Genomic DNA, 64,446 nt, shown 5'->3' on the forward strand with positions numbered 1-64,446 from the left:
ATCATTTGATTAAATTGAGTATAAACACTGTTTTGTGAAAAATGTGAAAAAAGTCTAAATGATGATAATATTAAACATTTATATATGTGAAATTCAACATCGGAACATCGTCATTGTGTCAAGGTGTCCTCTCAATCTGTGGTGAAAGTGGTCTGTGCAATGTAAGAGTTTTGTTTTTATAGCTTTTTGAAAGTAGACACAAAACAACACGCATATGAAAGTTGTGGGGGCTCTTATTTTGTAATTCCACATCAGACAGTCTTGAAACGACGCATCTGGCACTGTGGGAAGGTGTACTCTCAGTCTGAGGTGGAACTGGTCTGTGCAGTCTAGAACCTTTCTTTTTATTGCTTTTTGAAAGTAGACACAAAACAACATGTATATGAGATTTGGGAGGCTCTTATTTTGTAATTCCACATCAGACAGTCTTGAAACTACGCATCTGACACTGTAGGAAGGTGTCCTCTCAGTCTGAGGTGGAACTGATCTGTGCAATCTAGAACTTTTCTTTTTATAGCTTTTTGAAAGTAGAGAAGCAGAAACCGTATATTCTTGCTCTTATTTTGTAATATGAGTATTGGAGGGCTTTTATTTTGGTATTCAACATCATCAGACAGTTACGGACTGTGTGTTGGGAAAAAATCGCGTTCGCCAAAAGAGCGCTTGCATTCTCATCAGTTCTCTGACGGTTTTACCGTAATAAGCAGTTTATGCGTGACCGTAGAAATAACGTGGCGGCTAAATTGACAGAGCTTTTCGACTTGGCGAAAAGCTTTTCGACAGTTTGCTTATCAGTGGCGAGAAGTTTTCCGCCGAGAGGAAGAGAGCACTACTAATACACTGTTTGGGAACAGAAGGATAGCGAATTTACAATACACTGCCTCTTACCGCTGATACATATAATGGATCTTTACAAGCACTGAAACAGTTCTTCTCCTCTAAACTGAATGTTGTTTCTGAGAGGTATCGATTCAGGCATTTGGGTGAGTCTACAGACCATTGCGTTGCAGCGCTTCGTGAACTGGTAAAAACATGTGCTTTTGGTGATATGGAGCATGAAATGGTCCGCGATCAGATTGTGGAAAAAACGTGCATGCCCACAATTCACAATAGACTGTTATTAGAGCCAGATTTAAACCTGGAAAAGACACTTACTATTGCAAGACAAATTGAAGCAGCGGTTGCAGATGCCAAAGTCTTTGCTGAAGGGGAATCAAAACAAGTATCAGCGATCCAAAAACAAACTAACACGTGGATGCAGAAAAGTAAAAAAAAGAGTAAGCCGAGAGAGGATAGATGCATAAAGGGTCAACAGCAGTCCCAGCCAACACATCCATGTGGGGGCCCAAAGGGGTTGCAATTGGGCCCACCTTGGACCCAGCTAATTTTGTCCTCAATTTCCATGGTGGCCCTACATGGGTTAACCCAGATGGGCTGATGATGGGCCCTTGATGGGCTCCATATAGGGCCCATATGGGTTAACCAGTTAGCTCCCATTGGGTGCCTACATGAGTCTGCCTACATGGGTTAGTGATGGGACCCAGCTAGGTCTTATGTAGGTCTCTTATGGGCCATAACAGGTATTCACAATTATAACATATTTGTCTGCTTGGGTTACCTTATTTTACAGTAAACCCCTAAACACAAACATTAAATTAAATCCACTAAAATGCTAAAGGTATTCAATAAACAGAAATCAGTACAGTAGTTCATGCTTTTAAGCAAAGTTTATTGAGAATAATTTAAACATGACTATCATAACTTGTACATTTACAACTTTATAAAACGCAAGTATCTATTAAAAAAAAAGTTATTTTTAAGCTTCCTGAAAAACTATATAACTTATATTCTGAATGCTTTAAGCAAGGTTTCGTTGGAATAATTTGAACATGACCATTAAAACTTGTACATTTACAACTTTACAAAACATAAGTATCTTAAAGTTAAAGTGAAGCTCCTGACAAACATTATTTGGCATAACTTGCATAATTTCTGCCATATGATTTCTTGCTTTTGATACTACATTTGAACGAATTATTATTGCATCATTGCTATTTTATATGTACTTTAAGTCATTTGAAAAGCTATTGTTCACTTAAATCCATTTTTATTACTACAAACAATATATATTATAATTATAGGGCCCTATGAAATCTGTTTTATTTCCAACTTAAGTTTTTTTTTTTTTTTTTTATTATTATTAATCAAAAAGCCTGTCTAATTAATTGAGTTTTACAGTTATATCTGTACCAAATTCTGTTTTCCATTATTTTCGGGATTCCGTTTTAATTGTTCCATTAAATTTTAATAATAAAAAGCATCTCCAATTAATTGATTTTATATTAAAAAAAAAAAAGAAATTTCAGAAATACTGCACATTTACATTTTACACCTTAATATTTCTGGTAAATACTCCTTTAAAAAGTGTTTTTTGATTATAATTTTATTATTATTAGACTAGAACACGTGGATATGTTGTCACTCTCACACTATAATACTGAACTTTGATTTCAGAGATTTGGACTATGAGACGGACACTTGCTTCTTGCACTCTATGTTGCACTTCACTTTTGCTTTAAAAACGGATTTCATAGAAATATAGATTTCATTTTGTTTAATAAAATATTTTTAAGTAAAATAGTTTTTGCGGGAAATTAATCGTTTAGATTAATCGAAATAAAAATAGTCGTTAGTGGCAGCCCTACTTTCTTCCTCTTCTCCTTACATTATGATGCTTGTCTGTTGTCTGATTAAGAAGTTTTGCATTTTGTACCAGGCCATTTATGGTTGTAAAGTTTACATTGTTCAATAAAGTAAAAAAAAAAAAAAGTCAGGTATGTTTTCTCCTGTCACGATATGAGAGTTACGGAGAGTTGCCCAGAGCAATATGGCGGCGACGTTGACGTGCGGTCGAGCGGCCAATGAGGCGTCTAGGCTTGTCCTCAACTGATAAAAAAGGTAAACTCTATTTTGTTTAATTCTATATGGAAAAACAAAACTCATTATATTAAAATATCTCAGATGATTAAAGAATATAAAAATGGAGGTCTGAAAGCCTCTGAATTTGAATCAATGGTTGGAGTACTTAAACTGAATTGGATTAAAATGTATTTAGCACAGCCTAACTCAATGTGGTTTCATATACCAAAGTCTGTATTCGAGAAAGTTGGAGGATTAGATTTTTTGCTGAAATGTGATTTTGAGGTTTCCAAATCAAAATTGCCTTGCAGATTTTGTATTATTGGAAAATGATATTCACCCAAAATGTTTCACCGCATTGTTCTACATTGTGGAATAACAGAACCATTACAATAAATAGAAAGACAGTATTCAAAACAGAGTGGTATGAAAAAAAAATTGTACATTCTTTACACAGATCTTTTAGATGAAACAGGTCAAATTATTCAGCATAATGCATTAATGGAGAAATTTGAGATAAAATGTTCCTTTAGAGAATTTAATACATCGTACAAAGCCATCCTTCTTGCTTTAAAACAATTAATACAAAACACTCTTACATATTCTCATATATGTTAAACTGCCCGAGTTAAAGATTGGAGAATATTGGAGACAAAAAATGTAATAACAAAAGTAGTGTAGTGCTAGACTAAATGTGAATGTGCATTAATTCATCCCACTCGCAAAAAACAGATTTAGTATTCATCAAAATTAATTAAAACAGTGAAATGCAAACTCAGAATATGACGCAAACCTGCAATAATTAAATATGTTAAACAACACAAATGTATCTAATCCCATTTTAGGGGACACAAATGTCTTTGCTGCTGTCCTTTGATGATCTAGTTCAATCATACTAATAAGCAAAAATGACTTTAGATAAACTAATAATTGTGCTTCATTGTTTTTTTTATTGCCGAAGAGTGTTGAACCTTCTTCTCCTGCGTACTTTACAGACGTGAATTTACTTTTCCTTCAGCCTGAGGTTTATTCATTACACTTTTTGGTGTAAAAGGGCTTTTACATTTGCTATAATTAGAGCTTCTTGTATTAAAAACAATCAAGTCCTGCTCATATTTAAAAAGTAACGCAAAAGTAATGTAACTCATTACTTTCCATAAAAACTAGCTAAGTAACATAATTAGTTACTTTTTTAGGAAGTAACGCAATATTGTAATGCATTACTTTTAAAAGTAACTTTCCCCAACACTGGATATATACACACACATGGACATTTATGTATGATGGAGATGTGACTGGAAAAGTGTATATTTTGTAATAGGCATTTTATTGATCCCTATTTTGAGTTTGTAAATTGATATTGTTCATTAAAAAAAAGCGTCTAGGTATTATGTCTATGGTCCAAATACCACACATCATCTTCAACGGCAGTGACGTCACGGCTCAGTTCACGTAGTTCACCTGATGCGCGTTTATCTTCAAAGAGTTAAGCCAGGGCAACAATCTTTAACACGGTGTTAACAGTATTATTTTAATTCGAGTGTTTCTGCATCACGTTACATGGGATCGTGTGTCAAAATGGCACCTTATACTTTCAAATGAACATTATGAAACGGTGGGCTGCTCAGTTAGCACAGCTGGCAGTCTGTCATTATCCTTCTACTGTATATAGCTGTCGCAGTTTGAAAAAAAAACAAACTGTTTTTAGTGACATGGGTCTTCAGCTTTTAGACATGGCTGATGACAGCACTACAAAACAACAGACTGGATTTAGTGTTAGCTAACGTTTTTAGCTTAGGTGGTAACGTTAGTCTACGGGACCCCCCAGGGCTCAATAATGTGGACTAATCAGTGCGCATGGACTCTTAAACCGGATTTATTCCCAAATTGTGGGCAACAGGACAACCAGTAAATCTGGATGGAAATTATGAAAAAGTGGCAGAGTAAAAAAGGAAAGGAAGGAGTTGGGCAATGCAGCGTAAATGAAAGAATGCAGATTTAGTGATGAAGTTAATATGAGACTGAAAGGAGAGTGTGGAGTCAAAGATTACACCTAAATTTTTAACAATACTGGAAGATTTGATGAGAGAGCAGCAATCTCACAGGTGAAATTGGTAGAAACGCTGCTGGTAAGTGTGGGAGTTCCAATAAAAATTATCTCAGTTTTGTTTGTGTTAAGTTGCAGAAAATTTAAATTAAGCCAATCTTTTATGTCTTTCACACACCAGAGATTTTATCAATTTGGGTAGGTAGAGCAGGTGTACAGATAGAGTAAAGTTGAATGTCATCAGCGTAAAAATGATAATTAAGACCATGACGTTGTAAAATCTGACCAAGTGGTATTATGTAAATTGTGAATAATAATGGGCCAAGAACGGACCCCTGGGGAACACCTCGCTTCAGGGGGACAGCGGGCGATCGAAAATCCTTAACGGAGATGTAGAATTGTCTGTCGGAGAGATAGGAAAGAAACCAGGAAAGAGCAGTACCAGAGATACCCAGATCAGAGAGACGAGAAATAAGTAATTCATGGGAAACGGTATCGAAGGCAGAACTGAGGTCGAGTAACAGAAGTATAGACAGAGAACCAGAGTCACCAGAAAGCAGTAGATCATTCACTACCTTTACAAGTGCAGTTTCAGTACTATGGAGTGGGCGAAAACCAGATTGAAAAGGATCAAAGAGATTATTTTCAACTAGAAAAGACTGGAGTTGGGCAGCAACAGTGCTTTCCAGTAATTTAGCTATGAAGGGTAAATTTGAAATAGGACGGTAATTAGATAGAATCGAGGGGTCAAGGTTGGGCTTCTTGAGAACAGGGGTAACAACAGCAGTTTTGAGTGGTAGAGGAAATGAAGCAGAGGTAAGTGATGCATTGATGAGGTGAGAGATGGGTGCAGAGATGGCAGAATGGCAAAGTTTCAAAAGAGAAGTAGGAGCAGGATCAAGGTGACCGGATGAAGAGCTGGATTTCAAGATTAGCTTAGAGACAGAGTATGGGTATCAGTCTCAAGAAAGAGACTGACTAGATAGATTTAATGGATAGCTGAGCTCAGTATCAGTAGGGAAACATTGGTGAACAGCAACTGTCTTTTCAAGCAAATAATCCAGGAATGAACAGCAGAGCTCATTGGAAGCTAGGTCATCCTGAGATGGGGGGTTAGTAAGCTTATTTATTGTACTAAATAATGCTTTCGGCCTGTTACTTGATTTATTAATTGTGGCAGAGACATAACTAGAGCAAGCTAAAATGAGAGCAGATTTATATGATTTTAGATGATCAAGAAAAGCCAAATAATGAACAGTAAGACCGGTTTTTCTGTAAAGACGCTCAAGCCGTCTACCAGTAGCCTTAAGAATACGAAGCTCAGGGGTATACCAAGGAGAAGAGTGGGTGGAAGGGACATTTCTGGTCTTAGTAGGAGCATGCTGCTGTAAGATTTCGGAGATTATGGAGTGATAATTAGATAATATCACGAATGGAGAGGAAATATCAATAACATCAGAGAGGTTTGAAGAAACAATAGAAGTACAGAATGATGCTGTATCAATAGCTTTCAGATTGCGGTATGAAATAACAGTCTTAGGGCATTTTGTATGCATAGGCAGATTTAAGATAAAATCAAGAAGTTTGTGGTCAGAGATACCAGTGTCAAAAGAAGAGATGGAAGTGATATCCACCCTTGATGTACAAATCAGATCAAGGATATGACCATGGGTATGGGTAGGAAAATGAACATGCTGAGTCAGATTAAAACATTCAAAATCAGACAGTAATTGGTTAGTGTTAGAGCAAACAGTATCAACATGAATATTGAAGTAACCAAGCAGAAGAATGGGAAATGACACTGAGCATGCAAGGGTTAACAGTTCACTAAGTTCAGAAAAAAAGTTGGACAAGGCTTTGTTTTTAATTTAAAAGCAAACTTCCTGATTAAACATTAAAGTACACTACAGAGAAACAGTGCACATTTTTATAATTTTTTGTTTAATATTGTGAAAATTATTCATAAAAAAAGAGGTACCTACTCTCAGATAAATGAGGCTTACGATTAATCAGAAGCAAATAGAAACACAAAACCAGTCCTAAATGAAAGAAAACAAGTTGCCAAAAAGATTGAATCCAATATTTGGTGATAATCTAGCATAATGACAGATTTATAAGCAGTTGTTTGGAGTCCGGTCATTTTTGACCGGGAACACAACGGGCGTGACCGGAGTCCGAACACAACCATAGGGTTAATGGGAGGTAGGAAAATCTGACAGGGTAGCACAAATTGACAGAACACCGGCAAATGTGGTGTTTACATGTAATATGAGTTTACATTACGGTGCGAACCAGTCTCCGCATCAGTTAGCGCTAAAACGAGCATCTTCCATCCGAAGACTTGTGTGGGATTTCGGGGCATATCAAAAAATATTGTTGAACAACAATATAAAATGTGGGAAACCATTCATTGGTTATTCTACAATTAATTGAATTACAAATTATACAACAACTGGAAAATACTGTAAATTGATAAACTGTTCGGCACGATGACGTTTAATGTCTCCAACAGCACCTGTAGTCCCATTTAGCAACTTGTTAGCAACCATCTTTTTTTAAGAAACATAACAGTTTAAAAAACTCACAAGTGGGGTGTAACTGGTGTGTTTTATGTTGTAGAATAAAATGTGAAAGTATCTTGAGCCTGTGTGAACCACGGACCTTATTTAAGGGATTTAACCAAAATCCCATTCAAAAAACCCATTGACTCTGGGATGATGGAACTGGAAGTGCTAAAATGCTAACTCACTTCCAGGTTTTCGCCAACGTGACATCATTGTTCCACCACTCTATTGCTGCCAAGGTATCTAGTGTTTACAGTGCTTTGTTATATGCAGCTGTTTGGTAGATCGCAATCTCTCTCATTCGTTTGTCTACATTGTAATTTAAAAAAAAAAAGGCAGAACATCGCATAACTCCAAGCCATAACTGTAACTTAATTTTGACGCACAGTTAAACAAAGGCACCTGGGGTGGTTGTTAGGCTGTTACTATGTGATTGCTAGGGTACTCATGGTGGTTACTAGGGTGTTTCTAGTGTGCCTGGGGTGATTGCTAAGGTATTGCTGTGGTTGCTAGGATGTTGCTATGCAGTTGTTAGAGTACTCGGGGTGGTTGCTAAGAGGTTGCTATGAAGTTGCCAGGGTGTTCTTGGTGGTTGCTAGGGTGTTGCTATGTGATTTCTAAGGTGCTCACGGTGGTTTCTTGGGTGTTGCTATGCAGTTGCTAGGGTATTTGGGGCGGTTGCTAGCGTACTCAGGGTGGTTGCTAGGGTATTCTGGGTGGGTGCTAGGGTGTAGCTAACATACTCGGAGAGGTTGATATGGTGTTGATATGCAGTTGCTAGGGTTCTTGGGCAGGGTGCTATAGCACAGTCCCTTTCAAGGAAAGTCCATTCACTCGGCTGTCATAAGCCCTATTCGCACGGGATTAGTATTATCTGGGGACCATGTGTGATTTTGAAATTACCCCCCCACCTCTGAATTTTGTGTGTTGCATTCGCACGGGATAAGCGAAGCCTGTGATTTTACTCAAAATTACTGATTTGTCTCCCGGATACCCGGATGTCAAGGCTTTGGGAGTCCCGTTCTATTGTCCAATTAGATGGATTAAAAAAAAATAAACGAATATAGATTTGTGCCCCGTGTCATTTACATTTCAGGTTAAAATAATATCTCAAGCTTTATGCTTGATTTATTTATCATCCATTAAACCTTTTCAGCTTCTCTTTCTGCAAATTGTACGGTGTAGCGATATGACAGCACCCAAAATACTATCAAACACTCCATCGCAGCTCATTCTGCGCGAAAGATGGATAAAAAGGCTCACAGGAAACAAAAACCTTGAAAAATTATATACGACCCGCCAAATCACAGAGATGCCGGGACTAATATTATCACAGGACCTCGGTGTTCGGCGAAATATGATATTTTTACTTTACAAATTACAGACATGGCCGATTCGCACGGGATTAAGATCACAGACAACCTCCGCAATTATTACAAATGACTGGAGGTCACCAGCTAATACTAATCCCGTGCGAATAGGGCTATATTTGCAACGCCTCAGGGCAGCTCATACAAGACCAAGTCCTATCTAAATGAATGGGGGAATCCTGAAATCTCAAAAACTGCTTGCTGAACTTGCCATTAAATTACATATTTCAAATCGGCAACATGTTTAAATAGCGTTTAAAAAGCTTATTTTTCAAGCTAGACCAGCCAATGCGCATGCGTAGTTCCAAGACGCTTATGACTGCGCATGCGCGTTGGCTGCTCCAAAACCGTTGAGAAACAGAGTTGCGATGCTTCCATAGGAACTTAGTAGTAAGTAAAGCGTGTCATGGAGCAGCCAATAGTTCCAAACAACCGATAGTTTCAGCATTGAAGCCCATTCATTTCAGTGCTTCTCAAGCACAGTCGCCAGAAATTTGAGGAAATTACAGCATTTTTTGCCATTTTAACACATTAGTTTACCTCTCAGAAATCTGACCAGTAGTTGTATTTTATGAAACGCATTATAGTTAATGTTTATTTTTAGATAATAGGCAGTATATGCTATATCTGCAGTTAGATAACGTGGGTATATTATATAATAAAATATTTTGGTGAATACAGTTGGTTGCCTTTTTTATTTTGAAGTATTTTAAGTATTTTTGAAGCAAAACTTAAATTTACATTTTTTTCATTTATATTTAGCAGACGCTTTTATCCAAAGCGACTTACAATGTAGAAGCAAACAGACCAACGAAAGAGCAACGAAATACAAGTGCTGTGACAAGTCTCAGTCTAGCACAGTTCACATAGCAATGATTTTTTTAAAAATAAATATAATTAAATAAATAGAATAGAATAGGCAAGTGCTAGTATTAATTGGTCAGATGGTGGCGAAAAAGATGTCTTTAGATGTTTTTTTTTTTTAAATGGCTAAAACCATTTCTAGCATTTTTCTAGCATTCATTGATATTCACTTGTGTATGCATATTGTATTTACTTATTACTTGTATATTTTAACATAATATTGTATTAAAATGTGAATAATAGATGACCATAGATGAAGAAATATATATTAATACAATAACATATTTTACATACTAATTAGATTTCTTATACTCTTTAAATAAGCATAATTTATTTCATCATTGTTCTGCACATCCACAGGAATAAGTGTAACACAAAAACACACAAAGTCATGCCTCAAGTCTCCAATCTTTATTAAGCAGTTTACACTATTTATACTTCGCATACAAAGAAATGTAACGGCCTTATCCTGTGTGTTGCATTACTATGTTTTTACTCCTCCATAGTTAAACAAGAAAAACCCATTAATGTTATTTCCATTAAACTCCACAGACAAAATGCTACTATCAGTGTATTAAACGAATTAATCAATGGACGTTTTGTGTTAATATTTGCCGGAAAATGCTGCAAGTATACCCGCTGTTGTTGTCTGACCCGATTAATCCCATTCACACCTATGGACAGCGCGGAGTTGTTTGGAACTATTGAGAGCTCCATGAACCACGTGACCGCGCGGCGGCGAGATCAACGGCTGAAATGTTTCTCAACGGCTCTGGGCTGCTCTAGCCTCCGGTTTCTATGGGAACCAGAGCTTCTAACGGCCGCTGTAGTGACACAATGGCTTTACCAATCAACAATTGGCTCTTTCATTTAGAAGGCGGGACTATTTTGCCATGTTGCACGTTGCAGTTTCTCCCATTCATAAGTATAGGAGTGAACTGTCTTTGTATTTCTATAGACCCTTTTTTTGTTAGTAAACATTGTGATGTTTTTCTGTGGGCAGAGTTTAGGTGGAGGCAAAAAGATTCCTCTGACCACTTCACTAAAGCTAGCGCCCAGTATCTTTTTTTGTTTTACAATAACTACAGATTTTACCTGCAGATGTAAGGTCACTCACTGTCCGGGACCGCGGTACTTATTTGAAAAGGTTAACTTTAACAGATGAAACCAGATTGGTTTGGATGGACGATCTGACAGGATTCACTACGGTTGAGTGTCTCACATAGTTCAGACAAACTCACCGTGTCTATCTAGTCATGAAGATGTATATTTCAATTTCAGCAGGCAACTATTTTTACAGCTACATTATTAGTCCAGCCACAATTAATCACAACAATGTATATACAATTACATATGATTAAGCATATAAATCATCAGTTTGTTGTTCAATCCAACCCTCTCCATTGACTTTGTATTGCTGGAAGCTGCCTCCTTATCATTTCTGACTTATAGCAAAAAAACAGAACAATGCCTAAAAGCTGCTGTGTGACAAGGTGTACAGCAAACAAGCTAAAAAAAACTCAGAACTACGTTTTGGCCAAGAGAGCAAGGACACGCCAGAATTATTCTAATAATAATTAAAGTTTATCCGTGCCATTTATCCTGATGACCACAAACTCAACTACAAATTAAATTTGCTAAGAGTCCTTTGTGTCTGCACAAAGAGAGAAAATTGCTATTCATTCCTTTCACTTCACAATAATAATAAAAAAAGAAGAAGAAAACAGTGGTCATTGTGATCCACAGTTTTCCTATTGTTTATATTGACCGCTCTCCCTCCCTTTATGTCACTTACGACTTTTTCAGATGCAGAAGTAAAATTTTCTCACAAAAACAACTCCGGAAGCCTCAGTAGCGTATTTATAAGTATATTTTAAAGAAAATGTAGTTCCTTCATTATTTTTCTAAACATTGCTTCACTGGGTCTCTAACCTGCAATATGCTCTTTAAGATTGATCCCGTATTGTGTACTGATCCAGATGATCATTGTGTACTGATCATTTTTCACACAATCTAGATTGCTGGTGGTGGGTAATTCTGTTCTACTTGTATCTTTTGTCTTAACTTTTTATATTTCTTTGTTTACTCACATTTTGAACCGTATATTGCATCTTAAATATCTTGTTTTGTTTAATTTTTTTTATCAAAGCATGTGATCCTGAAAGAGTGGAGGTGGGGCAGCAAGAGAGGACAGGAGAAGATGAGGCAGAAAGATAAATAGATGACGAAGACCAGAGAGGACCGGGGGAGCAGCATGAAATAGGACCAACTGAGAGGTGGGACATGCAGGAAATGAAGATAGAGGCCCTGGGATTTCCCCATTGATTCCGCGTCCCGATCTGCTCTGATTAGCTGATAATTAGGCAGATGTAGTACACTGTCCGGTATGTCACCATTTAGCCAGGTTTCCGTGAAACACAGGGCAGCAGAGTTAGAAAAATCCTTGTTTGTCCGGGAGAGCAGAAGGAGTGGATGTGCTTGATGTTCAGATCTGTCTCCTATTGAAAACATTAAGTGCATCATGAAGAGGAGAATAAGTCAATGATGATTGGTAATTGAAAACATTGGAAGACTTTTCTTTGAACTTTTATCAGTTAAATAATTGTTAAAAAGAACAACCAAAATTACAAATTCTAGTTCTTATTGCATATAACAAAATACCAAGGGCGTAGGTTTGCTTTTGACATTGGTGGGGACATAAACCCAAATATTTTAAGATCAGTCAGTGCAAGTTTATTTCAGTTGAAACAGCTAAGACTTACATTTTAGTCTAGGACTAGGCTTAAGCCTTGTCTGTGAAACTGGGGGCTAAAGTCTTTATTTATAGCTTACCTGTATGTTTGCCAACATATTCATTACTCCTAAACAGTTTTTCTGTTAGTATGTTTAACAGACAATAATTACACACTTTTGATTTTGTGAACCAACAACATCAGCATAAGAGCGCTAGGTGTCTTTAATCACACATTACTTTATTTTAATATTAATCGATTTGGATGATGATTCTGAAAGAATACTCTGCTGATGCTGTAAGAACGAACACAATTTTCATGCGCATCTGATTGACAGATAAACCGCACGCTCTTATTTCAGTGTTGTTTTTTATTTTGTGGACATTTCAGCTAACAGTTTGATTTGTACACTCAGTTCATCAACATTAATTTAAAGTTAAAGACTGTCCGCGGCGGCAACTCAGGACGCATGTTCCAAATCCTGCTGCACCACAGAGTGCCACTTACATAGTTTACCATAAAATCACATTAGGCTATATGTGTCCCAAGTTATTGTTAATGTTAATAATGACTTTATCCTAGGCTGGAAGTGTATCTTTCCGCACAACCTTTTTCTGTCTGCATTCTTTAGGGAGCTAATAACAGCCATAGATTGCACTTTCTCTTTCCGTTTGCTCTGTTTTGTCAAACACCTTATTTCAAACTCATCGATGTAATTTTGTTTATCTCCGAAGTGAACGTCTATATTAACTATTTTGGACTGCTGTCTTGAATTGGATGCAATACCTGTGAGTTGTTTTAAATGCGGCGCTGTGCTTCTCGTCCGCTGCGTGACTATATGACTAAATTACCAAAAACAAATAGGCCTACATATATTTAATTGTTTGATCAAAATGATTGCTAGGGACAGTTTGGCACTCGCTGGATATTGGTAGGGACGGACATGTCCCTGGCGTCCCCCCCTAAATCTACGCCCCTTGCAAAATACCCCAACTTTTCTGGAAATTGGGTAGTATAAAGTGATCATATCAGAAGACTTGGTTTAAACCATCAAATCATCAAAGATTTGATTGCATGGACTTTCAGTGGAGGGACAGAAATTTCTAAAAATATCTTCACTTTTGTTTTGAAGATGAACCAAAGTTTTAAGGGTTTGCAATTAAATGAGGTTAGCAAAGGACAGAATTTAAATTTTTGAGTAAACTAACCTCTTAACTGGAAAGACTTGCCTGCATGTGAAGGTAAATTATAGTGGTAAAGCTGGCTGATCGTGGAAGCCATGCTGGTTAAGATACCTAAGAGAAATGATGGGGACATTACAGTATCCTATTCCATAAGTGTTGGTCTCTCCTGCAGGAATGGCCATTATTTAATCAGTCAGGCTTAGACTTGTCTTCTTTTTTCTTTTCTTTCATTCTTCAATACCCACGAACTCAACTGTATTCTCAAAGTTGGAGCGCTTGGAGCAGGAGAACTTTTGTGACCTGTTGCAGAAGGAAGTTGAAGAGCTGAGGAAACAAAGAGAGGAGTGGAGATATGCAAGAGAGCAAAAGACTCTGAAGGACAGTAACACCAGTTCAGAACAAACATGCAGAGCAAGCACGGCTGCAAACCTTGAGAATGGGATCAAAAAGGAAGGAGAGAGCAGTGAAAGACCTGTGGATGGAGAGAACACAGTGACATTGGCCAAGTAAGAGCCTTGTTGACTTGAGTTTTTAAGTGGTATGTGGCATTTCTGTACATTCTCATTAGGAGTCGCATTTTGATGCACATATTTAATTCTGCTCTCTCTTCTGTCATCAGGTTGAGGGAACTGAGGTGCAGCATCGCCCGTTTATTGGTCACTTTTGTTCCTTCCCTGGACCTGGACCTCGACCAAGTGAACTATGACTGTGAGGTCATAGATGATATTTTAAATCAGGTCATACAGGAGATTTACCCCGCTGAGACCACCTTTACATAAAGCCAGATACCAAAATGTTAGCCTGGGCTATTGTTTTGTGCATGGAGACCAAATACTACTAAATTAAGTTGTATTTTTTTTACATGTTTAACATTTACATGATTAACACTTGCAGTTCTTTGGGCAAGTTTTACATTCTTTTATACATTCTTGTTTCTTTTGGTTATTGGAATAGAAATAAGTTGTTTCGAGAACAACATCTGACCTTTTTGTCATAAAGACTTATAACGCTTACAAATGTTGTGCCATTTCATGCCACGTTTCTGTAATATATACAGTTTCTGATATACAACTGTGCGCATCTCTGATACACAATGTTTTTTATACACAATTGTGAGTGGATAACAGTTGTAGTAAGTGCTACTCAAATTGTGTACAGACAGTTCTGTGTATAATTTTGTACATAGTGCCTTTTTTTGAAAAAAAAGGTGTATATATATATATATATATATATAAATATATATATATATTAAATACATTTTATAGTTGTTTGATTAAATATGGTTCTTTCTGTCTGTCTTGTTCACATGAGATATAGATCATCAACATGGGAAATTGTTTGTTACAATATTTTTAAAAATAATCTTATAGAAATTGTTTACTTAAACTTTTATATCTGTTTGGAAGAGTTAAGTTGCCACATACTTTTAACAAAAAATATAACATAAGGGTGTTTAATTTATTGCTGGATCAACTTAAACCGGCAAGCAATAATTTACACCGTATTTATCATTACAAATAACACCATAAAAATGGAGGGGGGGGGGTGTAAACTTGAGGGTGTATTGGGAACAACAGGAGAAGAGTTAAGGATACACAAAAAACTGTTATAGAATACCTAAAAGATTATAGATTATCCTATAATATAGGATTTATTTAATTTTTTGTTTGTTTGTTTTTTGCTCTCTCTTTCTCAATTATCACTAATATGTAAAGTAATAGCCTATAATCGAATCGCAGTCCATGCTACATACTCCGGTACAGTAGGTGGCGGTATGCACTTAACAAGTTTTAGTTGTAATCAGCCATAAAACTAAAAGAAGAAGATAGTGGTGGGTAGCAGTCGAAGCAAATGTGTCGAGGCTTCGGTCTCTACGGTGACACCTAGTGGTCATTTTCAAGTATTTCTCTGAAACAGCCTCAAAAAGAAACAGTTCAGCGAATTGACGAATTATAAGGTATGTTGTGTGAGTCAGTCCACCAAATGATTTGGGGAGTGGTTCGTGTGCTCGACTGGGATGCTGTCTCTTGAGTTCGAATCCTGGGTGAAGTCATCTTCACTAAAATAAACAATTAAAATGTGTTTTTTATATTGTTCTGTTCTTGTTAAGTGTTGAAACATCGGTCTGATATCTGAATGAACTCTTTGTGAATAAATAAGTGTTATTTTGCTAATGAAAAATAGACAATAAAATACATCAAGCCACAATGTCTTACTTTTTTTTTTTTTTACATATAAAGATTTTTATTTAAAAATGTAAATTGTTCTGCTGTTGATAGAATTTCTCCAGCCTTTGAAAAAATCCTCTCACAAAAACCCACGAAGTGAAGATGCGTTAACTCCACTTTTATACTTTGTGGGAGTTAGGTTGAGACATGTGCAATTGTGTGATTTGTTCTCGACCCTGTCAATCAAACGCAGAATCGGCAGGTATGCCACGTCTCGAAACACTTGTGTGACACGTGCTTCGACTCGCCTTAGTCACATGACATGAGTGTTTCGAATCATGCCCCGGGATCTCACCAGGTGTAGTACGGTGTACATTTTAGGACATCCTCAGACCTCAGTCATAAAATTATTCGGTGTCGTGCCTCAGACTGAAAGGCTTCAGGTGTCAGGAAAAACGACATCAGGTCTCGTACAATTAGGCATCAGGCAAAACGGACTCAGATTAAAAGGCATCAGATTAAAAGGCATCAGGCGAAACGGACTCAGATTAAAAGACATCAGGCAAAACGGACTCAGGTAGAGTATGACGTGTCGCGCTGCCTCGCCCCGCCCCATTAGTTTAACATTTAACTGAAACTGTTAGAATATATCAGGAGCGGCTTACCTCCTTCCGCCATCCTCAACCATTCCACACCACTTGTTTTGAACCGCGTGCGTGTGACGTCACATGGGGCGGGGCAGCGCGACACGTCACACTCTACCTGAGTCCGTTTCGCCTGATGCCTTTTAATCTGATGCCTTTTAATCTGAGTCCGTTTCGCCTGATGCCTTTTAATCTGATGCCTTTTAATCTGAGTCCGTTTTGCCTGATGCCTAATTGTATGAGACCTGATGTCGTTTTTCCTGACACCTGAAGCCTTTCAGTCTGAGGCACGACACCGAATAATTTTATGACTGAGGTCTGAGGATGTCCTAAAATGTACACCTGAAGCCTTTCAGTCTGAGGCACGACACCGTTTAATTTTATGACTGAGGTCTGAGGATGTCCTAATAATTTTATGACTGAGGTCTGAGGATGTCCTAAAATGTACACCGTACTGGTGTCCAAACGTCAGTTTCTCGTCAGCCATCCCTACAAGAAGCGAAAAAAAGTCTCAGCCTATGTCCCAATGTGCATACTATCCATCTTCAATTATGTGGAATACTGATGGAGAAGTAATAGGGAAGAAGAAGGCTGGTAAAAGGAAGAAAGCCGTTCCATGATGGAACAAGGAGTGTAGAGGCAATAAGTAAAAGAAATAAAGCATTTAAGAGAGTAAGAAGGTAATTTAGTTATCACGATTTTATTAAATATAAAAGAGCACAGGCCATAGTGAGGAGAGTAATTCGGACATCTGAGAGAAATTATTGGAGGGAATTTTGCATGTGGAGAAGTGTATGCAGACTGCTGTTAAAATAGTAGAGAATGTGGTTTCCGTTTCTCTGTATCTAAAACTCAGGTGATATGTTTTACAAAGAGAAAAATCAATCCAATTATAAAGATTAAATTGTATGGAAAACAATTGTTTTACCTGTCAGGACATTGTATCTGTGTATCTAACTGTACAAAATATCTTGGGCATATTATTACTGACAAGATGGAAGATGATGCTGACATGTATAGGCAAAGACGAATGCTGTATATCCAAGCGAACATGTTAGTTAGGAAATTTCACTGTTCTGATGATGTGAAAGTGCATTTGTTTCGTGCTTATTGCACCCCTATGTATGCAGCACCATTATGGGTCAACTACAAAAAGGAGACCATGCGTAAACTGCAGGTAGCATATAATGATTGTCTGAGGATATTGTTGAAGAAGCCCAGGAGCAGCAGTGCAAGTAAGCTTTTTTGTGACTTGAGGCTAAGCTGTTTACAGGCCCTTTTGAGGAATCTAATGTTTAAGTTTATGTGTCGACTTGATGAGTCACAAAACGGTATTATAGTAAGGCTCACAAGTCCCAGGTGTAGCTCGGTCCGATATCAATCACATCTATGGAAGCATTGGTATGACTGCCTTTTAAGACTCTTGTGAAAAATGTGTGTATTTTATAGGTTTATCTAAATGTTTTTTTTTTGTGTGTGTTGTATGTGTTGTATGTCCTACTATTGGGCCTAGAGCCTGTAATAAAGATTATATAATTAGAGCAGGTGTCAGTTATTAGATATCTGGGAATGTGGATGGATTCTAAACTGAATTTTAGAATTCATATCCAGAAAATGGTTGAGAAATGCAAAAAACAATAAATTTAATGAGGTGTTTGGCAGGAGTTGAATGGGGAGCATGTCGACAGTCTCTTAAAAGAATATACTGTGCACTGATAAGAGCAGTTTTTGATTATGGTAGTATGGTGTATAGTTCTGCATCTAAATCAGAACTTTTAAAGGTTGAGGCAATTCAATCACAAGCACTTAGAATATGTTGTGGAGCAATAAGATCATCTCCAATTACAGCAGTACAAGTAGAAATGGGAGAAATGCCTCTTGAATTTAAAAGGCTCAAGTTAAAGATGAGATACTGGATTAATATAAAAGGTCACTCAGATAGTCATCCAATTAAGAAAGTTCTGAAGAATTGCTGGGAATACGAGTATAAAAATTTATCAAGCTTTGGATGGACTGCCAAGGAGGAGGCACAAAGTATCATCAAAATAGCCCCTTCTGTGGCAACTTCAGCAATTCCCCCTTGGCTTTTCCCTATGCCAGTAGTTGACATTCAACTTCACGAAGAAAAACATAACAAGGAAAGAAGTATATTAACACATATAGCAGTGCAGCTATATATTGAACAAACATACTATATCACAGTAAAAATATACACGGATGGCTCTAAAGATCCTGAATCCGGATTCGCAGTTGCAGCAGTTTATATACCCCAATTCAAAGTAAAAATTTCAAAAAGAATTTCAGATCATATATCTGTTTCTACTACAGAGATTATAGCAATATTCCTAGCTCTTCAGTGGATAGAAGAAGTACAACCAATAAGATCAGTAATTTGCAGAGTCACTTTCAATTTTAAATAGCTTGTTAAGTGGAAATCAAACAGCAAGACAAGATATGATATTTGAAGTGATGCAGAGTTTATTTAGAATAAGTAAACCCAGACTAATAGTAAACATCATGTGGGTACCATCACACATGGGTGTGGAAGGAAATGAGGAGGCAGACCATCAGGCCAAACTTTGAAACAGGCACAATTTGACATTAAAGTGTCAATGAGTAAAACAGAAGTAAAAGGGTTAATCGCAAATGAAATAAGAAATAAATGGCAGAAGGAGTGGGATAGTGGAACAAAAGGTAGACACTTATATCACATTCAAGAGAAAGTAGGTCTAGAAAAAGAAAGCATGGCAAAAGAAAAGATGACGTTTTAATGTCAAGGATGCGTATTGGACATTGTTTGTTAAATCAGTGCCCATATAGAATGGGGAAACATGAAAATGGGAAGTGTGATAAATGTGGTCAGGCTGAATCAATACAACACGTTCTTATAGTGTGTGATGCATATGAAAGAGAAAGATTTATACTAATTCAAGTGTTAAGATCCTTGGGAATAAATAATTTGTCACCTCAGGTTATGTTAGGAAATGGCCCAAAGCAATCAAGAATATTAAATGAATTAATTATTTTCTTAAAAGAGACAAGATTGATTAATAGAATTTAAGAGATTGTAGTTTTATTTTGTATTTTTCTCTCTCTCTCTTCTTCCTAAACGTTATGCGCTCCACACTCTTATCCATTGTAGTTGGTCTGCCAACCGCCATTAATACCAGAAGAAGAAGAAGAAGAAATTCTATGTGGTATTAGTAATTTTTTCAACACTATTTAGGGCAGATAGGGTACATAGTATGCACATTGGGAGGCAGGGAGGGTCCAACGTCGGATTTTTGGTGCGGGATCTGGCAACCCTCGAAACCGGAAGTGCTCATTCTCGGAAAGCTGCGCGGGAAAGGCGTCTGTTTGGGTGAAAGCGGGAGAGATACGCAGAGCAACTGTGTTGAACAATTGTTACAACTTTTGCAACTTTACTTATCGAGGTAACTGGTACGTTTTTAATTAAACCAATTGTGACTTCATCTGTTATTGATTAACATTACGTGCTGTTATATTAAATGTTCTCCAAGTACTGTTGTGTTAGGAGAGTAACGTTAACGTTAGGCGCGTATTACGCTCTAATATTCATTTATAATCCAAGGTAATAGTTCTTTGTTCCACATTAATGTTATTGTTTACGAGAACGTTTATTAGTACGTTAGTTTTGAATAGTGTGTTTTTATGTTCATGAGTTATGTAACGTACTTTTGAGCCTAAAATGTCTTCAGTGTTAGTGTGGTTTACTATAGAATCCTAGCAATGCTTTCAGAGCCACTGTTTCAGTGACGTGACAAAAGTGTTTTACTTTTGTGAAGTTAAGTGATTTTTTTTTTCTTTTGCCAGTGCCAGTTTGTGATTTCCTCATTTCCCTCATATTCCTGCCTTTCTCTTAATGCATGATCACAATATCTGTATTTCTTTCTATCCTTGTCCATCAGGTGTCAGGATGAAGGTGGTAACCTGTGAGATTGCCTGGCATAATAAGGAGCCGGTGTACAGTCTAGATTTCCAGCAGAGCGGTGAGGGAAAGATACAGAGGCTCGCTACAGCTGGGGTGGACACCACAGTACGGGTAAGAGATCCTCTGCCTTCACTTAATAGCCTACATCATAGGTGTTTCTTTAAGTTAACACTTATGATATATTACAGATTATAAAATGAGAGCTGTTCTCTTTTAGATGTGGCGTGTGGATAAAGGGCCTAATGGTAAAGCGGTTGTTGAGTTTTTGTCTAACTTGGCACGACACACTAAAGCAGTGAACGTAGTGCGGTTCTCACCCACCGCTGAGGTCTTGGCTTCTGGAGGGGATGGTGAGTTTAAAGTCAGATCTTTACCCAGGTAAGTCTGTTGAAATTGCTTATAGTGCTTTTAAATGATTTAATTAAATGTCTCTTTCTCAAGATGCTGCAGTCTTGCTTTGGAAACTGAATGACAATAAGGAGCCTGAACAAACCCCGATCTTTCAGGAAGATGAAGATGATCAGCTCAATAAAGAGAGCTGGAGTGTCGTCAAAACGCTGAGGTCTTATTTTATTTATTTTTTATTTCTTAAAATGACCCCATTGACTGTCTTTTACATTAAAAATGGCATGAAATGAAAATTCATATGATGTGATTTCTAAATTAATGTTATTAATCTTGTGCACGTTGCATACATCCAAATGTCTTTATTGTCTGTCTGTCTGTTTGTTTGTTTTTTCAAGATTTGTAATTTTTAGTCAGTCAGTTTTCTGGTGAAATGACAGACTTCTCTCTGTTAATGTATGCTGGACTTTTTCTATTATTTAGTCCGCTTAAATCCTGCCATTTTCTGCAAGCTCACACTCCGATGAGCTGCCTCCATCCAATGCATAAACCAAGTTCCTGATCTTTATTATTTTTTTAGTATTTATTTTTTAATGTATGTCAGAATATTAAAGGAAAGATCTGCCACTAATTTAAGTCATTTATTTTTATAGAATCTTAAATGTTCATGTTGTTGCCTGTGTTTGTTAGGGGACATATTGAGGATGTATATGATATCTCATGGACCAGCGATGGGAATTTCATGGTTTCAGGCTCTGTGGATAACACTGCCATCATGTGGGATGTCAACAAGGGTATGAAACCTGAAGCAGGACTAAGGACTTGCATACGTATTTTTGTTTTTATAGAAGTGATATGTGTCAAGATAAATTATGAAAGTGAATGTTTTTTTTTTTTTTCAACATTCACTGTCGTAATTGAGCAGAAACTTATTGGGTGTTTTGTGTTTACTGAATTCAGTGCCTGTTTGGTTTGCAGGTCAAAAGATGTGCATTTTTAATGATCATAAGAGTTATGTGCAAGGAGTAACATGGGACCCACGTGGACAGTACATCAGCACATTAAGCTGCGACAGGTTAGTGTGTAGATTTTAATTGCTTAATTTAAAGCCATTATAGATTATCATAGACAAGAGTCTTATGAGGATTTTAGAGTAAAACTTTTTTTTTTACATTGTTTTGTATACTGACAGCATGTAAAATCTGTTTCTTAGGGTGATGCGTGTGTACAGTGTTCACAACAGGAAAAAAGCTTACTGTGTGAGTAAGATGACTTCAGCCGCCGCTGCAGATGGAGAGGTGAGTGTCAGCCGGCCTTTTTTTTTTTTTTTTTTTAAAGCTATTTATTAAGAGATTATCTACATCAATAACAGTGTGTTGTTGCTTTTACTTTTGAGTAAGTAGATTCTACATTTTTAATTGTTGTGGTTTAAATTACTCCCCTTTGTGCAGGTGAAGAACTACAGAATGTTTCACGATGACAGCATGAGATCGTTCTTCAGACGTCTCACATTCACACCAGATGGGTCATTCCTCCTTGCACCAGGTACACTTTACTTCTTTTTTTTTTACATGTGTGTATGCATATGTAATGCATGTGAGAGTATTTATTATAACATACAGACTTTTTAAGAAAGTTATTCAACACATTCACAGTGTATTTTTTTTGGCCTGGTGTCAATTTACTTGTACATTCCTTGTGTAGTTAATAAAGAATATATTTTTTATTTACCCATTTTATTTTTAGCTGGGTGTGTCGAGGCTGGAGAGAATGTTACAAACACAACATACGTATTCTCCAGAAAAAGCTTTAAGAGGTTTGTTTTGTTTGATGGCTTTTATTTATTTCCCTCGAAAGCGTAATCTTTATACTGCCACTGCCATTCAAATGATTAATGCATGGGGTCGGTAAGTGTTTTTTTGTTTGTAAATATCCAAATAGAAAATAGTTATTTTAAATTGTAATAATATCTCACAGTATTACTGTTTTAATGCTTTTTACTCAAATAACTGCATTCTTGCTGAACATTACAAGATTGTTTCAAAAACATCATTCATAAAATCTTACAGACCGGTGGTATAAATAAACCATAAATGTTGGGACTCCTGTATTTTTTTTTGATAAATGGATCTAGTTTTCAACACTTGGCCCAACTGCCGACGCAATCTTGATTTGTGTAACCATGCTTAGTGTTTGATATGTTTGTGTATCAGGCCCATTGCTCATCTGCCCTGTCCATCTAAAGCCACACTGGCTGTGCGCTGCAGCCCAGTGTACTATGAGCTGAGGACAAAAAGAGCTGAAGGTACACACAATACCCTTCCCAAACTATTGTTCTACTTATGTCACGTGTGCAGTGGAAAGACAGTACTGTTCTTTTATGTTCCACAGATGGTTCACTGAAGCCAGTGTCAAACACGTTTAATTTGCCATATCGGCTGGTGTTTGCAGTTGCATCAGAAGACTCAATCTTCTTTTATGATACACAACAGATGCTGCCGTTTGGATACGTGTCCAATATCCACTATCACACGCTGAGTGATCTCAGCTGGTAGGTTTCTCAGACTTGTTGGTGTATTGTTTTTACATGACTTAAGTTGTGGTTTGTTCTACATGGTGATAGAAGGAAGATTCTTCTGTCCGCAAAATGCGTCCCAATGTTGCATGCCGTTTATGGTAGCCTGAAATGACCAAGTGTATTTGGTAACATAAAAATGTGAATATAGAGTCTATAGAAATTCTTTGTTCATAAACCTTCCAATAATAAAATAGTAATTTTATGAAATGTTATATATTTTTACATATTTAAATTTTATATATTATTTTAAAATCTCATTTTGATTTTCTTAGTAATGCACATTGGCCGCAATTAATGGCACCGTTTTATTCAATACTTTCTGCAACCTCCTTTTGATAATATAACAACTCTGAGTCTTCTATAATACCTGATGATTTTGGAGAACACCTGACAAGAGATCAGGGACCACTTCTCCGTACAGAATCTCTCCAGACCCTTCAGTTTCCCAAGTCCATGTTGTTACACTCTCCTCTCAAGTTTTCTTGCAGTTCATGTCAGGGGGCTGAAATGGCCTTGGCAGAACCATAAAGGGGACCCTTTTTTACGAACTCTTGATTTGGTTTTTGGGGTGTACTAGAATTGGTTTTCATACTTGATTGTTGAAGTTGAACTGAATTGAAAACCGAACAGAGGAGGATTTCTTTCTTGAAACTTGTGGTGATATTGGTGCGGTTTAATTATATATATATATATATATATATATATTTTTTTTTTAGGCTTTGACCCCCACCAGACTCTGCTGCATATCAGAACTATATTTTGGTGGAATGATTAAGTGAATTCCCCTTCAGCCCATCTCCTTTTTTTGTGTTTCTTAAATCATGGCCATTTGCTGCTTTATTGGGAAATTCACAATAATTTCTATGTAGCCGGTGCAACTGGCTTGGCAATTGACCAACCAGTCTTATTGTTCAGGTTATAGAAAATGCAGACATCAAGAGTTTAGAATAATTTTAGGAATAACAATTATTGACTAACACATTTGCTGTTATGGACGTTGTTCTACAGGTCTTGTGATGGCTCTGTCTTGGCTGTCTCATCCACTGATGGCTACTGTTCCTTCGTGTCGTTTGAGGAAGGGGAACTGGGCACTCCACTGAAGGAGCGACCTCCACTGGAGATGGTGACCCTATCCTCTACTAATGAGAAGAAAGGCAAGAGACCCTCAGCCAACGGCAGGACTGCTTCCCCGGTCCCTCGCCAGGCCAACACACCTGCACAGGAAAAGGAGAAAGAGGGATCTGCCGGCCCTGCGTCCTCCAAGACCCCTAGCGTATCTTTTCCAGAAGAGAAACACACACCTCAAGCGCTGCAAACTAAACCTCAGCCCAGAAGGATCACACTCAATACCTTGGAGGGCTGGGGCAAACCCAGCACCCCCAAATCACCAGCAACTGCCCCCAGTACAGACCCCAACACACCCAAATCTGCTCCCTCTACCCCTGGATCCAGCAGAGGACCCCTGACACCTCTTACAGCCCCCAGCAGTCCTCTTGGACCCCTCAACTCCAAAAATACCACAACTCCAAAAGGACCAACTCCTAGGTAGGGTGGCACATCTGCGGTATGATCTGATGTTACATGTTTTTTTGTTTTTTTAACCAAATATTCATTTTGGGTCAGTAAGTTTTTTTTGTTTGTTTTTTTTTTTTGTGTACAAATTAATACTTCTATTCAGTAAGGACGCATGTTTCAAAAGATTTTATTCTATTTTGAATTTTCTATTCAAAGAATCCTGAAACAATATACCACAGTTTCCACAAAAATATCAAGCAGTAAAACTGTTTACCTTTGATAAGTCTAAATGTTTCTTCAGCACCAAATCTTCATATCTGAATGATTTCTGAAGTCAGCTCTAATACCACAGGAATAAATTATTTTCAAATACATTAAAATAGAAAAGAGTAGTTTTAAATTTTAATAATATTTCACAATATTGTTTACTGCATTTTCTTTTTTTTTACGAACAAATGCAGCCTTGGTGAGCATAACTTTTTCAGACGAACTTTTGAACGGTAGTGTTTGTGACAACAAAATTGTCAGGAATTATGCAACTTTAATAGTTTCTCTTGGTTTAACTGTAATGGCACTCCATACATGTATTCCTGAATTTATGTAGATTTAGTGTTACAGCCTAATCCATGATCTGAGCAGTAAAAAAATGTGCACTACAGATCAAATGTTCCTTTTCTTTCAGACGAATTTCACTGACTCCAATTGTATCCAAATCCCCCACTCTTTTTGTCACCCCATCTTCCACTGAGAAAGCCAAGCACGGTTAGTAGACCCATTTGTTTCTTTCTTTTAGGTTTTGCTTTGTATGTAAAGATTTTTTTATAGTATTTTTTTTTTTTTTTTTTCCAAGTATTTGCTTAAATATGCATACAAATGTGTTTTTTGTTTTTCATTTTAGAAAAGTATTAGTTTTTCCATCTCATTTTGAGTTGCCTCGAAGATCTTATTTAATCTTATTTGCACATATTTTGCTATCATTACTTGGGATGATTTTTGTGTAAGAAGCATGTGAAGTAATTATATATTTGTGCACGTTGTCTTCCTGGTCATTTATAAATATTTATTTCAGAGAGACCATCTCCTCCCAGTGACCCAGCATGCAAACCTCCTGAATCCAAGAGGTCCAAGACTGATGTTCCCAATGGTTCTGCCCAGAGCAGAGAGCACAAAGTGGACACAAAACCCAGCGTCAAACCCCAGGAGCCATAAACACCGACTGGTTCTTTGTCCCTCTTTATTAGCACTCACATCCTCAGAGATGAAGTACACTCATAAACCAGTACCTTAAACACCTGATCCCATGGACATATGGAGTTATGAACTTGCATGTTATGTTTCTAAAACTCCTCTTCACTCTCATTTTCAGTGTTTGTCTGTTTTCTATTTGAAGAGGGAAAAAATACATGTAATTATTCTCCAGAACAACCTACTCCCTCGTGACATAAATTCCTTTTTTTATCTTATGGACAGAAATGTTTTACTTTTGTACCATCTGTTTGAATTTTCTTCATGAATATTCTTAAGAATGGGGAGGTTTTTGAAGCAAAAAATTGATGTAATGGATTGCAATGTTTTGTAAAGATTTGCTTGACAATTTTGTGTGATTCTTAAAAAAATGTTAAATGACTTGCCTGGATTGGATGGTTCTTGCTGCATTCAGACTGATTGAAAATGTAATTATACAAATTACATTTTATTGTCTTTAACAGATTCTGATTTTGTACTACACAAGCTTGTTAACGGAACTTATCCTGTATTATTGGTTTATTAAACTCATATTATTTAAGTTTCATACAAGTTAAATGAACAGGTCAGTTTCTTAAATAGAACTGCAAAAGGAGCTTTAAGGAAAAATGCAGTAACTTTACACTTAATTTTTTCTTTCCGTGTTCAAAACCCATTTCAGTATTCTGTGTAATATAAATGGTACTCAATGCATTTAAATAATTTAACAAACGTTCAATTAAGATGTTTCCCCCAAGTTGCCATTTATTTATTTTTTAAATGGATAAATGGGATGGGTGGGTATATTAAAAATAGCAGTCGATATCTTCTGTAGCCACCAGCTGTTTTAAATACTACAGCGCATATCATCCTTATGGACTGCACCAGATTTCATCCTAGGCAATTGCAGTTTCTCGAACATGGGGGGACACATGTTTGACACAGCAAGGAAGATCAGTTGTTGTAGGCATCTTACATTACAGACATCTGCAGTCCTCATGCCCTTCCTTCAGCAGAGCTATGGTATGTTCACGCAACTGATCAGGGAGCCAGGCCTTCTTTCTTCTGGTGTCGGTAGAAAGATCTCATTACTGTAACTGACCTTGATTGCCTGCCACCTGTAAATCTTAAGTGTCTTAAGAACTGTTCCACAGGTGCAATCATTGTTTTCCAAAAAAGGTTCTGTAAAGCATATTTGGACTTTACAAATTATTTTTAAAATACAGCATCCTGTAAAAGAGATGTTTATTTTTTGCTGGTTTTATATACACACTCACACTGCTCAGCCACAACACAAAAACCACCTGCCACGAAGGTCCCCCTCGTGCTGCCAAAGCAGCACTGATGTATCAAGGCATTGGTTCCACATCCCTCCCTGAATGTGTCCTATGGTATCTGGCACCAAGACATTAGCAGCAGATCCTATGCAAGGTGGAGCCTGCGAGAATAAGATTTGTTGGTCCAGCGCATTCGATAGATGCTCAATTGGATTGAGATCTGGGGAATTTGGAGGCCAAAGCAATACCTTGAACATGTCATGTTCCTCAAACCATTACTTAACTTCTGCAGTGTGGCAAGGTGCATTATTCTGCTGAAAGAGGCCATTGCCATGACGTGGGTTTACGTGGTCTGAAACAATCTTTAGGTAGGTGGTACGTGTCAAATTAACATCCACGTGAATGCCAGGACCCAAGGTTTCCCATGAGAACATTGCCCAGAGCATAACACTGCCTCCGCCGGCCTGCCTTCTTCCCATAGTGCATCCTGCTGCTATCTCTTCTCCAGGTAAACAATGCACACACACCCAGCCATCCACCTGATCTAAAAGAAAACTTGATTCATCAGGCAGGCAACCTTCTTCCTTAGCTAAATGCTCTAGTTCTGACACTCACATGCCCATTGTAGACGCTTTCGGGAAATGAATGTCCCATTATGTGGCCCAATGCCTCTAAAATGAGCCACGTTTAGGGTATTAATGATAAATACCACTCAGCTAATGTTTCATTGAACAGTTTTATCAAAACTGACAGATGATGTTTAGGTAGTGTAGACTAACCGTGCACTCTTATTAAACCTTGGTAGGACTAGATGAGCAACCGAATCTATCATGGAAGGTCCACAACAGTCTGTGGAAACTTCATGCATGGCAGAGCCAATAACAAACTGAGCCATGTCATGTGGTTGGTTGAGTCATCCTACATCATAATCAACAAATGGAGGAGTGTACATGTAACATAACCATGGCAAAGCACATTAGCAGGCTGAAATCCAGTGGCAGATTTATGTGGCAGTTTAATGGTGCCTTGCATTGTGGATCTGGTAGAACAATATTTTATTGTTTTCCTTTTATGTTCCCTATGATTAGAAGAAGGACAGTAAATGAGTTTGACAACCCAAAGCCGATGATGTTTCAGCATATAACAGCAATGTTCCTGTAAAAATGACAGGCTGTTCTGTAATGACACAGCGAGACTTCATGAAAGCTATTGTTGTTTGGATTATGACTCTTCTTTACCAGTAATCCTGCACTGATTCTTGACAGTCGATTACCATTACAATGCATAAGATGCCGGTTCCTTCTCTTTCAATATCTCCAAGTACTGTTTCGTTATTTGTGATGGTTGCTATTGAAGACATAATAGAATGTCAGGTTAGGTTTGTTTTTAAGATATTTCACCACAGTAACTGGATTTATTTTCTTGTTCTTTGTTAGCTACTCTACACAGAAGAAACCAAAAACAAATTACCACAGTTTACACTTCACTATACAACACCATTTCCCAAAAATGTAATATGCACTTGCCAATATTTAAGGGAAATAGGAAGTTTCAGCGCATCATGCAGGGAAATTAGTTGAATAATGCTATAGAGTTTTGAGTAAGGGAAGGATCAATGACTGCATTGACATGCCTCATTGGACAGTTATGTTGAATAATGTAAAAGGTCATATGGACCTGTTTCTTTGCATACCAGTGTCAATTACATATATGCAGCACTGAAGATGCACTGTAAAAAAAAATCCTTAAAATTTACGGTAAAAAATTGGCAGCTGTGGTTGTCAGAATTCTACCGCAAAAAATACGGTAACAACATTTTAGGTTTTAACTTAAATTTACAATCAAATACCGTGATTTCATTAACCGATATAATGGAAATATACTAACCTATTAAAGTACTGAAATCTGTTTTGTACCTTGCAGGTGGTGATGAGAAAGTCACTTGATGAATCAAAGCCCATCACTAGCAGCTTTTAAATAATAACATATATAGAAGGTGCACAGTGTCATTCACACAAGCACTAAACACCATCATGGTGAGACTCATTAAACTGAAATATGCAATAAACATTAATTTAACAACATTAGATGTAACATACAACCCTAATAAACATAACTGATAAGAAAAAATCTAAGTAGAAACAGTTATTTCAAAGAACAAATATAAAATTCAAACAAAATTTGAAATGCAACGCAGGGAATTCTGGGAACGTCAGTTTACAGTTTTCCCCTGTAAATTTTACAGGAACTTACCGTTAACCATTTATCAGGTTTTTACTGTAGCATTTTCATAGTTTTTTACCATTAATATCATGGTCATTTTTTACAGTGTGTCATTTAAAAAACTGGTGTAACCATTAGACAAACACAGGCAAAAATATAATAATAAGTCAAGTATAATAAGTCAAGTCTGCTGTTTCCCATGCCCAATACAATAACATAAATATGACATTGTTTAAAGTGAAAATTAGGGTTGCAATCATACAATAAAACAATATTTGTTTCCTCTAAAATAATTCCTAATTGTATTGCTTTTATAATAGTTTAATAATAAAAGGTACACAGTTCAGCACTGCATTGAAAATATACATTTATTTGAGCATTTTCCTCTTTATTCATTTAGTGAAATATACAAAAATGAGAATAGATTTGAGCAACCATGCATACAGAACAGGGACTTATGTGAGGATCCTGTTTGTGGATTTCAGCTCCGCTTTTAACACCATCATCACGGACACCCTTCAAAATAAACGGACACAGCTCTCCGTCCCCATCTCCGTCTGTCAGTGGATCAACAGCTTCCTGACAGACAGGCAGCAGTTAGTAAAGCTTGGTAAATTCACATCCAGCACCCACACCATCAGCACTGGAGCTCCTCAGGGCTGCATACTCTCCCCACTGCTCTTCTCCCTCTTTATTGTCATTCCGCTACATGTGGGGACATACAGTGGAACGAAATGTCGTGTCTCGCAGGACCACGGTGCTACATAAATACAGACATGCAACAATGAAGTAAAAACACTATAAACTTATACACAACTAACCTACTGACAGATTTAACTATAAGTATACTATATATAAGTATTTATCAAACTAAAAGAATAAAGGATAAAAAATACAAACTATACGAATGCTTCACATAAATATTACCCTATACAAACTAAAAAAATAGAAGATAAAAAATACAAACTATACGAATGCTTCACAAATACTGTACATGTGCAAAGAGAGACATTTGAGTCAGCAGCTGGTTGGGAAACAGTGCAGGATGATTTGTAGTGCATGAGCATGTAAACATACATATATTGCTGAGTCTTTTGTGGGATTGTGCACACGCAGCAGTGTGTGTAAAGTGTCCATAGTGCACATAGTGTAAAGTGTCCATAGTGCACATAGAGGAGAGTGTGTTACTACAGGTGGTTTGTACAGGCCCACTCACCTTTGTGTAGCACACTTCGAATTGCACAAAAAATAAAAATAAAAGTTCCATACAGTTTTTCTTTGGTGTGGTAAGGTTTGGGGTGGGGGGTGGTCCATGTTTCAGGAGGTAGGGGTTTGCATGGGGTTTCAGAGGGGGGCGGGGTGATTTGAGTTCAGGGCTCTCACAGCCTGGGGGAAAAAGCTGTTGAGCAGTCTGGCGGAGCAGGCTCTGATGCTCCGGTACCGTCTTCCTGATGGTAGGAGCTGGAAGAGACTGTGGGAGGGATGGGTGGAGTCCTTCACGATGCTGTTGGTTTTGCTGGAGCATCGTGTAAGGAAAATGTCCAGGATGGAGGGGAGAGGGGCACCGATGATCTTTGCAGCTGTGTTCACTGTCCGCTGGAGGGTCTTGCGGTCAGCAGCACTGCAGTTCCCGTACCAGACAGTGATGCACTCTGTCAAGCTCCTTAAGTTTGCAGACGACACCACACTGATCGGCCTCATCCAGGACGGTGACAAGTCTGCTTAGAGACAGGAGGTCAAGGAGCTGGCTGTCTGGTGCAGTCTTAACAACCTGGATCATGGACTTCAGGAGGAACCCCCCTGCTCTCCCCCCACTCACCATCATGAACAGCACTGTGACTGCAGTGGAGTCATTCAGATTCCTGGGTACTACAATTTCTCAGGACCTGAAGTGGGACATTCACATTGACTCTATTGTCAAAAAGGCCCAGCAGAGGTTGTACTTCCTTTGCCAGCTGAGGAAGTTCAATCTGCCACAGGAGCTGCTGAAACAGTTCTACTCCGCCATCATTGAATCCATCCTCTGCACTTCAATAACTGTCTGGTTCAGCTCAGCTACCAAATCTGACCTCAGAAGACTACGGAGGGTAGTCCGGACTGCTGAGCGAATCATTGGTACAACCCTCCCCACTCTCCAAGAACTGTACTCATCCAGAGTGAGCAAAAGGGCTGGTAAAATCACTCTGGACCCCTCACATCCAGTACACTCCCTCTTTGAACTGTTACCGTCTGGTCGACGTTACAGAGGTCTGAGAACCAGAACGACCAGACACAGGAACAGTTTCTTCTCTCAGGCAATCCATCTCATGAACACTTGGCAATAAACGCGGAACACACAACTCTATTATACATTATTTATTCACCAAACATACAGTCAGGTCCATAAATATTGGGACATCGACACAATTCTAACATTTTTGGCTCTATACACCACCACAATGGATTTCAAATGAAACGAACAAGATGGGCTTTAACTGCAGACTGTCAGCTTTAATTTGAGGGTATTTACATCCAAATCAGTTGAACGGTGTAGGAATTACAACAGTTTGCATATGTGCTTCCCACTTGTTAAGGGAGCAAAAGTAATGGGACAATTGGCTTCTCAGCTGTTCCATGGCCAGGTGTGTGTTATTCCCTCATTATCCCAATTACAATGAGCAGATAAAAGGTCCAGAGTTCATTTCAAGTGTGCTATTTGCATTTGGAATCTGTTGCTGTCAACTGTCAAGATGAGATCCAAAGAGCTGTCACTATCAGTGAAGCAAGCCATCATTAGGCTGAAAAACAAAACAAACCCATCAGAGAGATAGCAAAAACATTAGGCGTGGCCAAAACAACTGTTTGGAACATTCTTAAAAAGAAGGAACGCACGGGTGAGCTCAGCAACACCAAAAGACCCGGAAGACCACGGAAAACAACTGTGGTGGATGACCGAAGAATTCTTTCCCTGGTGAAGAAAACACCCTTCACAACAGTTGGCCAGATCAAGAACACTCTCCAGGAGGTAGGTGTATGTGTGTCAAAGTCAACAATCAAGAGAAGACTTCACCAGAGTGAATACAGAGGGTTCACCACAAGATGTAAACCATTGGTGAGCCTCAAAAACAGGAAGGCCAGATTAGAGTTTGCCAAGCGACATCTAAAAAAGCCTTCACAGTTCTGGAACAACATCCTATGGACAGATGAGACCAAGATCAACTTGTACCAGAGTGATGGGAAGAGAAGAGTATGGAGAAGGAAAGGAACTGCTCATGATCCTAAGCATACCACCTCATCAGTGAAGTATGGTGGTGGTAGTGTCATGGCGTGGGCATGTATGGCTGCCAGTGGAACTGGTCCTCTTGTATTTATTGATGATGTGACTGCTGACAAAAGCAGCAGGATGAATTCTGAAGTGTTTCGGGCAATATTATCTGCTCCTATTCAGCCAAATGCTTCAGAACTCACTGGACGGCGCTTCACAGTGCAGATGGACAATGACCCAAAGCATACTGCAAAAGCAACCAAAGAGTTTTTGAAGGGAAAGACGTGGACTGTTATGCAATGGCCAAGTCAACCACCTGACCCGAATCCGATTGAGCATGTATTTCACTTGCTGAAGACAAAACTGAAGGGAAAATGCCCCAAGAACAAGCAGGAACTGAAGACGGTTGCAGTAGAGGTCTGGCAGAGCATCACCAAGGATGAAACCCAGCGTCTGGTGATGTCTATGCGTTCCAGACTTCAGGCTGTAATTGACTGCAAAGGATTTGCAACCAAGTATTAAAAAGTGAAAGTTTGATTTATGATTATTATTCTGTCCCATTACTTTTGGTCCCTTAACAAGTGGGAAGCACATATGCAAACTGTTGTAATTCCTACACCGTTCACCTGATTTGGATGTAAATACCCTCAAATTAAAGCTGACAGTCTGCAGTTAAAGCACATCTTGTTCGTTTCATTTGAAATCCATTGTGGTGGTGTATAGAGCCAAAAATGTTAGAATTGTGTCGATGTCCCAATATTTATGGACCTGACTGTACTTATTTTTTTATGATTTTTTATTTTATTTAAAATTTGCACATATCAGACCTGTCCACACATAATTGTCTATATTATATATTGTGTTTTTGCTGTTTTGTACATCGCCTATTTGCATATTATTCTTTTATTATCTGTGTCCTCTCCTGTTACTGTCTTTCTGTTGCACTGTGGAGCTTCTGTCACTATAACAAATTCCTCGTATGTGTAAACATACCTGGCCAATAAAGCTCATTATGTTTCTGATAAATAATAACCTTAACAAAATCTATAGACACACTAATCGTGCAGACAAACACGAGAATGTGTATCTTCATATGAGGGGCTAAAATTAAAACGAGTCGAAGCAAAACAATATTTTCGCACTGTTGTCCTTTCTTTCATGTTGATAAACTTGACACTAAGTAAGGTAACGCTGACGTCAACAACCTATCTTCATGTAGGGAAAAAGTAGGGAAAACAGCCCGCTTGAGTGACAGCTTCAAAGGCCAATGGCGTTGTCTGCAGTCGCTGTTCTTTAAAGATCAAACCAATAGGCATCGAGAAAGGGAGGGGGTGAGGCAACTGGGCGTCGAGGCGAAGTTAGGTTGACGAATGGCAACCTACAGAGGACTACGAGTTAAAAATTGGATTATTTGATCATCTGACTGGCTTTAACGTTACACGAACGGACGCGGAGCACGTTAAGGAGAACCCGCGGATGATACTGCTGATTTCGGAGGCCGCTGTTCCGTTTCGATGTGTTTCGGGGAGACCCCCGCGTATCACGCATAGGTCGCGCGACAGATTAGCCGCGGCGTGCTTTGACCGAGTTCAAGAAATCACAAGTTGCACGCGCGACAGGAAGACCCTTCCGTGCGATTGTTACCGCCGCCCGCCGAGACGTTTGGGCGCTCGGATCTCCGATTATGACGTAGTTGGCGTTTCGTGACACATTGTTGACTCAAATGGAGTTACATCTGATGAAAGAGGCCCTAGAGTACCCGGCGAAATAATAATAATTTCATATTAATGGATGGCAGCCAGTGCATGTTTGACAAAGTGAGAGGATTCAAGACATTTGCCACAAGATTGATTTCTGTATGATTGAGTCTAGTTCGGTTTCCACAGGCTATTGAGAAACTTACCGTCCATGCCTCCAATTTTTTTAGTCATAATTTATTTTAATTATTATCAGTGGTCGGGATTGATTTATGGCTTTTGATAGTGGAAGTTGTACCTCTATCGTGAATTCAGTGTCTCGTGGAGTTGCTGTCTTTTTCGTTTGATAGGATGTGATGAAAATGCCTGGTACACCTTAAGTACCAAAGATGATGGACTTCACTGTAAAATATTTAAGCTACTAGTCCAATTCTTCTTCAAAACAACAACCTGGATGTTTAATTAATTCGTAATATTATTAATTACGCTTGCTACTTAAATATCCATATTTGCTGCGAATCTTCAACCGATGGTAAAACTTCATAGACGCATCTCAGAGCATCTCTGACTGCAGAAACGTCTCAATGTCGGTGGATGAAGCGCAGTTAAAAAGTTCTGCTTTTTACACAAAGAGAAACGATAATAACCAAGCTGCACTGAAAGTAGAAGCGTCTTGAGAAAGAAACCTGGTCAAAATGGCAAGTGAATGCACCTGCAGTGCTCAGTATGACTTTCGCAGCACTGAACGCGAGAGGTATGTGAACGGCGGCAGCGCGTCCGTCGCGTCTTCTGCCTTCTTCGAGGTCATCGGCGGCTCTCTTTACCGCAGAAAGTTGGAAAAGGGTTTCGTCCAGTACCGGGAGGTGTTGGCTGATGATAAGCGACTCCAGTCCATAGCCACCTTCCACGAGAAAGGACCAGGCAAGTCGCACCACACCCTGGAGGACACATACAGACTGGTGGCAGAGCACTATTGGTGGGAAGGTTTGTCATTTTCTCTTACAGTATTATTATTATTGTTATGACTAGTTTTTACAACCGATGCATTATGTTTAAGTGTCTGTTTTGATTTAGTTTTATGTATGAACTTTGAATCAAATCATCATTCTGAAATTGAATTAATATTTTAATTAGTTATTTATAAAACAGTGATTATAATTGTAATATATAAATAATTGTTTATGAAATGTATATTTAAGCAATCTTAATATAAGCATTTATGTATTTGAGATTTTCTGCCAGACGTGCAGAGATTGGAGATGCAACAAAGTTTATGCAAATGTTTATGCAGTGCAACCAATGAGAGTCCAGACAGTGGTCTGCCACCTGACACTGAGACCTTTAGCTAATGTTGTCTGTGTGAACGGGGCTTTAAGCTTAAAGTTGTATATTTCTAAATTGACAGTGAATGAACAGGTAGGGGACTCTTCATAGCCATTGCTTGTTTACTAAACTTGTAGTAAACTTGGAAGTTGTATTGATATTTGTCCTGCTGCCTGATGATATATCGATCACAAAGGGTGTGTAGGTTTTTTTATCACATGAGAATCAGAATCAGAATTAGCTTTATTGCCAGGTATGTTTACACATACGAGGAATTTTTGGTGACAGAAGCTCCACAGTGCGACAGGATGACAGTGGCAAGACAAGACGGATAATAAAAATAATATTATGCAAAGATGCAAAATAGCACAAACACAATATACAAAATTTAGTATGTACAGGTATAATGGGTGCAAATTTGAAATGTAATAAGTGTGTTAAATAAATGTATGATAGTGTTGTGCGTTTCATGTTTATTCATCACATCTGTAGCTGTCTTTACACTTGTAAAGTGACACAGAGATGGCGTACAATTTTACATGTGAGTTACAGGCACAAGAAACAATGTATCAAGCACTCAAAAAGTCACAAATGTTGCCTTCTCGCACTCATCCCACAGAATCTCTGAATTAAGGAGTTGAGGTGCATTGGAATTGGCTTGTTTTAGGATGAGTATCATGCTGCATTGCTTCCTTATGGAGGATTTTATGGTGGCACAAATGTCCCTCAGGGCCACTTATCTAGAGACTTCTTATGATGTTTATAATACCTAAACTGCTTTTGGAACGTCAGATATATACATTTAGTTATGCTTGGCATTAGACGATAGCTCTCTGACTGAGCATCTGGGCTGGTAACTTAGTCAATTCTGAAAATTGTTTGTAAACGCATTATAAATGTTAGAAATGCATTGCTGAAACATGTTACAAAGACTGTAAACTATGTAGTAATTAATTGTGGAGTTAGACCGTTAAACCAGGGCTCTCAAGTTATAGCAAAAGTTTGGAGTGAGATTAGGGGAGGGGCCACACAAAGGGGAGGAGTCACTCAAGTATTTGCAGCACCCAAGTTTTTGCTAGCAGTTCAATTTTACCTATTGTTCATAATTGACCAGCACAAATAGAAATGATAACATCTGGTAAATACAATGAAAGACAAATTCATTCTAATAAAATAAAAAGATTTATGTATTTAAAAATACAAATGTACCAAAAATAAAAAGAAACTTTGCCCCAAACGTGCCAACTGAACAGCAGTACTCGATGTACATACTGTACACACATACAGTAGGATTACAGTACTTACCCTGAGCATGTATGTAAAGCTGTGTGTGTGTGTGAGAGAGAGACCGAGAGAGTACACATTTCAGCTTATGTTTATTTTTTTCTGTTGTAAATATTTGTTGCACATTTTGATGCCTGGTGACCGGGGTAGAGGACTCCCACATAAAGCACTGTCATGATAGATAATAGTGTTCCATCCAGAGCCAAACTGTTCCTAGTTTTGGTTTTGTTCAAACCCACCATGGAAAGCACACTGCATCTGAATTTGAGTGGGGAAGCCACATTGCTTTATATGGGAGCCCCCTACCCCTGTCATCAAGGCATCAAAATGTGCAACAAACACAACAGAAAAAAACTGTTGTGTTTGTTGTGTCTCTCTCACTCACTCACACACACACACACACACGCACACACACAGAGAGCTTGACATAGTCCAACTGTATGTGTACAGTATGTACATTGAGCACTGCTGTTCAGTTGGCATGTTTGGGGCCAAATTTCTTTTTGATACTTTTTATGTAAAACAATTTAATTTATTTTATAACTCTATATAACTCGAGAGTCGAGAGAGCTCTGAACTCGGCAGAGAACTTCCCTCCGTATTCCCTCGTCTATTAATTGTACATATAGCGGGACAAGTTATCCCTACTCAGCGTGAGAAATACAAGGTGTGGCGTGAGAGCGTGTGAACGGGTTGAAATGCGTGAGACTTGAGAGCCCTGGTTAAACAGTTTTTCACCATTTTCGTGATCAGGATTTTTTGGGCGGGGCCAAATCAGGACTCGATGACGCAATCGAGCCACCGAGCATGGCCCCTACCCCAACACTATAAAAGACGTGTGTTTGTTCGACTTGAAGCAGCATTGATAGGACAGCACAGACCGACCGGTGTGTGACATCAAAGTACAGTGAGAGCTACAGCGAGCAGATGCTCGTGATGCTTTCGAATCGTTCTCGCTGTACTTTGATGTCATGCACTTGATCGTTCTGCAGTGCTGCTTCAAGGCGAACACACCTAACAACTAGAGCGCATTAGCATCGGTGGTTCATGGCTCAATTGCAAGTTACTGTCATTACCGTTAGTTACTACAGCCTACAGTTTGCTAGCTAGCTATGCCTTCGTCACGTAAATGCATAATACCTGGTTGCGATCATTTACAAAACAGCTTGGTCTCGTTATTAAATAAGCTGCTAGAGGAAGACAGTTGAGAGAGATGGCAGCTTTCCCGCGAGTGGGCGTGGTTTGAGCGCTGCCAATGGACATGCCCCCACTGTTTGAAAGCAGCTTATTGAAAGCTTGAAATTATTGAAAGTTTACTGCTTATTTTTTCAAGATTTTGATGCCTTATTTGATTTACTTGGTGTATTTTTTTAGCATTCAAATTTGGTTAATAACACATTTTCTGTTTTGTGACAAACTCAGAACACATTTAATATTGACTTTACACGGACTTTAAAGGTTGTTGGTTTAATTTGAAGATGGGGTGATTGATCACTTAAGACACTTAACCTTGGGTTATTCCAGGAGCACTGAAGCTGTTATTTGTGTACTAAATGCTTTGGCTAAATGCCAACTTAGTGAATTACTGCGAGGACATCATTGATAGAGAGATAAAATGCACTGGCCAAAATCATCCTCAGTACTGCCTAATGGTTCATTGTTTGAGCTCCACATTTATAGCCAAATGCTAACTAAACTTGTAGATTTCTGACCGTAATGATTCATGACCATTGAGTATTCGGCTCAATGTGCAATGCATTTATTTTAGGGACTGTACCTCTGGAATAATCTAAGGTTATGTCATGTCTTGTGATCTGTCACCTGACCAGTTCCTGGATTATCCCTTCTGGGTTTCAAACCCACAAACTTTGATTTCGATCTTTAACCTCTAATCTACACCACTCCACAGTCCTTTGAGAATAGTTTGCAGGATGGCATATTTGTTGCTTCACTCTCACTTTGGTAAATCAGGACTTGTTGTGATGGGAGTAATAAAAGTAATAATATGAGCTTTCGGTGTGCTGTCATGTTTTCACTGAATTGCACCTTGAGAGATTTCTCAATATGGCTTATTGGGGTATTTTGTGCAGGGCTCTACAGTGCAGGCATTTGCGACTGAAAACTACTGCGTGCGACTGAAAAATATTTGGGCGCACCATGCACTGCGACAGACCCGATCAGCATATGTGTTTGTGCTGAGGGAGCTTTAAAGGTTTCTAATGCACTTACGTGTTTTTGCAGCGTTGAGTAATGTATCAGACGTATTCTCTCATTATAACAACAACAACAACAAAAGTGTAGACAGAGTGTAAATAAGAGATTCATTGTGCAGTGTAAGGATCTTCGTTGATTATAATGGAGATTTGTGAGATCGCAATGAACTAAAATGAGTGACAGCTTATTATTAAGGGAGTTTGCAAATGTGATATTGATTTAATACAACAGTTTGTTAAACAAGAAGTTAATATTAAGTGACTTATATTGTCTGACTACAACACTATTGCCTTATTTTGCTCTATTTCATCAACGAAAATAGTTTCAAACAAAGTCCCAGCCAAGCCACTTTAAGTAAACCCAAGTTTGCTATAGGCCTTTAAAATTAATTAAAATGTGTTTACCATGCTTAACCTCTTTTTCCTTGGGCATAAGGTTAGGTAACAGCGGATATATTAGGGATCTGGTGATAGACACCTGTTTCAAACACTCCTGTGTGTATCTGTGTAAGCGCTTGTTGAAGAGTGTGAAAGGTGCATTTACAACATGTTTTTGAAGCGATGATCATTGTAGCCAATCACAGACACTGTTGATCACAAGAACACAATGGCCGATCAGATGTGTTTAAAAACCTAATTTAAAATGCTAGGGGGAAATCTTGGACCATCACATTTGTAAAATTTCAGTACAGATTTGGTACCGGCATTGGTACTTTTGCATATTTCTCATTCAGCTGGAGTGTTGAATAGTTGTACTATGAGACGGGTATGACCGAGCTCTCTGTTCAAAATCGTGGTACAAAATTCACCTGCTGCTAAATGAGATTCCTGCGTTAGCTGTCAGCTGCATAGTTTGCAGTCTTAATCAATGTAGTCTGTAATGTGAAAGTGAAAGAGATGCCCTGTGTGGGTGATGCCCACACAGAAGTTACACACAGAACTGATCTACTTGTGGAATTAGGAGTGGTCTGAGAGCACTGACTTTCTTTTTTGCATAGACGCATAGACAGATCCTTTTCTGTAATAATTTTGTTCTATTCTTCATTTTAGGAATGTATTTTCAAGTCAGAGAGTATGTCTTTGGCTGTGAGGAATGTCAACGTAGTCAGTCTGAGAGATCAGTGGTAAGATTGGTTTTTCAAACGTATTTATCCACATCTCAGTCAGGATTGCTTGTTTGTTTTGAATTTATCTCTTACTTTCACTTTGTCTCTGTCTCCAGTGTTCTGATGTGGGACTTATCTCCAAGATTGTGGAATCACATAGTCATCAAGTATTAAGTAAGCTCAATAGCCAACGGGAAGCAGGGCTCTTCTGTGATATCACACTGAAAACTGGTGGAGGACAGTCTTTCGTCGCCCACAAAGCAGTCCTTGCAGCGGTGAGCGAGTACTTCCAGGAGTTATTTACTGAAATGGACTCAGCCACTGATCCCCAGTCACATGTTGACCTCACAGGTATGGTGCAGTATATATTCAAGATAAATCGGTTTCAAAATCAGTGTTTGTTTGCTTACACTTGTATCGATTTAAAAAGAGCATTATTGAAATTGTTGAGCATATTTTAACTTTTATTTAGTTTATTTGTTACAGGGTTTCCACGGTCATAGAAACCCTAGAATATTAAGGAAAGTTAAAATTGTAATTTTCAGGACTGGAGTCATAAAAAAAGAATACATTTTAAGACAGAGACACCCACATTTGTGTTCCAGCAGATCCTCAACCTTTAGACAGTCATTATCCTATGACAGCACATATCTTGTATTTTATCCTTCAGGGCATTAATGACTTATTTATGGTTTCTCATTTAGGTTTCAGTGAGCAGAGCTTACTTGCTTTACTTGAGTTCTCATACACTTCCACCCTCAATCTGAATTTGGACATCTTGACAGAGGTTTGTGCCATGGCCCGCCATTTACGCATGTGGCCTGCCCTTGAGGCTTGCTCTGCTATTAAAAGGGAGCGAGAGACTTGTCAGTTACGTTCCAAAATGCACAGTTCTACTGGGGAATCAAACAATTTAATTCCTGGACCTTTCAGGAGAGACCACTCCTCAACTTCAGGAGGGAAAGTGGGACTCAAGAGGAGAAGAGAGGATGAGGAAGGAGATGGCTCTGCCTCTTCCTGGAACATTCAAGCACAGCACAGAGAGCACATTGTTGATAAGTTCACAGATGAATCTGAAACAGAAACCTCAAACCCTCAGTTTCAATGCCAAGTCCCCTCCAGTTTTCAGGTGGAGGAAAATGGCTTTCCATGCAGCCCAAATCGCAGAATGAAGCTCATGGACTTCAAATCTCCATCCTGCAAGAGAAAATTATCCTCCCACCCCACGTCTTCAATCATCTCAACATCTCCTTGTACCTCTACTCGTTCTTCCTCTCCATCACGCCGTCTGCTTCGTTCCTCACCTGGTGCTGCACTTGCTTTGCGCAGACTCCTGCCTAAAATCGACCTTTCCACCAAGAGAAAGAGGAAGTCCTCTTCCTACCGTTCATACAAGCCCCAGTGTAAATTCTCAGTGACTCCTTCCCAATCTCAGGCAAATTCTTTGACCCGCGTTACCTCAGTAAAGGTAAAGGATGAGGATGTGGAGGAGGAGCTATGTAACAAAGTCCCTCAGGATGAGGTGCACAGCCCACGTGCCCAGGAGAAATATCGTCTTCTTAGCTTCCTTGGCTTGCAGAGGAAATCCCTGGTACCTGGTCCAGAGGAACTGTCCGGCTGGGGGCAGAAAAAACGACTTAGGAAACTAAAAGTCAGTGATTATTCACTCACAACCCGACGTAAACCTCGTGTACAGGGCGTCCCATTAAGTTTCGGAACTAGTTTAGGGGTGCTTGTCACCGTTAATCCTACTCTATCACTCTGTGACATGAGCAGAATGGACTTGCTGAACAGAGCAGTGAAAGTAGAACCTTGGAACCAAGAAAGGTCCAAAAGGAAAAGACATGATCCTGCAGGACAAGCTGGGCAGCCAATTGCAAGAGCTACTCGTAGTCAGACATTGCTGCAGACAGAGTCCAGTGCAACAGATCGACCGCTCAGACGCCACCACAGAAATGAAGATAAAGCACCTTCCCACCCTGCACGACGAATTAGAGTACCAGCACATAATGCCTCTTCCCCTTCAAAAAGCACTATGATCAGGATAAAACAGGAATCTTCGGAAAGTGCCATCTTGCAACCTATTCATCGTCGCAATACTGCCTACAACCCCCAGGGAACTTCTCCTAAAGCAACAGGACGTAGGGGTCGCCCACCAGCAGATCGCACAGTAAGGGTAGCCACGACAAAGTTGCAGCACACAAAGCGGCACAAACCTGGACGCCCCCCAATAGACAAACCTAAGAGCTCAAAACAAATAGAAAGCAAAACAAAATGCAACCATGCTACAGGAATGCCACATGCAAAGCACAGCAGAACTGAAAGAGGAACACAGGTGAAGGAGAATAGAAAAATTAAGGAACGTGGCAACAGAAAAGAGAGTCCAGAAGTTCCGTATGCCATTGTGAACTGGGATACTTCCAACCATCAGCAACTTCACAGTCATCCCCTTTACAAAACTATAAAGGAAGAGCCAGCTGACCCCTTGCCCCTAACCCAGCCATTCCCAACCAGCGACTCCTCTGACCTGGGTAAGCGTCAGAGCAAACCACCCATTAAACTGTTGGATCAAGGCTTCCTTTTCGGCTTCTGTCGGTCACCAAGTGGCATTAAACGGGAGGAGGAGAGTGTGGACATCTTCCTAACTCATGGAAATAGTTCCCATTGTGATTCATCACCTGGCATGGTGAGAAGAGATCGGGTGAGGGCCAGGATTATGCCAGACCGGACAGGTCTAAATGGGCCTCACTGGGCTGGACTTGGCAACAGGCACTCACCTTTTTCCCAAAGGACTGCTCTTCAAGTGAAGACTGAGAGGGATGAAACGGGAGTGCCCCAAGGGTCAAAGGTTAGCCGAGTTTCTAGACACCCCCAGGTCAGCAAGAGGAGCTGTAAAGTCAAGAAAGAACCTACAAAGACAAAGGTGATACATTTTTCTCATGCTAGCAGATGCTGATGTTTATTCTTATGACAAAGGCATGTTACATAACTGTTGTTTTGTAAACTTTTATGGAGTCTGGTTTAGGGAAGTAGTACTCGAATGTCAATCCTTGGAAAGAATGATACTAAATTTAAACTAGTAATAAACAGAAAATGACACTTGAAAAACACCAATATTTATCTCTTTTTTTTTTTTTTTTTGTCATGTGTAGAATGTAAATAAGCTGCTTCCTCTGAGCAGTCAGCGTTCCGTCTTACTGGAATCCATCCGCCGGGCACGTCTGAAACAACAGAAGGGTCCTCACAGTCAGGCCTCCAGTGGACCACATGCTTGCCTGCAGTGCAGAGCCTCCTATAGGGACTGTGATGCTCTCATTATGCACCGGATCAGGCACACTGAAGGCAAACACTGGCCCTGCCCGGTATGTATAATGTCTCCTGAGGTCCTGAGGTGCTCCCTTCCCTTCCCTGCAAAGTTTATTGTCCTTATTGTAAAAAAGTATGCGCATGTCCAGCACATTGATAGAGCAGCATGGGTTTGAATCTGCAGAATTTCTCAATCCCATTTCTCCTTGGTCACTCCATTTCAGTCTCTCTGCTTTATAAGTTATTTTCCCACTTCGACATTGTACTTCTATATCTGGTTTTTATATTTAATTCTCTCTTTTGCAGTTGTGCAGCAAAACTTTCTTCAGACAGAAAAATGTAAGGAATCACATAAGGACACACAATCCCAAAATCTACAAATGCCGCAAGTGCATCGCTGCTCAGTGAGGTCAGTCTGTGATCCAGAGATGTCTTAATATTTTCATTTGTGTTTGAATTGTATGATAATTTAAATGTATTGTCTTAAATTTTAGGTAAAAAGCCACAGGATTAAATGAAGAGGGGCAAAGCTTTGTTTCTTTAAATATTAATTCTGTAAATACAAAGGATCTGTGATGTATGACAATGCATGATGTATTCAATTTATTAATGTAAATAATGTTGTGATGGTTTAAATGGTCTTTTCCTCACAATAATAATTGTTGTTGTTATTTAAGTAACTAAGCTTAAGTTGCTTAGCAATTGATAAAGATGTTGAACCATAACTTGAACCTATGGTGTATTTCTCAGGGGGCGGAGCCTGATGGTTTAAGGTGATATATGTATAATGAGAATTGTGTAGAATGCTTTAAATTTGTTACTACTAATGTAATTACTGCAGTTGTTATTACTATTGTTATTATGATTATTTTTTATAAATGACATAATCTTGAGTGCACTTAATGTTCGCTTTGTTTTGAAACCTAAGAAAGATGCGATGGACTGGGATGTACTTGAATGATTGTTGGAGTGGAGCCGATGGACTGCCCTTAATGTGTGGTTGTCTGGCAATGTTTTAGAAAACTATTACAGAAATTGGTCAGAAATTTTAAAATGAAGGTTCGTTAATAGGGTCAGGGTTATTCTAAAAATCAATGTTTAACCTACATTGATATATACCAAAAATAATGGTATTTTCAAAACGAGACGGTGACTGTGTATTTCAAATAAGGGAATCCCAAAATGTCTAATGTGATTTATTTTTTTTTCCTCCTCCTTTGATAATTCCTTGTCTGACTTTTTATGCATATCCTTCTTTAACATAAAATGCAATGGACTTGTATGAAGTAGTTTTAAATTTTGAGGTGTTTTGTCTGAAAACACAAACATAAAGCTGAAAATGTAGAAAGACCAAATAGCCATATAAATAAATTTTGCATTTTAAAATGTACACTTTGCTTCATGTCTATCTGTGTACTGTAGTATTTTGGCTTGATACACTACTGAATGTTCAAAGTAAAAGATAAACTATAACATGTAGAATACAATTAAAACACATATTTTATTGCATCTTAATTTAATGTACATATCAGTAGTGAATGCGTAAGAAAATATTCACCATTGCTGCTTGCATATTACATTTAACAGCGCTTAATTTGACATTAAAACAACATCAAATATTGTTAAAATTGAGGTTTCAGCAAAATCTGTAGCCATTTCAGATGACTTGATACTCTGAAATGAAGGCACCTAATGAAAATATTTCACACTAACTCCCATAGTTGTGCACAAATTCACACACATTATCAATAAGTTTACTGTGAATTGTATGCTTGCTTAATATTATGACAATCTGTGAAAGAAAATGTTTATCTGCTGTGTACGAGTCATGAACCAGTTTCCTTGAACAATAGGAAAGGACCTGACAATTTAAACATTAGACTTCTGATATTGCTCTTGTTAATATAAACACTTGAATCCATGTTGTAGGAGAGACCTGAGCTCTAGAGACCAGGTTGGTGCAAAACATCTGTGCGGTTTCTGGGGCAAGGTTGAGTTGAGAGCTAATGAGAGGTCAGAGTTTGGGATGGTCATCAACACGGTCACAGAGGGCAAAGTAATGTTCATCAGGTAGAGCGTAAACAGCCAGTGCCTCCTTAAACTCCTGCAGCGGGCAGTAGACGTCACTGCAGCCTGGGATTTTTTGGTCCTGTAGGTATAAACAATAACAGCTTCAAATATGGGCAGATGTCAGAAAACGATTAAAGAAATTAAGGACACTTAATGTTAAGCAAGAAGTTACTGCTAATGTTCAGTAAAGTCAGTAGATGAACCTCAAAATGTTTTTTCCCTTAAATGAACACTATTTAGTTACATTACAGTTAATTTTTAAAAGAATAAGTGCTAATATTCAGCAAGGATGCATTAAATTGTAAATATCTTTACTGTCACTTTTGATCAATGTCACAAAAGATTTCCTTTTAAAATAAATGCTGTTCTTTTGAACTTCCTTTTCGTCAAGTAATTTGAAAAATGTTAATAAATTAAAATATTAATATATCAACACTGACAATAATAAGAAATATGTACCAAATCAGCCTATTAGAATGATTTCAGAAGGATCATGTGACACTGAAGACTGGAGTAATGGCTGTTGAAAATTCAGCTTTGCATCACAGGATGGACTACATTTTAAAATATATAGAAAACGGTTCATTTAAACTGTAATAATATTCCACAATATTGCCGCGTCACTGTGTTTCTGATCAATTAAGTGCAGCCTTTGTTAGCAGAGAGAATTCTTCCAAAAACATTTAAAAATCGTACTGACCCCAAACATCTGAGCAACATTTTACACCCTGATTCCTGTGTGTGTGTGTGTGTGTGTTACCTGGCCAATGTAGGACACTTTAACGTAATGCTGGTTAGTTTGTCGATGCTGGTATAGCTCCAATGTGATGTCAGCTGCATACGGTGGCCATTTCATGTCAAAAACCCCCAAAGCCATGAGACATGGCATCAGTGTGGTGTCATGCACAGAGTACAGGAACAACTTTCTAGATCAACAAACACACAAAGAGCAGCTCTAAAGATCTTGTTTTCAACTGGACTTTTACGCACTTGATCCCTGAGTCTGACCACTGTGGAGCAGCACCTCTCAAGTTTAGCAACTGATTTTTACTGTCTGGAAATAACAGGTGCTCAGTGGTCTTAAAACTTAAATGGACTTTCAAAGAAGTCAGATTTTGAATGATAAAACAATAGACATGTTCAAAAAGAAGACACCTGTCAGGTTTAGAGGTTGTGCCTTGGATTTTGTCCTCTATGTTGGTTAGGAGTTTGTGGAAAAGCGGCCCCACGCACATCTGTAAATTCTGCCTGAGGTCAAACAAAAGCACATGAATACATTTAAAGAGGCCTTAAAACATAAGCTTCATAACTTCTCAAGACTTTTTTTTGCTGGATTCACTGGCTCCTCACCTCTTACTGGGCTCATAGATGTGACACATCATATCTACTGCTCTCTGCTCCACGATACTCCTCCAGTTCTCCAGAGCTGTAGGAAGCGGCAGGCCATGGGCCTAGGATCAATAATATAATGGTACTGTATTTGACAAACAAAGCCAACTCAGATGTAACTGTAGAATGCATCAGGCACTTTACCTCTCTGGCCACCATGTCATCTCTAATGAGGATGAAGTCGAGATGTTGATGAGGATCGACCCCTAAGGCTCTCTGGATGCTCTGTAGGTCTGCAGCAATGTCAGGAACTGTGGACGATTCTGCCCAACGATGACTACATTTGATGGACGAAAGTCAGACACAAATACATGGTGTTAAACTAATTACAAGCCATTATTGGGGATTTACACTACTGTTTAAAAGTATGAGATTGGCTGGTGGTATATCACTGTTTGGTAAAAAAAAATAAATAATAATAATAATAAAATGAATACTTTAATACAGCAAGGATGCATTATATTGATCAAAAGTGACCAAAAAGACATAACATTAAACATACAAAAGTTTTCTATTTTAAAGAAATAGATTCTTTTTATTTTTCATAAAAAAAATGTATTACAGTTTCCACAAAGATCTTAAGCAGCACAACTGTTTTCAACATTGATAATAATATCAAATGTTTGTTGAACACCAAATCAGCATATTAGAGTGATTCCTGGATATCATGGATCATGTGACATCATGAAGACTTGACAAATGGCTGCTTAAAACTCAGCTTTGTCATCACATAAATAAATTACATTTTAAAATATATTGAAATATAAAACTGATTTTAAATAATAATATCTTACAATATTACTGTTTGTACTGTATTTCAGATAAAATAAATGCAGCCTTGGTGAGCATAAGACTTCTTCAAAAACACACACACACACACACACACACACACACAACTTACCAACCCCAAATATTTGAACAGTACTGTATTTCACCACAGCAAAGGTTTAATGTTTTCTGATATTAAAGTGTATTATTAGAATATTTTTAATCAATAAAGAATAATGTCAAAACCTCAAAAAAGGAAAGAAGTATTAAATATTTAGGAACATCTATGAGAACATCTTCCAATTCTTGAATTTGAATAATTTTTTTTTAATTACTACTAATAATATTTTCCACCTAACTTTCCATTGTGAGATACATTTCTGTATGAATGGTTCTCTATAAATGTTTATCATCATCATTATGATCAAAGTAGCAAGTTTCATTATCAAAATAGGTTTTACCCAATGAGCCGCTTGAGCAGCTTGCATCCATGATAGTTGGGATAGAGGATTTCCTTCTCTGCCTTATCGGTGAGGATGGACACAACACCTTAGAGTGAGAGAAAATCAAACACGGAAAGGCAAACACAGAGTGTGTAATGCTCATCTCATCTATTACTCAACCAAACCACACAAAGAAGTGTAGCTGAGCTGCCACCTTACCTGCTTTTTCCTGTTGGAACAGTCCTGCCACCAAACACTTAGCCGACTCAATGGTGCGGACAATGTTGGTAGAGCGAATGCTGTAAATCAATGGCAGATATTCCATCTTACTCTTTTAGCTTAATGATGCAATTCAGAGCCATAAACATATTCATGTATATTAGGATCATTTATTTGATTTTTCGGTAACTACAATAAGGTCCAAATAGTTATGATAGTTAAAGGGATAATGAAAATTGTGTCATTATCGGATGAACTATGAAGAGAGTTTTGAAGAGATACGATTGCTTAATATGATGAACTTAATTTGTGTCTCAAAGAATAGCCAAAGTCTTATGGGTTTGGAATGACACGAGGGTGAGTCCATGAGAAGTGTTTTTCTCCTCAAGACAAAGTTTAGGGTGCCATTCTTGTCTGTAGCATAAATGGTGCAAATTCAAATTCAAATTTTATTTGTCACATACATATACATACATAGTACGACATGTAGTGAAATGTATTGTACGACTGTCCAACAAATTGTCCAACAAAAATTAAGAAAAACCTCAAGTTTACAAAAATACAAATAGAAAAAGTACAGTAAACATATATATAGAAATAAACTAGCAATAAAATAAAATAACAAATAGATATGAGAATAAAAATAGATATGAAGAATAAAAATAGAATATGATTCTATATAGATTCTATAAAAAGTAAAGTGTATGTCAGTGATAAAGTGTCCGTGTGCTGTGCAGTGCAGTAAAGTGTATAAGTGAGTAAAAGGAATACTAAAGACAAATGGTATGCAAGTCCCACTCATTTATCCTTACGTGACCTTCTACAAATTAGTGCAGATTGTAATGAAAATGTGCAAAGTGGAAGTGTGGGGTGATGTGATTAGAGTGATTAGAGTGGAGAGAATGCAGAATGATATACTGTATTTAAATAAAGAATCGTCAATTGCACTCACTAAACTTCTTTAGGGTTGAAAGAAGGTGTGAGGAAGGGCTCGTCTTGTATGTATTTCTTTCGTAACCTCACTCCTAGATCGTACAGCTGTTGCATGCCCAGTGTGGTCAGCTGACCTGGATAAGTTCCACCCTATGGAAGCAGAAGTCATTAATATGACAGCCTGGCACAATTTTCATCTAAACACACAGTTAAGTATGTTTACATCATGTCTGGTATGAAACCACCATTTACTGTAGCATCGATCCACTTCATTCCAAACAAGCACTCAAAATGCTACACAAACACGCCTGAAAAGGACAGTATATGGCCAAAATGATGTGGACATCCAAACAACATCCCATATACAGTATATGTTTGTTGAGCATTTTCACTGAAAGGTTTCCATTATATGTTAGAATATGGCTGTAAGGATTTGCTCCCATTCAGACACAACAGCATCACCGATGTGGGTAATGGGTTTTTAGTTCTTCAACACCAGACTCAATAAACCTTTTTCTTTTTTTGACCTCGCTTTGTGCACAGGGGCATTGTCATGCTGGAGTATTGTCAAACTGTTCTCACAAAGTTGAAAGCACACATATCTCTAGAATGTAACGTATGGAGTAGCATTAAAGGAATAGTTCACCTAAAAATCAAAATTTACTCTCCCTCAGGCCATCCAAGAAGCAGATACGTTTGTTTTTTCACCTGAAAATTTTGAGAAATTTAGCATGATATCACTTGCTGACCAAAGGATCCTTAGCAGTGAATGGGTGCCATCAGAATTCAAATAGCTGATAAAAAACATTACAATAATCCACACGACTCCATCAATTAACATATTGTGAAGCAAAAAGCTGCATGTTTGTAAGAAACAAATCCATCATTAAGAACTTCAAACTTCAGTCATGTTGTCTGAATCAGGAGAGAAATATGCATAGTTCAAGCGCTGTTTACAAGCAAAAGCAATCCAAAACAGTTATAAAACAAGTACGACGATGGATTTGATTTTTTTATCAGCTGTTTGGACTCTTGTCCTGACGGCACCCATCAATTGTAGAGGATCTATTAGTGAATTAAATTTGCTAAATTTCTCCAACTCTGCTTTGATGAAGAAACAAACTCATCTGAGATGGATGGCCTGAGGGTCAGCAAATGTACATTTTTGGGTTAACTATTCCTTTAATATTTCTGTGCTTTGAAATCTCCGTAATCACCAAACCTGTTAATCAGACAAGTTAGATTGGCTATGGCCCTTTTTTAAGCCAAATTTGCCTTTCAGTAGACAACTCGCAGGCTGAGCCCTTTCTAATACTGTGTGTAAAACACACTCTACCTTCTACAAGCATTTGGCACAAATGCATAAACACAAACTCACTGTCAATATTTTGGATCTGTAGCTGTCCTCCACAGGAGCCGGGGGTCTGGGCCCCCCCTGCAAGTCTGTAACCATATAGTCTATTTCCGTGTGAGCTGGCGCTTCAAGTAGCTCAGGGACCCATTGTGCCTAGGGGAGCAGAAACCATGCGTCATACTGGATATAACTGGCATCAACATGTGGACTATTACAGACATATGACAGTGCCACTGAGAGTAAAAAGCATGCTATTAAGATTGACAAATTATTCTGAGACGTTTAAACAATTAAGAATAAATGCCACATTTGTGCATTCTCTAGATTCTTGTGTTTTTAACCTAATCTTTTTTTATCGTTACTGTTTTTAAGCCACAAAAAAAAACTGAATATGGTGTAACTTTGGGCATTGAATTGACACCATTCAGCCCGCTTACCTCCAAAACATCTGGTATAGATTTCAGTGGCGTTCTCGCTCCATGTCTGAATAAAACTTGAATTAATTTAAGCTCGTATGGAGAGGTTTCAGTCTTATTCTTTTGAGACCAGAACATTGACCCGAGGGCCACTGAGCCCATCAAACCCACACGTACCCACATGATGCACCTGAAAGAGATGTGAACACTTGACTTGAAATGTATTTGGGAAGTTATTAAAAGTATACTATTTAAAGACTATTTTACACAATTTTAGAACTGTGCATATTCATTAGAAATGAGTTTTTATAACCTCAATAACTGTATTGTATATTTTCTTCTAAATTCTTTCGTCACAACACAGGATCAATTAAAAGTTAGTGAAGTGTAAAATGTGATTAAATCCTACAAAAAAGGCGACCACTTATAATAGGCCTATATCAAATATACATTTGAACCTAAAACGTTGATATTGTTTTTAAAATGGGTCAGATACACGTCTTAATATCAACTATTAAGTAATACTTTTTTCTGCTTTACAGCTTATATTCATTCTTACTAATATCATGACATTTCAATTTATTACGCTGAATACATGATTTATATACAGTTGTAGCCTGTTTTTGTGAAATATATATTAAAACGTGTCAGTATATTTCCATAAGTCACGACTCAAACAGCAACTTCTGTCTCATTCAGGACTGCCTGTCATATCCGCAAATTTCACCCACACGCTCTTACAAACCGTCAAATATCATGCACTAGTTTGAATCTATTAAGTAAAGAAAAACAGAAAATTGCTCTAGAGAAAGTTATCTTTAAACATCACCAACCTGAAGGTTTCAGACCCTTAAATACGCTGCGTTTGAATTGCACTCACTCCTTTCACTTCTGGCAGACTGGATATTACATCAGCTGACGGTGAGGTGCATTCTGGGATTTGTAGTTTCAGAAGTCTACCGTCTCGTTCCAAAGTGTAGCGGAAACACCTTGTAATAAAACATCATTTCCCATGTATACCACGTTTGCTGCCGTAATGTTCCTATGCAGAGAGACTATTAAATATAAATGTATAAATAATCTATCAAATGTCTAAATACATTTGGGGCAGTGTTTGAAATGGTCCTATCAGTATAGGCTATGTATGTATTAAAGATGTTAAATATTACACAGACATACTGTAGGCTATAGTGTAACGTACCAGTCGTTACAAACTTAATTAATTTAAATTAAGTGCGTTATAACGACTGCAGTCTTGTATTGTTTTGATGTGCAGTAACATGATGCCTTAAATTCCCCTTTATTAGGCTAAAACCTTTTTTACAGTCTATATGGGCTAAAACAACACACTTTTAGCGTGACTGTCCAAAAATTAGTCTAATTTTAGTTGTTGCTGATACCTAATTATAATTATACAAAGGAAAAGGCAATATTATATCAGAATTAAACGAGTAAGAGGATATTTTAATGAAATTAAATAAAATATAATATTTTGTTTTTATTACCTGTGTCCTGTCCTGTTACTCTCTTTCTGTTGCACTGTGGAGCGTCTGTCACTACAACAAATTCCTTGTATGTGTAAACATACTTGGCCAATAAAGCTCATTCTGATTCTGATAAATACAGTACATACAAAAATACATATAATAATACACTTATCTATAAAAGTACAGATACCGTACAGTGAAAATGACTCCACTAGGCAACATGTTGCAAGTCACCAATTCCAAAACAACTTGAGTAAAAGTCTCAGAGTACCTGATTTTAACAGTAGTATGTTACTTATACTAAATATAGGCTCAAAGATGCACCAAAGAGACGGGCCAATCAAAAACTGTAATGTTGTGGAGAAGCTGGGTAAAACAGGCAGAGGCAAGGATCTATGTGCAGGTATTTCATGGAAAACCTAGAACAAACTATAAGCCAAAAACTAAAGGGAACAAAGAACACAATGACGGGCAAACAGACAACCACTGCATTCAACAACTCTCAAAGAACTAAAGAAACACTATACAGTGGCATGCGAAAGTTTGGGAACCCCTTGCAGAATCTGTGAAAATGTGAATAATTTTAACAAAATAAGAGAGGTCATACAAAATGCATGTTATTTTTTATTTAGTACGGTCCTGAGTAAGATATTTTACATAAAAGATTAAAAAAAATAGCTGAAATTATTAAAATAACCCCCTTCAAATGTTTGTGAACCCTTGGTTCTTAATACTGTGTGTGGTTACCTGGATGATCATTTTGTGATTGTTCATGAGTCCCTTGTTTGTTCTGAACAGTTCAACTGAGCACTGTTCTTCAGAAAAATCCTCCATGTCCAGCAGATTCATCAGTTTTCCAGCATCTTTTGCATATTTGAACCCTTTCCAGCAGTAACTGTATGATTTTGAGATCCATATTTTCACACTGAGGACAATTGAGGGACTCAAACACAACTATTAAAAAAGGTTCAAACATTCACCGATGCTCCAGAATGAAACATGATGTATTAAGCCGGGGGATGAAAACTTTTTAACAGGAAGATGTCCAAATTTGTATTTTTTTTGTTGAAATATAATTTTTTTCCCACTTAGTATTGCCCTTCGGAAGCAACAGAAGACACTTTTCCAGAAGACAAATTAAGTACAATTTACCTTGTTCTTCAAATTCGAAAAGTTTTCACCACCCGGCTCTTAATTCATCGTGTTCCTGGAGTATCAGTGAATGTTTGAACCTTTCTTAATAGTTGTGTTTGAGTCCCTCAATTGTCCTCAGTATGAAAAGTTGGATCTCAAAATCATACAGTCATTGCCAGAAAGGGTTCAAATATGCAAAAGATGCTGGAAAACTGAAGAATCTGCTGGACATGGAGGATTTTTCTGAAGAACAGCTGCAGTCATGTCCTTACAAAACACCTGTGATTCTTGCTAAGGAGCTCACTACTTGCTAAGGAGCTCACAGTCATGTCAATTAGCCTTGTTGACAAGTTTGGGTGAGTAAGGGCAAAATGTTGTTGGCAATATCACATCTTTTGTAGCAGGAATAAACTGCTGCAGAAAAGCTAGGTGCCAAGCAAAATGTAATGTGTAACTGCAACACTCATTTCAAATGTAGGCCTAGTGGAGTAGAGTACAGATACTCACTCAAAAATGTAGTAAAGTAGAGAGTAAAAGCTGCTAATATCTTTGATACTCAGTAAAACTACAAAGTGTATCCAAAAAGATTCTTAAGTACAGTAATTAGTTACATTTACTCCAATACTTTACACCTCTGGAAAAGTATTCCAATCATTAGGGAAGTGGTGTGTGGCCAAGTATGGGGACCCATACTTGGAATTTGTGCTCCTCATTTAACCCATCCAAGTGTACACACAGTAGTGAACATACACCCGGAGCAGTGGGCAGCCATTGCTGCGGCGTCCGGGGAGCAGTTGGTGGTTCGGTGCCTTGCTCAAGGGTCTCACCTCAGTCATGGTATTGAGGGTGGAGAGAGTGTTGGTTATTCACTCACCCACCTACAATCCCTGCCGGACCTGAGACTCAAACCCATGACCCTCAGGTTACAAGTCCAACTCTCTATCCATTAGGCCACAACTGCCCCGCTAGATGCAGCTTACTGAAAAGTTTGCTTCCCTAATTCACTTCGCACAAATAAAGCCGAATGTACAACTTTTGTTAAAAGCATGCTTCTAATCTAACTTAAAGAATAAATGAGAATTTTTATTGGCTAAACATAGGCAACTATTTTTGTTGACTATTAATGTCACATTATGGGACAATTTTTTGAGCTACTGCATAAAAAAATATTGTGCATCAAAATGAGAAATAAAGACACATTTAATTTAGAGTTATCGACAGTTAAATACAACGTTGTGCTATTTTATTTATTATTTATTGCACTTGTAAATCATCCTCTGTGTCTGCAGACTGTTTTCTGGACCCCATCTGCCATCTCCAGTTATTCTGAGCCTGTAATGGCAGGAACATCTGCTACTATAATGGATTGTGGATCGAACCTCTGTTGAAGCCAGGAAAGGAACCTCTGGGATTGGGGAGGTTGAGACAACATATGTTTGACTGGTCTTGGGCACTGGCATGACATGAACCTTTACATCCATGACAGTAATCTTGGAAATGAGGGGAGATATGGCAAGAACCTCTGGGTCAGCAATGAGAGGAGTCAGTTGGGTGGAGAACCTGTAGCAATGACAGGAACCTGACAAGGGGCTCTATAATTGACAGGAACTTTTGAGACTGTAGCGGATTCTGAAGCTACAGGAAAATCTGCAGAGATGGAAAGGCCACACATGTCAGCCTACCAGACACAAAGCTTAATGAAAAGACAGTCAACTTGTCATCTATGTACTATGTACCTAGTGTAGGCTGGTTGGTCAGATCAACAAAAATCAGTTATGCTATTTCATATGCTCCAGAAGAATCCAATGGCAGCATTCTGTGCAAAAGGATGGGAGAAATGTCTGTTTATTACTTTAAACTTTACCACATACTGTCTTTGATCATTATTTGACACATGCAATTTTATACAAAGTTAAATATAAGAAAACATTTTATCTGTGAATTCAATTAATGCCACTGCTTATGCATGTTTAATTTAGATTGTTAATCTTACAATAGCTAACAGAGCTTTCCTAACATACTGTACCTTTTAAATTATGAAAGTTAGCGTTTTGTGTGTGTGTAAATCAGTATTTTTATTGTATGCATTAAAAATAGGTTGTCTACCAATATTGTTCATTAATATATATATATATATATATATATATATATATATATATATATATATATATATATATATATGAGTGTGTGGTGACTGCAGTTGTGTGATTTTATTGAGTGGATGGTTTAATTTGCCGATCATACAAGCATTGTGTTCCTGCACGAGAGATCGCCCGTGGGGGGGAGGGGAATTCAGATCAGGTTGACGGAGATCGAACGTGAGTTAACCTAAAATATGTTGTAAGAGTTGTTAAAATGTTAAATAACTTTGTTGATTTCATATATTAACTGAACATGCAGTAACTCTTGTCCTTTATACTGTGTTAAGAGGGGAGAGAAACGATACTTGAGATCACACAAGTGCCAATTACCACGTGAGCTTTTTCTGTGTGCTTCAGAGGCTTAATAACACTGAGTTTTGTTCATTTTATAGTGTTTCCGTATATTGCATGAAAAGGATTGTACCCTGTGTAAAGTGTGTACTGTTATCTTTAGTCTATTTACCGATTAATATGCTCAAAAGAAGATAAACATGTGAACTGTGTATAAAGTGGGTGATGCATTCATGTGGTGAAATGTGCTGATTGCTCATATTCTGTGTTTGATTTGTTTTATTAGGCACAAACAGGCCACTGCCGTTGTTTTGTACACCCTTTATAAGTTTTGTAACCTGGTTTGCACTGGTTTAAGTTGAATGGGGCTTGTGATTTGGAGTTTTTATTTGAGATTGTGTGAAGAACCCTTTTTCATATTATTGCTTACTGTTTTGCTTCCTGTACCCATTGAAGAAAAGTTTGTTATTATTATTCATATTAAAAAAACATATGGTAATGAGGACCATGGTTTTACTTGTGACCACCATCTTACTAATAGTAGTCAGTTAAACTCTGGATCCTATGAACTATATTATATTTCATTAGGTCAAAGGATGATTTAACAGCATAGCTGTAATAGCTTCTTTCTTTTTAAATGTTTAGTTCTAATTCATTTTAATTGAAGTAAAATGTTATTTCAATTAGAGCCTGATTAAAGATAGTGTCTTATATAAATTAGGTGTTAACTAGTTAAGTTCTTAAACGGATAGTTCACCCCAAAATTAATATGGTCATTTACTCACCATCATGTCATTCCAAATTTCAAGAAATTTCTGTACAGTATACAAACAGTAGAATACAGTAGAAATCAAGGGTAACCAAAGTGGTTTGATAACATTCTACAAATGATCATCTTTTGTGTTCCACAGAAGAAAGTAAGTCATACATGTTTGGAACAGCATGAGAGTGAGGAAATAATGACAGAATTTAATAGCAGTAATTTTCTGCATTCTAGCAAAATCATTGCTTTACTGTCAAGTTCCTTTCTATGTGACAAAAATGCATTATTAAGTTCATTATTAAGAGTTCAGTATTACCTATCATTATTTGTTTCTGTCCTGTTTTTTTATTCATTCATTTACTCCAATTTAAGGCCCTATATCCCAGCAAAACATTCATGAGAAACTTGTGGGCCGGATGGGCCAGATTTGTCCATGGACGAATTCTAACCCCAGTCCAGCCCTATATATATATATATATATATTTAATGAAGGGATTAGGAAAGAAGGACAAAAGTAATTGCTTCTAACTGCTTAAGAATTTAAGTGGATGAACTGAAGGTTTCAAGCAGGTTGCTGCCCAACAGAGGTTATGTCGTACGTGTAAGGGTTAAGAGTATGGCTGATAAGCATGGAGATGTTGTTATCTCAGGGAACTCAAATGCAAGGCCTCAGATAACTCCTGAGTGCATGGCCCCCTTTTTCTGTCATACTTTTGGTAGAAGATTCAGATATATTGCCTTTTTATTAATTTCTTCTGTCTCCCCCTGATGTTTTAATCTACAAATACTATAAATAAAACTTAACTGTAATGTATCTTTCTGAAGTCAAGGTCGGAGGGCCTGGAAAGAGTCTAGGGTGTCAAATAAAATGTTTAAATTCAAAATATTTACATATGTCAGGTGGGCATATTATGAGATGCTGAGGAAGATCATTGTCGATGAAGATGAACCGGAAAGTTTGCATATGATGAAAGAAAGTAGGAGGCCTTATGCTCATCTGTTCATTTGATTATCCAATCAACTTTGAAAGCCTTTGTTCAATGATTAAATAAATGTGATTTTACTGAATAAATATTCTGTTTTGCTTAGAGCTCATCTTGTAGCTCTCTGAGGTATATATTGGTTGTAAGATACCCTGGATCATGGTTTTCAGACAAATAAATTTGATTTGATAATTGTGTGGCCTGACTTTAATTTTAATAGCGAATTTCCACCACAATAATACAAAGCTCAAGTGACATACAGTAGGTAAAGAATTGTTAATGGAGCAGATAAAATGCTTATAATTTATCACTTTGACTCATCCTTTTCTGAAATGTGAGGTTTATATATATATTTTTTCTTTCAAAACTTTATTTGAACATGTAGTACATGTTAGTAGATAACATGTTATGTTGTAAGTTACCCAACCAAAAGTTTTTGTTTGTTTAAAATCTGGGCATCATTTTTAATGTTACTATGTTAGTGTTTATGCAAATAAAAAGTGTATAGTGCTACTAATTTTAACTTTGGTTTTCAACGTAAACCTTGATGAAATTATTTTAGTGTGTGTATGAGTCATTTTTGAACATTTCCAACAAAGTAAACTATACCGTGATAATATTGATAACTGTGATCGTTTTGGTCAGTTAAATTCAGTTCAATTTTTTGTTTGTGTACATTTTATTTCATCTATAAAATCTTTATTGTTCTGTAAAGGATTTTATTTTACACAACGCAACATACAGCGACGGGATGTCAGTCAACTAAATGTGTCAGCAATGGTAATTTTGCATGATGGAAACGCATTTCCATAACTTGCATAACACAAACTGATTCTGAATTTATTTTATTTTTATGTTAAAATGTTCTGTAATATCAGTAATGTTTGTTTATGGCCAGGTTATGGAGTCATTCACAGCATCTTTCAGCTACATTTACATTTAGTCATTTAGCAGACACTTTTATCCAAAGCGACTTGCAAAAGAGGACATTGGAAGCAATCAAAATCAACAAAAGAGCAATGATATGCAAGTGCTATAACAAGTCTCAATTAGCTTAATGCAGTAGACGTAGCAAGGTTTTTTCATAGAAAAAGAAGAGAGCAAGCTAGTGTTAGAGGCTTTTTTGCTTTTGTTAATTGTATAATAAATAAAAGAAAACAAATACATAAAATACAAAAAGATTAGAAAAGCTAGTGCTATTATTTTTTTAAGAATATAATTATAAAAGGGAGTACTAGAGTTAGAGGGTCAAATAAAGATGGAAGAGATGTGTTTTAGCCGATTTTTGAAGATGACTAAGGATTCGCTGCTTGGATTGAGTTGGGCTGGTCATTCCACCAGGAGGGAACATTTACGGAAAGGATGTGACATGCCCCCCACTTACAATCCTAAGATTCAAACCTGCGACGTTCAGGTTACAAGTCCAACTCTCTATCCATTAGGCCACGACTGCCCCCCCCCCCCCCCCCCTCATTTAATTTAAAAGTCTGTGAAATTAACTTAAAAGCTACGAGTGAAACGCAAGTTGGTGGTCTGATGTTTGCAGTCCATCACCGGCTCAGATTTCGGCAACACACTGGCACAAGAATAAGCACTATTTTCAGTGAAAAGGGATTAGAGAGAATCATTGAATACACTCTTAATTAAAATGTTACTTTTAGTTATTTCTGTTGCCTCTAGTAGTTCTGTCTGTGATTTCTAGTTTCCAACCGATTTTAAGCCAGCAATAAAGTAATTTTTAAACAATAGTTGAGTTAAATAAAACCACCCTGCATGTTCGGTCAAACATTTAACCCAAACAACTAGGTCAAAATAACCCAGCATGTCTCCTGTCCAATATTTTACCAGCACTGGGTTGCCAAATAAGTTTTTAACCCAGCATTTTTTTTGTGTGTGTTTATTGTTTAACCATTTATAATACAATTCTTGTCTTTTCTGGGACTGAGGTTGCCATGATAGAGAGCTCTGAGATCGTAGCAGAAGTGACAGAAGTGATCACTTTGCAGGATTCTACTGGGTCATTACATGTCAGTCTCTGTCCGTTTAGTTTCTTTGCATTTGAATTTTCTCTCTGTTTGCCTGATATCCCAGTTAGTTTCCTTATTTGGTAATTAGTTCCTTTTTACCTGTTCTGTTTTACCCTGAAAATGTTTTTAAGCCCTGCTTCCTGTCTATATTAAGGCCTAAGCAGTGGGATGATATAATACATATTTTAAATATAAAAAGCATAAAACTATTTACAGTATATACAATATACAATATTTTAACCTCTCTAGGCTTGTAATAAGGCCTAAGTTTAGGGATAATATAATAATTATTTTAAATATATATTTTAAAAAAACAACTTTTTAAACAATATATATACAATATACAATATTTAAACATCCCAAAGGGATGTAAAGGCCACTCATGTCAGCCTGCCAGACATAATGCTGACTGAAGAAAACCACTGGGTGGTTGACCTGAAACAAAAACATAAGCTTTATCAACACAAGAAATAAACAGCATATGAAACGTGCATTATAAAAAGGAGGCAACATTTTTAAAGAATATATAAACATACTTTCATCAATTATTAGAATGCTGGTTAGATGCATTTACGTGGTGGGTGTTTAGGAAAACCCAACATCAACCAGTAATGATAAGCCATCAGCTCCAGAAGAATCCTGTGCTCTGGATGACGCTGCAGACAAACCAACAAAAAAAATGGATGCATTCTATGCAAAAAAGATGGGAGAAATTTGATTATTAAATTAAACTTCATACATGCTATCTTTAATAATTTGGCCTTTGCCAAACATCTCACCTTGTGACACAGCAAACACAGACTGGTCGTTGCGCAAGAAGTATAAGTCAGTGGCTTGTGGAAAACGTCCATGCAGCATTACGAACAGAAGCACCCCCAGTGAAAACACTGTTGCGGGCTTTGCATGGTAAAAACCCCTGTCATAATATTCTGGAGGAAAGAAATTTTGTTTGATGGTTATAACACAAGAATGTTTACTATATACAGGATGCATGTGAGTGAGCTAATGAATTTGCTACCAAACTGATGCGTAATACTTACCACTGAATCCTATATGAGTTCCCCACAGCCAAAGTCAATTAATTTGATCTCCAGCAAGCACAGGTTCATGAGCAGGTTTTCCAGCTTGATGTCACGTTGGAAAACACCACGATAACAGCAAAAGTTAGTGGCATATATGACCTGCCACATAATGTTCTTTGCAGTCTGCTCGCTGAGGACACCTCATTCTGCATTTCAGAAATGTTCTCAAATCCATGCTTGCAGGGGGTACTCCATGACCATGAGGTAGAAGTCCGGTTCGTCCTGCCAGTCCAGAAATTTAATTATATACGGACAGCTGGGTTTCCTATTGGTAATGACTGCCAAAGCGATCTCTAAAGGAAGGAGTTTGGGATGAAAAGCCTATAAGGAAAAAAAGTGTGATAATTAGATTGAGGTAATTTCCCAATTTTTCTACAAATTGTTCGTCAAAGGCAATTCACCTATTGAAAATCATCTGTTGTCTATGATTAAAGTGAATGTAAGATAAGATTAGTTGATAGATAGGGAATTGAGAGTGCAGTGTACTCACAGTCTTTCGGATAAATTTCATAGCCATGCACCTAAATAACAAAACAGACAATTAACAATTAACGTGCACAAAGGTCATTTTATTCCAGTCATAAATTTATATTTCATATATCATATATTTCCATGTATAATAACTGTCTGTAGCTTTGCTTTGTTTATGTTTTTTCGAGAGAAACAAGTACGAGAACTTGGCATGTTTCCTGAATATCTACAAACATATTAAAGATAAAATATTATTTTACCATTAGTACGTCTCCGGAATGGTCCCGTTCCTGCCATCTGGTGCAGCTTCTCAGCCTGTACGATGTCATAGTTTTTTCTTCTAGAGTGCCACCCACCTCCAAAGCCTCTTCCTCTTTCTTGTTTTCTCTTCAATTCTTGCCCCACTACCATCAGCAGCCTCACCACCCACAACAGGCCTCTCATCAACCTATTGAGCATGGTTCTCCCCCTGGATTTTGTGATTTTTTTTTATTTAAAAACACATTAGTTTCCTTAGTAGACCCATATTACACAGATATACCTATAACGCGGTTGTACTGTTAAGGCCGTATTTTACTATCCGACAACTTCAAACCTACAAAATGAGGTGAGATACGAACCTTTTTTATACTCTCACACGTGCGCCACAGCATTCAATTTGTGACGTCACCGGCACTCATGCATAAGAGAAAACGTCTCAGGTTACGTATGTAACCATGTTTCCCTGAGAGGGAACGAGACACTGCGTCCTCTAGAGGTCGCTATGGGGAACTCCATCTACGTGACCCGTGTCTGAAGCATATATATAAAAACACCAAATATTGGCCGGCGACAGCCTATGACGTCACTCCCGGTGCGACCACAGTATAAAAGGGCGCCGGGAGAAAGCGTCATCCACTTCTTCGTCCGAAGATGCATCCGAAGCATGGCCTAAAGTCTAGAGGACGCAGTGTCTCGTTCCCTCTCAGGGAACCATGGTTACATACGTAACCTGAGACGTTCCCTTTCAAGGGAACTTCGAACTGCGTCCTCTAGAGGTCGCTATGGGGAACGATATACCCACGCCGCCATGCTGAGGGGAGTGCATGCCATTCCACAAAGGCGAGCACTAAGCATCAACTCTACCAAAAAGATAAGGGAGTTGTCCCTGGGATGAATTGACGGCTGTCAGTGACATTATCCCCTTCGGCCAAAGGCCTGAGTTGCATACCCCGGAACTCACATGATAGAGGCCGGACCTCCTGGACCCAGGGTAGAGCTCAAGGCTTGGAATCAGAAAAGGGATTCCTTTAAGGGGATACGACCAAGCGCTTAGGATAGTAACTAAGCCTGGTCTTTCACCCAGGGGCTACTGCTTGCTCCTACAAGAGCTCGCTGAAGGAACTGTATCAACAGATCCTTGGTAGTAGCCCCTGTTCAAGTAGTATCACTGGGGATACATAGGTAGAGTGGGGCCCAAGGTGAAAACGGGCCTAACCGACTCAAAGAATGGGTACGAAGCCGCAGCGCGTAACCCATACCATACAGGATTTTAGAAAAGACTGCAAAACACTCGGTGTGCGATCTTACCACAGCGTGGCTTTCAGAAAGTGCACAAAGACTAGCGTGCGCAATTACCATAACATGGATTTGTAAACATCGTTCTTTTCAAATGCTCTGGAGAGAGCAGCATGCTCAAAAGGTGACCCTCTATAGTAAGGGGAGCAATGCTAGCTCTACCAAGGCAGAGCTCTGGAGAGCGGAGAACTCAACTCTCAGCATGAGAGGAAACTCAGACGCTCAAAAGGGAGCGGCATGCTCATAGGTGACCCTCTATAACGAGGGGAGCAATGCCAGCTCGACCAACCAGGAGAGCTCGTGAGGGAGCAGCATGCTCATAGGTGACCCTCTAAAATGAGGGGATCAATGCTAGCTCTACCAAGACAGAGCTCTGGAGAGCAGAGAACTTAACTCTCAGCATGAGAGGATACTCAGCACATACATAAGTAGAGTGGGGCCCAAGGTGAGAACCGGGGCCTGACCGACTCAAAGAATGGGTACGAAGCCTCAGCGCGTAACCCATACCATACAGGATTTTAGAAAAGACCGCAAAACACTTGGTGTGAGATCTTACCACAGTGTGGCTTTCAGAAAGTGCACAGAGACTAGCGTGCGCACTTACCATAACATGGATTTGCAAACTCCGTTTCTCCAAATCCTCTGGAGGGAGCAGCATGCTCATAGGTGACCCTCTATAGCGAGGGGAGCAATGCCAGCTCGAACAACCGGGAGAGCTCGTGAGGGAGCAGCATGCTCATAGGTGACCCTCTAAATGAGGGGAGCAATGCTAGCTCTACCAAGACAGAGCTCTGGAGAGCAGAGAATTTAACTCTCAGCATGAGAGGGAACTCAGACGCTCAGAAGGGAGGGGCATGCTCATAGGTGACCCTCTATAAAGAGGGGAGCAGTGCCAGCTCGACCAACAAGGAGAGCTTGTGAGGGAGCAGCATGCTCAAAGGTGACCCTCTATAGTGAGGGGAGCAATGCTAGCTCTACCAAGACAGAGCTCTGGAGAGCGGAGAACTCAACTCTCAGCATGAGAGGATACTCAGCACATACATAAGTAGAGTTGGTCCCAAGGTGAGAACCGGGGCCTGACCGACTCAAAGAATGGGTACGAAGCCTCAGCGCGTAACCCATACCATACAGGATTTTAG

At 38.2% G+C, this 64,446-nt stretch overlaps 3 protein-coding genes across 6 annotated transcripts; 2 read left to right on the forward strand and 1 right to left on the reverse strand.

Annotated features, from left to right (window-relative positions):
* The first annotated feature begins 19,651 nt into the window (after positions 1–19,651).
* Positions 19,652–26,860, forward strand: LOC306875936 (chromatin assembly factor 1 subunit B-like). Of its 2 annotated transcripts, none has more exons than XM_079426761.1 (14): positions 19,652–19,926; positions 20,422–20,555; positions 20,662–20,794; positions 20,886–21,006; positions 21,480–21,583; positions 21,768–21,864; positions 22,003–22,087; positions 22,241–22,334; positions 22,536–22,605; positions 23,003–23,094; positions 23,181–23,340; positions 24,376–24,912; positions 25,565–25,644; positions 25,952–26,860. In XM_079426761.1, the coding sequence occupies exons 2-14, from the start codon at positions 20,430–20,432 to the stop codon at positions 26,089–26,091; spliced, it is 1,839 nt and encodes a 612-aa protein (XP_079282887.1). In that variant the 5' UTR covers positions 19,652–19,926; positions 20,422–20,429; the 3' UTR covers positions 26,092–26,860. The 2 variants fall into 2 exon arrangements, with proteins under 2 accessions (XP_079282887.1, XP_079282888.1); XM_079426762.1 differs by having other exon boundaries at positions 19,831–19,933; positions 25,952–26,677.
* Positions 26,861–34,183: 7,323 nt separating this feature from the next.
* Positions 34,184–45,268, forward strand: LOC306876336 (uncharacterized protein). Its single transcript, XM_079427423.1, has 7 exons — positions 34,184–35,531; positions 40,418–40,491; positions 40,590–40,824; positions 41,178–43,396; positions 43,626–43,835; positions 44,086–44,188; positions 44,274–45,268. The coding sequence occupies exons 1-6, from the start codon at positions 35,243–35,245 to the stop codon at positions 44,185–44,187; spliced, it is 3,129 nt and encodes a 1,042-aa protein (XP_079283549.1). The 5' UTR covers positions 34,184–35,242; the 3' UTR covers position 44,188; positions 44,274–45,268.
* Positions 44,975–52,360, reverse strand: acp6 (acid phosphatase 6, lysophosphatidic). Of its 3 annotated transcripts, none has more exons than XM_079427424.1 (11): positions 52,205–52,360; positions 51,393–51,561; positions 50,980–51,108; positions 49,621–49,751; positions 48,669–48,748; positions 48,468–48,555; positions 47,383–47,515; positions 47,200–47,300; positions 47,005–47,097; positions 46,610–46,775; positions 44,975–45,928 (listed from the first exon to the last, which is right to left on the reverse strand). In XM_079427424.1, the coding sequence occupies exons 2-11, from the start codon at positions 51,552–51,554 to the stop codon at positions 45,794–45,796; spliced, it is 1,218 nt and encodes a 405-aa protein (XP_079283550.1). In that variant the 5' UTR covers positions 51,555–51,561; positions 52,205–52,360; the 3' UTR covers positions 44,975–45,793. The 3 variants fall into 3 exon arrangements, with proteins under 3 accessions (XP_079283550.1, XP_079283552.1, XP_079283551.1); XM_079427426.1 differs by having other exon boundaries at positions 45,258–45,928; positions 51,393–51,438; positions 52,205–52,294; XM_079427425.1 differs by having other exon boundaries at positions 45,258–45,928; positions 51,393–51,579; positions 52,205–52,264.
* Positions 52,361–64,446: the final 12,086 nt, after the last annotated feature.

Source organism: Barbus barbus (assembly GCF_936440315.1).
Source record: "Barbus barbus genome assembly, chromosome: 10".
Taxonomy (NCBI): Eukaryota; Metazoa; Chordata; class Actinopteri; order Cypriniformes; family Cyprinidae; genus Barbus; species Barbus barbus.

What these genes read in the sequence shown, in the direction of transcription:
- LOC306875936 (XM_079426761.1), top strand. Translation starts at nt 20,430, where the DNA reads ATGAAGGTGGTAACCTGTGAGATTGCCTGGCATAATAAGGAGCCGGTG. An exon ending in CTTGGCTTCTGGAGGGGATG is followed by an intron (nt 20,795 to 20,885) that starts GTGAGTTTAAAG and finishes CTCTTTCTCAAG; the next exon opens with ATGCTGCAGTCTTGCTTTGG. An exon ending in ACGCTGAGTGATCTCAGCTG is followed by an intron (nt 23,341 to 24,375) that starts GTAGGTTTCTCA and finishes GTTGTTCTACAG; the next exon opens with GTCTTGTGATGGCTCTGTCT.
- LOC306876336 (XM_079427423.1), top strand. Translation starts at nt 35,243, where the DNA reads ATGGCAAGTGAATGCACCTGCAGTGCTCAGTATGACTTTCGCAGCACT. An exon ending in GTCAGTCTGAGAGATCAGTG is followed by an intron (nt 40,492 to 40,589) that starts GTAAGATTGGTT and finishes CTCTGTCTCCAG; the next exon opens with TGTTCTGATGTGGGACTTAT. An exon ending in GTCACATGTTGACCTCACAG is followed by an intron (nt 40,825 to 41,177) that starts GTATGGTGCAGT and finishes TTTCTCATTTAG; the next exon opens with GTTTCAGTGAGCAGAGCTTA.
- acp6 (XM_079427424.1), bottom strand. Translation starts at nt 51,554, where the DNA reads ATGTGGGTACGTGTGGGTTTGATGGGCTCAGTGGCCCTCGGGTCAATG. An exon ending in TTCAACCCTAAAGAAGTTTA is followed by an intron (nt 48,749 to 49,620) that starts GTGAGTGCAATT and finishes ATTGATTTACAG; the next exon opens with CATTCGCTCTACCAACATTG. An exon ending in AAGTGTCCTACATTGGCCAG is followed by an intron (nt 45,929 to 46,609) that starts GTAACACACACA and finishes TTATACCTACAG; the next exon opens with GACCAAAAAATCCCAGGCTG.